Source organism: Salvia splendens, chromosome 2, assembly GCF_004379255.2.
Source record: "Salvia splendens isolate huo1 chromosome 2, SspV2, whole genome shotgun sequence".
Taxonomy (NCBI): Eukaryota; Viridiplantae; Streptophyta; class Magnoliopsida; order Lamiales; family Lamiaceae; genus Salvia; species Salvia splendens.
In genome coordinates, this window is record NC_056033.1 from 25,828,864 (window position 1) to 25,900,952 (window position 72,089).

Below are 72,089 nucleotides of genomic sequence, written 5' to 3' on the forward strand. Positions count from 1 at the left end.
TCTCCCTCCCACTTCACTCAAGCTTCTCCCCAAGCTATCTTAGTGAAGGGGGAAATAGGGAAGTATGAACAGCACAAAACAGATAAACAAACACATAACATCAATACGCACAAACGAAACAAACTTCTCACACTTAGACCGAGCAACGGGCTAAGTGGGAGAAAGTACAGCAGAACAAAAACCAACACATGCCAAAAAGAAACATAAACTTCTCACACTTAGACCAAAGATTGGGCTAAGTGGGAGAAAGTAGTTATAAACGCAGGCAACTATATACAGAGCATGCTGGGAAAAGAAATACACAACACAAAATAACAAATAAACGCACATAAGAAAGAAAAAAAGGAAAAAAAACTGAGAGTAGAGTTACTTGGTCAAGGAGGGTTTATTTCGGGGTTTGGCTCCCACGGGAGCCAAACTACGGTGGAACGTAGGGGCGGGTTACTTTTGCTTTCTTCCTTGTCGGCGACTCCGGCTTATCTGTCTCCTTCTCACTCGGGCTAGTTATTGACTTTGGTACTGACACATGCTTCTTAACTGAAATGGGTTTCGATGCAGACGGGGCTGTTAGGGGCTTTGATGCTGGTGGGGGAAGCTGGGCAGTTGAACTTCCTAGCCCTGGCTGGGTTGGCATGTGGCTGGGTCCAGCAGGCAATATCGTCTGTGGCACAGCAAAGTTCTCCTTCAACCATTTTGTCATCATCATCATTAAAGAGACGGCCTCCGCCATCCGATCAGTCTGTGTGGATGACTTCCCAACCATGACAGTGACGCGCCCTTTGAGGGCCTGCATCTCATCCCTAACTCCGCCGAGCTCTGTCTGTATCCCGGTCATCTATTTTCTGATGGCACCAAGTTCCTTGTGCATCTCACCCATTTCCTTTCTGACTTCACCAAATTACTTGCGCATAACACTCACTTCCTCTTTTATCGCCTCGTACTCAACACTGGCTTTTGACCCAAAAACGTCATGTTCTTGCTTAACCTGGGGCTCCAATCTGCCGACTTCATAAAAGCACACATCCTTTCCAGACATGTATAACAATCCTTTGTTGAAGAAATATTCTACGTTGAAAACTTCCGGGGGCTCACACATATCTACCTCGGGGGCAGATTTAGCGATCTTCATTATCGTATTGCGTTGAAGGTAAGCCCCTAAGAGGTGACACGTGTACATATGTCTGGAAGGGTTTGCGGCCATTTGATGACACGCCTGGGCTAACCAGTAGCCCAGGTGCACTTTGACCCCTTTGGCCATGCACCATGTGAAGTAAAGATTTGTCGTAGTCAAGGCAGAGTTGGCAGTACCCATAAGGTTGTAGCTGATAAAGGTCTTAGCAAAATGAAGTACGTGATTCCCAATGTGAAACCCCTTTGAGTAGCTTGTTTTGAACTGTCCCACCTTCGGATGGGTGATGAACTCCCACGCAGATTGTGGCTTGAAACCAGGAGTGAATTTCGGCGCCCCTACCATCCGATCGTTCCAGATCCCCTCGTCATCCTTCGCACGAGTGAACAATCCCATTCGGAGAGACCATTCCCGGATACTAATCTCATGTTCTTCCGTAAACAGACGGAAAGTGATTGAATCTGCGTCCAAATCTGTGGTGGGATTTAGTCGGAAGGTAGAAAAGAACTCACGTGCCAGGGCCGTTGGTACGTCCGCAGTGCTATGCCTTCAACTCCTCAGGATCATAACATTTTCCAGACTTTGCAAGCTTACCCGTGCTACACCGTTCCTTGTAAGTCGCCGCCCGCTTGGGATCCTCGAACCTCCTCATTGCGTCTAGCAGTCCTTTAGTGATCCAGACCTCTACAGGCTCAAAATTTAATTCCTCCTCTGGTTCTTCAAACTCGACCTCTTCAGATTCACTAGACTGGGCAGGGTTAACTAGTTCCTTCTTGTACGGTACTTTCGCGGGTGGAGGAAGTGAGGCTTCAACAGACTTACCCCCAGCGGCCTTCTTCGACTTCTTGACCAAGGAAGCAGTTGTATGTTTACCCTTCCTTTTCCTCTCCACCGCCTGGCGGCGCTCCTCGTCGTCGCTAGGTCCAGGAGAATCTACCTTCTCCGTTCCCGTAGCTGCTGGATCCAGCACCTCTTTATCTGTAGGTAGGGTTGTATCATCAATCTCGTCCAACAGGTTCCGTCTAGCCTGTCTCCTAGCTTCCCGTTTATCTACTGGCGAACCTGTCCTTTCCGGAACATCTGTCAGATCGACCACTAATTGCTCCTTCCCATCGACGGGTTCCAGTATATCTTCAGTAATGAGGCCTATCGCCTCCTCAAACAATTCAGGGGTTGCCCCCTCAATGTAAATAGGGGTTTCTCCATCCACCATCTGTTTCTCCTCACGGGCATCACCGCCCACAATCGTCATAGGGGTTTCCCCCTTATTAGCTTTACTAGCAAGAACAGGGGTTTACCCCTCCAAATTTTCAACAAGGGTTTTCCCTTCGGTATCTCTCTGATCAGAAATTAGGGCATCACCGCCCTCGATCCTTCCTGGGATTTCCCCCTCAACTATTCGTTCAACAGAAACAGGGGTTTCCCCCTCCAAAACATCACCAGAAATAACAGGGGCCTCCCCCTCAACCTTTTCAACAGGGGTTTCCCCCTCAGATACAGACGCTAACCTTTGAACGTCAACCACCAACTGTTCAAACCCTGCCGCCAGATCCGCTTCTACCCTTGTTTTGCCGCCGTCCGCCACATCCTTCCCGGTCACACCGACGGGCGGTACTGTTGTGGTTTGCAAAACGTTGTGCTGAGTAGCCGAACCTTCGGGAATAGTGGGTGGTGGCGGTGGTGCTGTCGTTGATGCGGTTGTTACGGCGGACGGTTTGGTTTGCCCCATCATTGCTGTAAACATGGCAAAGGCTTTCATCGCCTCTTCAGGACCGCCGAACTTCTGCATTAAGTCGGACATAAATACTGCCGCACCGGCGTCGGCAGATGTGGTAGGTTTCCCGGCTTTCGATTTATTTTCCATGACTTGAATCTGAAAATCACACAAAAGACTTGGAAGAAAATTTTGATTAGGGTTAAAGAAAATGTGGGTATTGCGAGAGGGAGAAATTTGGGGTTTTTAGTGAGAGAGAATTCATTTTTAGGAAATAAAGAATAATGAGGGAAAATAGGTATTAGATAGGAATGGGAACGCTTTGCAGGCGGTTGCAGGCATGAGGTCAGCAACCCGTACACAATCCCATAAAGTTAAATTTGAAATTCGAACTGTACCACTTCCCTCCAAACTAAAACTCTCTGCCCCATGTAAACGCTTCCTTCTCGCAATACCACACTTAGGCTAAAACAACGAAAATGAGACGCCAAACTCCTAGGTCAAGGATTCAAATGTGACAAAGCGATTTCCCTAAAGAAATCTGGCATTTCGAAAATATTTTTGGAAGATTAGAATTTTTTCTTTGTTTGAGTATTTCATTTTAAAGAAAGCGATTAAACTATTTACACATTCAAAAGAGTGCTCTTCGAGATCCCCTGGTTCAGTGTATAGGTTGAAAATGCATTTCCATTTACCTGACCCAGGAATTCATCGAAAACACTTACTCATCAGACCGATTAGTCGATAACAGAGAGTGCACGTAGTGGCACTTCCTCCACTACGCACAACTCAGAATTATCCCTAAAAATCTTTAACCTATGACCTTTCACAAGAAAAGGAGTAGAGTTTGAAGCACTGCCCTGAATTTCCAAAGCTCCGTTTACTCGAAGGCCAACAACAGTGTATGGCCCTACACATTTGGACTTTAGCTTCCCGGGCATCAGCTTGAGCCTGGATTGGAAAAGGAACACTATCTGCCCTACTTGGAGTTCCTTGACCCGGAGGTTTTTGTCGTGCCAGAGCCTTGTTTTCTCTTTGTACCACATTGCGGACTCGTATGACTCCAGTCTCAACTCTTCCAACTCCTGAAGTTGCAATTTTCGCTCTTCCTCACAAGACTGTGGTCTCATATTAATTTCCTTGACCACCCAGTATGCTCTGTGTTCAACTCCTACGGGCAGATGGCACATCTTGCCAAAAACCAACCTATAGGGTGACATTCCAATAGGCGTTGTGTATGCTGTTCGGTAGGCCCACAATGCATCTCCAAGTCTCGTACTCCAGTCCTTTCTTGACGGATTCACCGTCTTCTCCAATATCGCCTTTATCTCCATGTTGGAAATCTCGGCCTGTCCGTTAGACTGAGGATGATACGGGGTAGAAAGCCTATGGTGGACCCCATATTTCCTCATCAGAGCTTCTATTGTCCTATTACGGAAGTGCGTCCCTTGGTCAGAAATAATTGCGCGCGGCACTGCATATCTATTAAAGATGTTGGCTCGAAGGAACTTGGCCACCTCTTTGGCTTCACATGAAGTGGTAGCCTTTGCTTCTATCCATTTCGAAACGTAATCTACAGCCACAAGAATATAAGTGTTACCGTATGAAGATCGAAATGGACCCATGAAATCCATCCCCCAGACATCGAAGATCTCGCAGACAATCACTGGGACTTGCGGCATTTCATCTCTCTTAGAAATTTCCCCGGTCTGGTGACATCTCTCACAGTTTTGGCAGAATTCAAAAGCGTCCTTATGTAGTGTAGGCCAATAAAATCCACTGTCGAGGGCTTTCCTCGCAGTTTTCCTAGGTCCAAAATGACCTCCACAAGCTAAGGCATGGCAATGATTCAGTACATCCCTCTGTTCCCATTTTGGAATACACCTTCTAATTACTTGGTCGGCTCCCATTCTCCATAAATACGGGTCGTCCCAAAAATAGTACTTGGCTTCGCTTTTCAGTTTTATTTTCTGGGCCCGGGTGATTTCTTGAGAACTGGGTACTTCTCCAGTGACCAAATAGTTTGCTAGGTCTGCGAACCAAGGTTCGACGTTCAGTTGACACTTCCCTTTTCCAGAATCCCCTGGACCTGTTATCACCATGACCGTTTCCCAGCTGATAGGTCTAGGAAATTTCCCTGTGTAGTACAAATGTTCCTCAGGGAATGCAGCAGGTATAGCTTCATCTGTTTCCCCCTGGAAAATCCTACTCAAGTGGTCTGCCACTTTATTTTCTATCCCCTTCTTGTCTCGGACTTCCCAATCAAATTCCTGCAAAAAGTAGCACCCAACGGATTAACCTTGGCTTGGATTCTTTCTTCGCCAATAAGTACTTAATAGCTGCGTGATCGGTGAAAACTATCACCCTCGACCCCAACAAGTATGGGCGGAATTTCTCAAAGGAATACACGACCGCCAGCATTTCCTTCTCCGTGGTGTCATAGTTTTTCTGAGCTTGATTGAGTTTCTTTGACGCGTAAAAGATCACATAGCTTTTCCCATCAACTCTTTGACCTAGCACAGTCCCTACTGCGTAATCACTTGCGTCACACATTATTTCAAACGGTAGACTCCAGTCGGGCGCTCAATAATAGGGACATATACTAATTTATCTTTCAATAGCTGAAAAGCCTCCTTACACTCCTTGTTGAAAACGAAATCAGCATCATTATGCAACAGATGGGTGAGCGGCTGAGCAATCTTCGCAAAATCCTTAATGAATCTTCTATAGAAACCCGCTTGCCCTAGGAATCCTCTAACCTATTTATGGTTCGTTGGGTAAGGCAATTTCAAAATCACATCGACCTTTGCTGGGTCCACCTGTATGCCTTTCTCTGAGACTACGTGCCCCAGGACGATTCCCTTGGGTACCATGAAGTGACATTTTTCAAAATTGAGGACTAAATTCTTTTCCCGACATCTCCTCAATACTACGTCCAAACTTGCCAGACAGGAATCGAAAGAGTTCCCATACATGGTGAAATCATCCATGAAAATCTCGATACAATCCTCTAGCAGATCCAAGAAGATGCCCATCATGCAGCGTTGAAAAGTGCCTGGCGCATTGCTCAACCCAAAATCCTTCTATAAGCGTATGTGCCAAAAGGGCAAGTAAATGTAGTCTTCTCTTGATCTTCGGGATCTACATAGATCTGGAAGTATCCACTGTACCCGTCAAGGAAGCAAAAATATTACTTTCCAGCCAATCTCTCCAGCATCTGGTCAATGAAAGGTAATGGAAAATGTTTCTTCCGGGTTGCTTCATTCAACTTCCTATAATCGATGCACATCCTCCACCCAGTGACAAGTCGAGTGGGCACCAATTCATTCTTATCATTCTTAACTACTTGTATTCCTGACTTTTTAGGTACCATGTGAACCGGACTAACCCATTCACTGTCTGGTATAGAGTAGATGATTCCAAGGGAAAACAGCTTTAACACTTCCTTTAGAACTTCCTCTCTCATGTTCGGATTTAGCTTGCGTTGGGGATCTCTACAGGCATTTGCACCTTCCTCCAGCCTAATGTGGTGCATACAAAGATCAGGACTGATTCCAACTAGGTCTGAGAGAGTCCATCCGATCGCCTTTTTATTCCTTCTGATTACTTCCAGCAGGTCTCTCTCTTGTTCCTCGGTCAAGTTACTGTTGACGATGACCGGGAAAGTCTCGTTTTCTTCTAGATAAGCATACTTGAGTCCTGATGGGAGCGTTTTCATCTCCTTCTTGGGGGTGCTTGTTTCCTGAGGCAAGGGATCATTTTCTTCATCAGCTTTCATTCCCTTCCCAGACTTGGGAGAATTTTCCATACTAGCCACATGGGCTGATCCACTAGACCTGGCTGACTCTGGGTTCGCACAGAATTCCGAAATAGCTTCGGCCAGCTCTTCATCTGTCAAATCCCTTGTGTTCATTGCCTCACACCATCCAGTTACCTCTCTGTCAATAGAGTGACTTAATTCTGAATTAACAACCTGCTACTGCATCAACTCAGTCTCAAGATATTCCTGGACCAGGGGGTTAATGACATCGATAGCATGCAAATTCTCAACATCTAGTGGTTTCTTCATTGCCTCATCTATGCTAAATGTATATTTTTCCCCATTATAATCTAGGCATATGGTTCCATCAAAAACATCAATTATGGTCTTAGCGGTACGGAGAAAAGGTCTCCCTAAAAGCACGCAGCTAGACTCAGCAGACTCATTATCACTCATTTTAATAACATGGAAATCGGTTGGATACAGAAAATCATGCACTTTGACAATAACATTTTCTAAAACTCCCTCCGGACAAATGCACGATCTATCCGCCAATTGGATTACCACCTTTGTTTCTATCATCCCTACTCCTACCAACTTCTTGTAAATGGAAAGTGGTAAAACATTTATTGATGCCCCTAAATCACACATAGCATGCTCAATTCTGACATCACCGATTCAAATGGGTAAGGTGAACATACCTGGGTCAATGCATTTTGATGGCATCCTTCGCTTCTGAATTACTGCTGATACATTTTCTCCAATCAGAATCTTCCCACTGGGTCTGGTCTTCCCAGCTATGAACTCCTTAATGAACTTACTGAATACTGGCAACTTCAGAGCCTGCAAGAATGGTAAGTTGATCTCCAACCTTCCAAAGATATCCACAAAATCCACCGGTTCATCCTTCTTCTTCTTAGCCTCTCCTCGGTGTGGGAACGGTTTCACTTGTTTCGCTGCACCTATAGAATCTTCAGCTGAAAATTTGTCCGGATCCCTCCTTATTACTTCATTTTCTACTTCAGGCTCTGGGTCTAGGAAAAATGGTTCAGCCGTACTTGGTAAAGGTCTCCCTAAATCACCTTCCTGAAGGTCATATCTATTCCTAGAACCCCCTACTTCCAAATTCTTGGACTCAGGAATCAGATCCTTACTCTCATTGCCCTTCACGGGAGGCGTTTCTTCCTCCTTCCTCATCGCTGGACCTTCATGACCTCGCCCAGATCGTAAAGTGATTTGACTGATGTTAGCTCTGTCTGGCGGCCTTACTGAGGTAGGGATCTTCCCCTCGTTTCCTCGCATCTCGCTCAAGGAGGTTGCGATCTGGGACATTTGTTTTGCCAACATATCCATTGCCGCCTTTTGTTCCAATTGAGCATCCTGGAGTTTATGCACCACGTCATTGTTGGACGGCAAGTTGTTCTGCATATGCTGTTGAGAACTGACTATATCATGTACCATATCATCTAGATTCCTTGGTGGTTTAGAATTAGGCTGGCCAGAACTTGGTCCCGGACCCAAATGTGGACCACTTCCTTGACTCTGGCGAATGTTTCCTTGACCTCCTGAATTATTGTTGTACTGACTTCCCTGCCCTTGGTAAGTGGTTTGGAAATTCCTTTGGTGCGGTGGTACATAGGTGTTCCCTTGATGGTTTTGGTTCCTGTTCCCCCAATTCGAATGATCTCCCTGGGTCCGATTGATCCAGTTGCCCTGCCCTTCTTGATTCCTTCCAGACCAGTTACCCTGCCTCTCAGGCTGAGGTGCAAACTGGATATTCTGTTGTGGTGCTGGCTGGCTCTGTTTGTTGTCAGACCATCTAAAATTGGGATGGTTCCTCCAGGGTGCGTCTCTCTGTCTTCCTGGGTTCCAACTCCCATCGGGATTCCAACTTCCCATCGCATTAATCTGGGCCTGGTACTCTCCCTCCTGGGGACTGTAACATTGCTGAAGTTGGGTATCTCCTAGACCTGGAGGTTTATCTTTCACTTGTGCAGCTGGCGGAGTGGTTTTCTCTATTGCATTCAACAATGCTTTTTCGAGCCTATCTATTCTTGCCTCAACTCTCTTGTCATCCTTCTCTCTCAGGGCATTTGCTGATCCTCTCCTCATAGCATTCCTCGGGTTGTCATATGCCTTTTTAGCCTCTATCAACTTTCCCAGAATCTCTCTTGCCTCGCAACCCCTCTTCTTCGTAAAATTTCCCCCGCTCGAGGAGTTCATCAAATCCTTCGACTCGGGGTTTGCTCGTTCATAGAACAAATAATAAATCTCTGCCTTGATCATTCTGTGATTCGGGCAGGCGTCCAGCAACCCCTTGAATCGTGACCAATATTGGCTCAACGACTCGTCGTAGTCCTGCTTGCACTCCACTATCTCATTCTTCAGAGCATTTGTCTTGTTGGAGGGGAAAAAGTAATCTAGGAACTCCAATTTAAAGTCCCTCCATATGCGGATAGAATCTGGGGGTAACCTTAATAACCGCGTGTTGGCTTCCCCATTCAAGGAAAAGGAACCGCGCGCAGGCGATAATCCTCATCCGTTGCATCATTTGGCCTCTTCTGAATGCTACACAATTTGCTGAATTCATTTAAGTACTCATACGGGCACTCATTCCTACGCCCAGAGAATGTTGGTAGGATGCCGAGCACGTTCGTCTTGATCTCAATGGCTCTCTGGCGCGGATTCATCACTATAGCCTGGGCTGGCTCACCATCTAGATGGGCAGTGAGCGAACCAATCTCCGGATCTGGATCTACTACGTGTGCCATGTCCCCGATCTCTGCCTCCTCTGTCTCTGTTTCTGAAGACAATTAGGATCCTCCCTTCCTGACGAACTCCAACTCTCATCGCTTCCTGAACCAACGGAAATGGATCTCCCGTAGATAACCCCGATCTGGTGGTAACTGTATATGCTGTGTCCTTGATTTTCCAAATAAACTGATCGTTCCTCCACTCAGATGAGTCACCCCAGTGTCCAAACCGTGAGCCTCTGCTCATAAACTGAAAATAAAGAAAAAGAAAGAGAAATTAAAAACTATGTATGCCAAAATCTCGAAACACAATCACAAATTACGCCATCCATCCCCGAAAATGGCGCCATTTGAAAAAGCTCGAGTGAGACGATGTGTGCGCGTTCTAATGTTCTAGGTCGGGAACTCAAGGGAATATAGAAGACTCAGTCGTTGGACACACAAAGCTCGTGTTTCAAAGATCCCTCAACCCGTTATACTATAGACTAGTATAGAGAAGCATGGGTAGATCCCACGAATATGGACACGTAAGAAAGCATCTAAAGACTTTGGTTTAGAAAATGGCTTCTGCCACGCAATTTGGGTTGAGGTTAACTACTATTAGACCTAGGCACAAAATCAAACACTAGACCTAAGAACTGTAGACATCATGCTGGCAACGAACATCAAAATAACCGACTAACTTTCTAGACCGAGCATACAACTTCCTAATATAACTAAACAGAAAGCGAGTAACAGTGGGGACCATGTTCTAGAAATAACAAGTACGGAAGAAAAGCTGCAACTAACTAACTAAGGATTTAACTAACAGCAACATGCATTTCATCGGCTAAATCAAATACGAATATGAAGAAAACAGAGCACATACCCAGATTTGAACAGAATATAGAAGTTCAGACGTCGGAAACTTACGACTAGCCAGAAATAAAACAGATCTACATATACTAGATGGAAAGAAATGAACACACGAAAACTAGGCATGAATCACGATCACTCTGTTTCAGCTTCAACGCCGGATGCTTAATCCACTCCGCATCCAAGCAATCCGGTCCCAACAACAACCAAAATCAACTCCATGATTCTCGATTCAACAGATCTGCTCCAATCAACACTAGATTCCAGCGAGTCTACTCAAACTCAGCAACCAATCACGAAAATCAAACATCCAATTCAACATTCACAACTAGCTCAAGATAAATGACATCCATAATCGAAATCAACAGCAACTCAAATATGGAAAACAAAAATTTCATAAACAACGGAAATTCAACAGCGAACAGGACCAAGCTTCGAACGGTGAAGCTCGGTGAAATTCACGACAGTAAAGTAAAATGAAAATGATTAAATTGTTTCTTCGCCCTCTATAAGGACGGTGTTACCCACTACTGACTAGAAAAATAAACCCGAGAACACCCCACAATTTCCCGATTAAACCCAAAGTATGTAGAAGTGAGTGAGCTAGAGCTGCAATCTGGTCATAAGGCCTCCACCGAGAAGGTCCCCTCTGATTGAATGCTTTCTTCTTTATATAGGTGCGGACATAATCTTCTAGCAGCCTTCGTAGAAATCTCCATTCTACCCTTCAGCTCCTTGATTTCCTCCGTCTTGTAATTTTTCTTCAAATTGCTCACTTATTCGCCAGTTTCCTTGGACCATGCAATTGTCCTCTTCTTTTCCTGGACCTGGCGAAAACCTTTTACACACCTGGCTTAAAACATGTGTTAGATCTCGCAAATGCACGAATTTAACCTTGTTGCGGGGGCGGCCACTGGACACTCCAGTGCGCGCGGCAGCAGAGCGCACGGTGCTGGTAGACGGGGTTCCTCAAGTGCAGTGGCTGGTACATTGGGCGTCGGATGTTGGGGCGACTCCTATCTGGGTGCCCAAAGCAGAGCTGGTACAAGAGTATCCGCATTTGCACCTTGAGGGCAAGGTGATTCCCGACGAGGGGGGAGTTGATAGGGACATGCTTGCAGGGACAGCCAACGAAGTGAACCAACGAGAATCAGAGGATGAAGAGGAGTCGACAACTCAAGAACCAGACCGTGGAGAACAGCGGGAAGATAGACGTTCGAAGAGGATCAGAAATCCGCTAGTTCGCTATGGATATTTTGTTTGATTTGTTAGATATTTTTATTTCCTTTTAAGAATATTTATTTTTTTATTTTAATAGAGTCAAATCTTCTTGGGTTTTCTTCTTGATTCTTTCCTAAGTCGTAATGTCCGAATCAAGTAGGGGGAATTCTATAAATTATAGAATTCCCATTAGATCGAGTCATTGGGAAATAAGAATAAAATCTTTTTCTCATCTTGTTTCCTTTTATAGTTAAAACCTATTTTCTCAAGCTAGGGTTTATTGTTCTTCAACTCTAGATTCGCGTGCTCATCGGTAGATAGGATAACCAGATCCTATTAGGTTCCAACTTGATCAGCTTGGGAGCGGGGTTGATTTGGAATGACTAGACGTTGTCTCCACTTCCATCAGATTATAATTTGGGCATGCATCCAGAAGACCTTTGTATTTGTGCCAGTATTTGCTCAGGCTTTCACCATACCCTTGGGTAGCCTCTCTGATTTCCCCTCGGAGTGCATTTGCTTTTGCTGCTGGGAAGAATTGATTCAGGAACTCCACTTTGAAATCTGACCATGTCTTGATGCTGTTGGGTTCCAATCCTCTAAACCAAGCATCTGCTTCGCTCTTCAGAGAGAGCGGAATAACCCTTAGCTTGAAATCCTCCTCACTTGACCCCTCTGGTATCTTCTGCACTCTGTAAAGTTTATCGAACTCACGGAGGAATTCAATCGGGTTCTCTGCATCAGTTCCCAAGAAGGTAGGTAAGGTGACAAGCATGTCTGGGTTCACATACACCACCTCCTGTCCTTGAGTGACAACTATGGCAGATGTCGACTCATTCACCGAGTGGGCATAGAATGAACCTATCTCCAGATCTTCTACTTGATTGTAAACCATGGTGGTCTCCTCCTTGGCTTCCTCCTTGATTGGGGTTGCTATCGATTCAAGTGGACTCACCGAGGTGATGTCCTTGCTTTCTCCACAGTTGGCTTCCGAGTCGGTTGGTGGAGTGGGTAGTGGTTTGCCTTGGACTGTGTTTGGCTTCACTCCTTCCTCTTCCTCTATCCGCCTCCTGGACTCGGTGCCTTTGAACTGGGGTAAACAGAAAACAACAAAAAGCTTATTTACAAAATTCAAACTAAAATTTTAAACAAAACCTAAGACGCTCCACCCATCTATGGGTTCCCTTGCTTCAGCAGTCCCCTTGGTTCACTCCAGTAGGGTAAACACTTAATCGACATAGATCAGGACGTTCATTCTTCTCCATGTTGATCTGAGCTGTCTCTCTCTACTGCAATCAAAATAAGAAATTGAAAATATTAACCATATTCACAACCCAAGTGTCTTACAACAAATATAAGGTAAACGCTTGCTTTGTGTCTTTCTTGTTCCGTGTGCATTTGTATCGTTGTGGACTGCTCAAGTCAAATCATCAAACTGATCCGGCTAGCTAATTGTATGCCCTTCTACATGTGAGAACAAGTTAGTGGATCTAATTGAAACTCAGGCTGATCAACTTGATTTACTCCGACTCAAGAGAGAAGAAATGAAGAACTCAAAACCTTAACCCACTAATACTATTAACTAGTATAGGCAAGTAAGGATCGATCCCACAGAGATGATGCGTTTGAGATTTGCATGCTGGACACGAAAGGGGAATGAATGCGGCCATGCTTCTAGGGGTGGGTTAAGTTAACTACTAGACTGGGAAGATTAAAGCTATTAAACTGATCAACTCATAAAGCTTAATTAGCTACTTGCTCAACTCAGTTGAAGTTTCCATAAATGGAAAAACAAAATAAACGGGGGGCTGTCAATCTCCTTCAAAATGTACGATAAAGTAAAACCTTTGTAACGGCTTTGTCTTCTTCGCAAAATCAACTTGGAAAACAGAGCAGAAATGTAGATCTGAAAGATCAAAGAAGATTAAATTTCAAATAAGCTCATAAACTAAATATACTTCTAAGATCTAAAATACAACTATGTAAAACATGAAACTAACTCATAATCATGCATTAACTGAAACATAAACTACTGGATCTAAACATACTACGTATTCTCAAGCATAAAACATCAGATCTGAACAAATCAAAGCAGAGCAAAACATATCTAACCTAGAACATGTGAAATGAAAAGGAAACTAAAAGCAAATCAGAAACATCATGCATAAAACAGAACACGGTGACCTGAAATGAAAACATAACTTCGAATCCACTAAGTCACAAGCATCAAGCGTAAATAACAACAAAAGTAAACTGAAAACAAATGAGGAAAATAGGAAATTGTTTCATCATCCCTTATCGGAGTGGAATACAGAACCAAAGGCTGAAATGTGCAGAAAACAACCACGAAAAGCGCCAACTAACTAAACTAAACTAGAAAGGAACCAAGTGTGTGTGTGTAAAAATAGGAGAACGAAGTGTCGGGGCTCCCAATTTCAACTCTGGAAGAGAGCCGAAAACTAATGAGTGGCACCGATTGAAACCCCCTCCTTCATCTTCTCTATTTCCATTTATAGGAAGGCGTGAGGTCTTTATCCTTAGGGCATTTGTCTTTTGAAATGTCATCTTTACCCTTTGCCCTCGAGGATTTTTTCTTGTGCGACGCATTAATCTTTCATTTGGTGCTCCGCTGCTTGTCATTTGCTTCACTTGATCCATTTGTGCAGCGATTTGGCTCCTTCTCCTGATCCACTTGTCCGCCCAGTTGATCAACTTAGTTTCTCAAAATGGTGGACTTATACACACACCTGGCTCAAAATAAGCGTTAGTTTACAGAATTTGATGCAGTTTTACTACGGAACACATGCACGAAACGAGCCTCATCATCCCTCCATGCGACCTCCTGTCCTGGCAGATTCGCTACACATTTGGCTCAAAATTTCACGTTAGGCTCCCGAAAAACACAGAATTTCACCCCCGGAACAAATGCATGAAACGAGCCTTATCACTTATAAAAGGTATAGAGTTGTGGATGAATCACTCACCAACAAAAGCATTCTCCATTCTCTCTCAAGCTCTCAACATTTTATTGTATATTTTAGCAACATTGTATTACTTAATTTTTGGAGTGCCATCTAGTTCATCCGTTCCTAGCGGATTTGAGATGTTATGTATAGACATGCCCACCGGTTCCGGTTCCGGCGGTTAACCGCCGAACCGGAACCGGCGGTTCCGGAACCGGAACCGGAACCGGCGCAATATTCCCGAACCGGAACCGGCGCAATTCGGTTCGCGGTCCGGTTCAGGTTCAAGATATTTCGAACCGGAACCGTCACCGAACCGGCGGTTCGGGACGGTTCGGAACCGGCGGTTAACCGTGGAACCGCCGGTTCCGGCGCTTAAATCGAGGCAGGGGGATGAGGGCCGGTGGTGATCTTCAAAAACGGTCGAAACCGCCGGTTTTTCGGCGGTTAACCGGCGGTTAACCGGAAAAACCGGCGGTTAACCGCCGGTTTAGTGACTTTCGAGGCGGCGCGGAGCACGAGGCGACAATGGAGCAGCTTTTGCAGATGGTTCGTTGACCGAACCGGCGGTTTTATTTCGGAAACCGGCGGTTTTGGCCCGGAAACCGGCGGTTCCGCCGGTTCCGGCGGTTTTCCGCCAAAACCGCCGGTTTTGTGAAAATTCAAATTTTTTTTTTTTTTTTTAAATTTCAAATTCGAATTCTTCCATTTTCCCCCTCATTTTTTTCTATAAATACCCCCCTCTATCCTCATTTACATTCACCCCACTCTTGTGTTAATAAGAGTTTCTCTCTTCAATCTCTCAATTCTCTCTCTTTGTCTCCAATTTCTCATTTGTGCTATTGTGCTTCCATTTAATTACGCAATTGCTACTCTTATTACGCATTGTTATACACTTATACAGTTATACTTGTTCCCGTAGTTCTATAAGTTGTCTTTCTTTCTCAATTACTAAAACAAAAAAAAATATATTATTCCATATTTCTACATTTCTACATACCATTCCAATATGTCTTCATCCCGAGAAGGTCGTGTTGATAAGGGAAAGGGAAAGGCCAAGAGGCCATCTCGGAGATCCGTTATTGATGAAATTTCTCAAATGAACATGGATGAGTGGCAGGTTAATATTTATTATCTACTAATTTCATTAATTTTGAATTACATTTCATTATTGTTCATAATTTTATTTTGTATTTACAATACAAATATTATTTTGTAGGCTCGAGAAGAGCAAGATGTGGCACATGCTATTGCTCTCTCTCGCTCTCAATACCAAGGCGATGCTTATGTTGGTACCGGTAGTGGTGCTCCCGGTCGCGGTGCCTATTCCCAACAAAGTCCAACCCCCGTGAATGTTGATGAAGACGATGATGATGATGATGATGACGACGAGGAGGAGGGGGAGGAGGTAGAAGAGGTTCAAGAAATGCCACCCCCACCACCACCAAGGAGTCGGCGTGGTCGTGGTGGTCGTGGACGTGGACAACCTCCTCAACCTCCTAGACCAGCTGAAAGGTCTTTAACCTCAAACATCTTCGTGAAACATTTCAAGAGGGTACAAGATAGTAACGATCCAAACACTTATAATGTGTATTGCAACTATTGCGAAAACGTATACACATTCCGAAAGGGTGGAGGGTACGGTACATTTACCCGTCACCTGGAGAAAGCGCATCCGGTCGAGTTTGGTATCGCTCCAACCCAAACTCAACTCAACTTTCAACATGGAGTCGGAAGTGGGACGACGGGTTCATCCCAAACATCAGGTATGTGTAGCAATACTCTTTTGAAATATGATCACAAAAATGCTCTTAATGTGATGTCTAGATTTGCCGTTATGAAACATTTTCCATTCAATGCTTTTGATAACGATGCTTTTGAGTCGAGTATGCGGCAAGTATATAATGCCGCTGCAAGAAAATTGAGTCGAACTTCAATGACGCGAGCCGTTGTTCGACAATGCATGGAAAAGAAGGCGCAATTAGGTACGTTTATTATTAACTTAGGGCATAAAGTTTCTATTTGTTCTGATGTGTGGACTGATTGTTTTTGTAAAAATTCGTATATGGGCATCACGGTGCATTTCGTTGATCACAGTTGGACTTTGAACAAACGTTTGATTGCATTTCGGGAATTTCCCGCACCACACACTGCACAAGCAATTGCTCAATTGATCATTCAAGTTTTGAATGAATTTCAATTGATCAATAAAATTTTTTCTATTGGTTTTGACAATGCTAGCGCTAACACTGCTAGCATAGATGATTTAATCAGTGCATGTTCTCCTGTTATTGATGGTAAATATTTCCATGTGCGATGTATTGCCCATATTTTGAATTTGTGTGTTCAAGATGCCATCGATTTGTGGCAAAAGTATGTTGATCCTATTAGAACTGCTGTGAAGTTGATTCATAACAAAGCTCCTATTGGTAGAGCTTGGAAGAGATATTGTCATGGTAAGCAATGCAGGTACACCAACTTTCGTTTGGATGTTTCAACTCGGTGGAACTCGACATATGATATGTTGGAGTCGACTTTGAACCACATTGAGTATTTATGTGATTTTTTTAGAAGTTGTCCTCATGTTCCTTCTGATTTGATTTTGATACCCGCTTGTTGGGACCACAGCATGGATTTATTTCGATTATTCCGCGCTTTCAAAAATGCCACTGTTGAGTTATCCGGTGTTTATTATCCTACTTCTGTGCGCGTTTTGGAGCATTGCATGTATGTGGCAATTGGTTTTAAAACTTGTGTGAAAAATACTCAATTCGTTGAGTTGAAGGCTATTTTGTTTTACATGGTTGAAAAATGGTTAAAATATTTTTCACGTATTCCAAATGTGTTTTTGATTGCAAAATGCTTGGATCCAAAGTGGAAGTTGCATGGTGTTTATAAAATTTTAGACATGTACTATGGTTGTTTGCACGCTTTGGATTTTTCTCAACTCCGCGAAATGGGCTTGACAAGAGGAGAATGCTTCGAACTAAGTATTCCGGATGTTGATGAAATCAAACATAGGTTAGATAGTGCACTTCGTTCTCTCTACGCGGAATATGAAATGCGGTATAACACCGCTCACCAGGTACGTGCTCCTCCTAGTCCTTCTACATTTGATTTTGGTGGAGGGGATTTTTCCAATGTCATGATCGATCCCGACGTAGTATCACAATTGCAAGATCTATACGGTACTACAACCAATAGGACTAGAGCGACTAGTGAATTAGATATATATTTGGAATCGCGCTCTATTTTTCAAGATGCAGGTCCTCCTACTCAACAAATTGACGTCCTTAATTGGTGGGGAACACATGACAAAGAGTTTCCGATACTCTCCATCATGGCTAAGGAGATATTCGCCGTTCCCGCTTCCACCGTCGCCGTTGAACAAGCTTTTAGTGTCGGCGGTTGTGTCCTAGACGACAAAAGGAGCAATCTCTCCGCCAAGAACATGGAAGCCACTATGTTACTTGACGATTGGGCAAAGGCGGACATGAGAGCACAAGAGCCGGATTTCGACTTCCGTGTAGAGAGTGATGGTGAAGAATTTTCTTCCGATGGCGATGACGAGGTCAGAAGCGATAGCACTCAACATTAGCAATGAGTCGACGGGGGCGGTGAACGGCGAGCACTGCCGACCAAAAAGGTAAGCAAGGTAAGAGAACTACGTGGGCTTTGATTCCTCAATAAAATTGTGGATACGTAGGCACCTCAACTTAAATTTGAAAAGTTTAACTTCGAAAGTTTAAGTTGAGCTCAAGCCCTTTTCAATTTTTTTTTTTCCCCCTATTTCATAGATCATTCAGGATGCGGCTATGTTGTACTTGAAGATCATTAAAATATATTCCCCATTTGATAAATATCAAATGCGGAATATATTTTAATGATCTTCAAGTACAACTTAGCCGCATCCTGAATGATCTATGAAATCTTACCTTGGAATCAACCTTTTTTTCTTGCAAAATGTTGCCCATTTTCTAAGCAAACACATATCAGCACGCTATATACACATTGCTGCATTGATTGCTTTGGAAGATCAAATTGCCCCTATTAGAAATGTAGCAATGTGTATATAGCGTGTTGATATGTGTTTGCTTAGAAAATGGGCAACATTTTGCAAGAAAAAAGGGTTGATCCCAAGGTAAGAGAACTACGTGGGCTTTGATTCCTCAATAAAATTGTGGATACGTAGGCAACTCAACTTAAATTTGAAAAGTTTAACTTTGAAAGTTTAAGTTGATCTCAAGCCCTTTTCAATTTTTCCTTTTTCCCCCCCATTTCATTTTTTTTTAAATTTACCTTCCGAGTCCGACGAGGCGACGAGCCGACGCCCGACGACACTTGTAAATTATATTACATTGTTGTATGTTGTTGTATTGTATACTTATGTATTGTAAATTGTAATGTATCGTTGTCCGTTACAACTCAAAATCAATAAAATTTATTTCATTTTCTCCTTATTCGTCTTATTTGTGCTTGAATTATGCATTGTCTTGTTCCGATTTGTTGTATAAAGCCAAATTTCAAATTTAAAAAAAAAAAAAAAAAAAAAAAAATTGAACCGGCGAAACCGCCGGTTCAAAAACCGGAACCGCCAAAACCGCCGGAAAACCGGCGGTTCCGAACCGGAACCGGAACCGCCCGGTTTTCGAACCGGAACCGGAACCGTGAAATAGCCTCACGGTCCGGTTCCGGTTCCGCTTCCGCCAAAACCGGAACCGGCGGTTCCGAACCGGAACCGCCGGTTTTCGAACCGTGGGCATCTCTAGTTATGTACGTTAGGAGGATTTCAGAGGATAATACGGCAATCCTAGAGCACTAACCGTAATGTAATTTGTCTTACAGAAAGATGGGGTTTTCTCAACTAGACTTATAGTTCAATTTATTTTATAATTTTTATTGTAATTTCCATTTCATTTATTATTGTTTTTTCCCTTTTGATTGCAATAGTTAGAGTACCGCATGTATATATGGTTTGAGAATTTACCCCATTATTTCTTACATTTCTTAGAGGGAAGAACCGTAACATTCTTGACTCGAGACATGCATAATACTCTCTCCGTTCCATAAAAATATGTGCACCTTCCATTTTCGTCCGTCCCACAAAAGTTATATCAATTTAATAATGTAGGTTCCAATATCCACTAACATTACTTTAACTACCATTCTCCTCCTCTTTCTTATTTTACCATACCATTCTTCTCCTTCTCTCTTACTTTATCAATTTTGTCTTAATTCCCGTGGCATACCCATAGCCCATATTTTTATGGGACGGAGGGAGTATTTATTTTCATCTTTACACAATTTATTATTTTTGTATATTTATATTGTCACTGTTTCTATAATTATATTAAGTGGTGTAAAAAAAATATTTGATCACTTATGATGAATTAATGTCCTAAACCAATTAATGTAATGTTATTTTTGTGTAGTTTATCATTTCAATTTTTTTATGGTCATAATTTTGATGTATTGAATATTATGAGTCATTGATTTATTATTTTGCTAAAATTGTGATTTACATTTTTTGTAGAGAGACGTGAATGATTGTTTTAAACATATTTTTCAAAAGTGTCAACACTTGATACTCTCTTCTCCGTTGTCAAAATAACTGTGTTTGTCTTGGTTCCATTTTAAATAGTAAAATATTGAATTGTTATTTATAGTATATTTTTTATTTTCAATCTTATATAATTATACTATTTTTTATTTTAATTAATTAATTAATTAATAATTTCAAATCGTATGTTGAAAAAATATTCCGTCGTGCATCGCAAGTGGGTTAACACTACTTGTAATAACGGCCAACTTCCTGAGAAAAATGTTATTCGATCACCAATCACTTAACAAGAGGTTTAGACCAACGTAATATATTCAAATTAATTTTGATGTAGTTATTCACAGTCAATCTCTATGATCAAATATTTTGCAGTAGTAGATTTCATAATAACACATATAACACCTCCCATTTATGCACATCTCGAACAACCCTATACAGAAACAAATCAAACCACAGAAATAAACCAAACTAAACTCTATACTTATGAAATCTCCACGCAGACAAAGAACATAGAGCAGTCCCTTTCCAATGAACAATAAGGCTCTTCCCATTCAACTCAAGTGTGCACGAATCGCCACAATCGAACATTTTAAGGCTCAATCTCGCGTGATCAAGTGCCAACGAGCTCAACTCCTTCTCCATCATCCCTAACTTAGTAAAAAAGGCCCTCCAAACATCAATCCCCACAATCCTAGACCTCCTCTCCTCCCCCTCAGCTCCCACGGTTGTTCTCAACGAGGGACCAAACAGATTGGACTCCACAAACTCTCTCTCCACAGCAACGTTCTTCAAACAGTCCTCCACACAATCAAAGTAGGCGCCATAGTAGAAAAGGGCCTCAACGAACCGGTTCACAAACACCGGTGAGTTCACATTCCCCTCGGGTTCACACACTATCATCACACATGGATTTACATTCTTGATGAGTCTCATGAGAGATTCCAGCTGGTTTGGCCTCACAATCATGAACTTCAACGCGTTTGATGCATACACCACTGTTTTCTCGTCAGAATCACGCCTTTTTTGGAGATTTAACATGTCATCAAGCTTGATCAAGTGGAAGGAGAAGCTCAAGTTCAAGGAGTTAGCCAGAGTTCTGAGATTAACACCTGCATCCTCCGCGAGCATGAGGCCAGAGCTCAGCACCACAGCGGTTATCTTGTAATGCTTCAAAGGGGATTCATTTTTAGATGCTAGAGCTTGCATCAGGATCACGTGGTGGAGCCCACAACGCATGTCAAGATCAATGATGTGGACTTTTTTGGAAGAGGAGACATGACCAATGAGCTCTTGAACCCCAGCAAATTGAGCTACTTGAACTGGAGGCACTTTCTGGTGAAACGCGGCTAATCCTGACGCTGAGGCCATGGGATTCATTTCCCTGGTCTTGATTTCTTCGTTGAATCGTCCTGTTTCTCGAGCAATCTTGTCAAGGAGAGCCTCGGAGAAATAGTAAACAAGTCGCCTTATCACATTTGATTGGCTAAAATTAAAGTTATGGCAGAGTGAAAGAAGCTTCCCTGCTGCAACATATTGCTGATTGCTCACTTTCTCAGCAGAGGAGAGAAGATCCTGCAGCAGTTGGAGGTTTGCAACGTGCTCTGAGGTGATGCCTACGAAGGCACTGGCATAGGGGTGGCTGAGGGCAGAGAGCTCATCTCTGGTATTTGTGTTGGATTTGATGAAGTTTATTGCAGCCAGCTCGATTATGTCATTGGTTGACAACGGTGAGGGAGAAGGTGAGTTTTGTGCCCCCAAGCAATGAAGACTTTTGCCACCCGGTTTGCTCATCTTGCTTGTGTAGTTGTTCCTCAGAATCTCAAGCGATGCAGAGGGGAAAAAATCATATGATTTCCCTTCATTTTGTTGTGACTTTGGAGGAGAAACAATGTCAAGAGGTAGATCATTTAGGACGCCCCCGTTTGATAGAAATGTAACTTCTTCGTAGTCTGGAGAAGCCTTGTATGCCTGAGGAACTCCAAGGTCAGGAAAACACGAAATGGCTTCAATAGTCCTCGCAAAATAAAAGAAAATGAACCATGCTTGTTTATTACCTGAAAGGTGCAAAACTGATCTCCAGTCGACATTGCTGCAATGATGTATTGAGAAGTTCTTGGTTTATTTTTATGTATAGTGTTTTACATCAAGAGAAGTGATGAAAACAGTCTCAGAAAACAGAAGTGAAAAAAAGGTTGATGTTTACAAAGGATACAGGCGGTTGATAACTACTAAGACAATGAGCAAACATCAAGAAAAGTTTAAACAGATTAATCTTGTCTCATTAGGCCAACCTAAGACTATAAAGATTTGATTTAGTGCTATAAATGGATGTTACCATAAAAACATACAAGAAAAGACATGTCAGTCGGCTTGTATGACAAGAAGATCAGTCCAAAACAATCATTAAAAATAATTATTGCATAGTTAGTGAAGGTAGATCCATCTTGTTAGTATCTCAAGTTGGGAAAAATGACTATTCTATTACACAGCTGGAAGGTAATTGGAACATACTGTCGTCTTATAAAAAGCAAACACTGTGCAATCCCCAAAACAGTTCAAATATCTCAAATAAATTCGGACTTTCTTCAAGTAACAAAAATGTCTAGTTCTAGCAAGGCTTTTGAGAGAGAAAATCATATGCAAACTTACTCATTTCAAGGAGACGAGAGCATTTGTGAGTCTGACCTGTTTTTTTACGAAGAGCTACCGACTCATTTTGCTGCTCTTCGTTATCTGTATCTTGAAAAAGCGTTTCCGTCATTCCAAGCTTGTTCCAGCAACGAGCCTCGAGATTGGCAGCCAAGCCATGAGAAGAAAAGGCCATGTGCATTTCCCTCTGCAGCCGTGGAGATCCTGAGACGCTGCAGAAGCAGAACTGGTGCAGAAGAAGATGGATTAAAGAGAGACAAGGCGAAGGGCCAAAGCCAACAGGCACCCCCTCCAACGTTGTCGGTTACTCAGCTGATTGAGCTGGCAATGAGAAGTTTCACCCATTCCGATTCCAAAACAGGAAAGGATTTCCATCACTCTGCTGTCATTCATCCGAATAGAGCTGCCTTCTCCAGAGGCAAGTCTGAGGATATTCAGCTCGTGCAGGACCTCCTGTCGTGTGCTCAGGCAGTGTCCAATCATAACAACGATTGTGCTAGTGAGTTTCTGAAAGAGTTCAGCAAGCTGAGCTCCGGCTCGACCAATGTGGTGCAGTGTCTGGTCTACTATTTCGCCGAATCTCTACGTGACAGGATATCACCAGTGAATACAAGGCCATTAGAATTAATACCTCCGATCTCGGACACAGCTAACTTGATCGAAAAAATTACCTTTCAACCAGGTTATGCAGTTCGCCGGTGTTCAGACAATGTTAGATCACATATCATCATGTGCCAGGGTGCACATTGTCGATCTTGGCCTCTATGGCGGCCTCAGACATGCCGTTTTAATGCAAGCTTTAGCTACAAGGTCTGGATGTCCCATCCAACATCTCAAGATTACTGCTGTAGCAGCTCAGTCTCATGTTCAGGTCGAGGAGGAGGTGGTGGGAGTTCGCCTCCAAAACTTGGCCAAGTCCCTGAATATGAGCTTTTCTTTCCATGTCATAACATCCGAGGACATCCTGGATCTTAATCAGAGCATTCTTCGCCCAGATCCTGAAGACACAGTCGTCGTCCAAGCAGCGCACATCTTGAGGTTCATGATTCCGAAGCTTGAAATCTTGATGTTAGCCGTACGAAGCCTCAACCCACACGTGATGATCATCATTGAAGTCGAAGCCAATGTTGATTCTAAGGTTTTTGTCAACCGCTTCGTTGAGGCTCTCCTTTTCTTTGGGGCCGGTTTTGACTACTTGGAGCACTGTCTTAAGGATGATCTTGCAGCGAGAAACTACGCCGAATCCGTGCTCTTTAGCCCTTCAATAAGACACATTGTTGCGGCCGAGGAAGAGGAGAGGAAGTTCAGAATTGTAGGCATCAATTTCTGGAGGGGGGTTTTTGTTAGGTTTGGCATGGCGGAGACGGAGCTGAGCAAACTAGCGCTCAATCACGCGAATTCCGTTCTCAACATGTTCGACTGCTGTGATTCTTGCAGACTTGGCCTAGATGGAAACAGCCTCATAGTTGGATGGAAGGGTACACCAATATTTTCACTATCTGCATGGAAGTTTCAGAAGATAGGAGCAATGTGAAAGTTAAACAAATTCGCTTACTATCATTATTTTCACGCTTTTGAGTTTATAGATAATTGTTAATTACAAAATGCAAATATTTAAAAAACTAGTAGTCGTTTACAAGAATCAGAATTGGAACCTGAAAGATTTCTGAGGCGTTGGCATAAGAGTGAGCATCATCCAGGCTATTATACCTCCGTCAAATGCAGAAAATCAAGATTATAACAACTTAGTTTCATAGACAAAACTAGTTCATCTAACATCGCATAAAGTGAGGTCGAGCATGGATGCGACTTATCAGCAACGACAAAGCTATGAGCTGCTCCATTCATGCTGATCCAGCTACATCCGGGAACTTTTCTCAACCCTCTTTTCCTCATAACTTGCCTAACTTCTGCCACAACGTCCCACCTCTTTGAAGAAGCGTATAAATTGGAAAGTGAGATATAATTCGAGGAATTGTCCGGCTCCATCATGATGAGAGACTTGTATGCCAATTCCTGCATCTCAGAGTTTCCATGGAGTGCAGAAGCACTCAAAAGAGTGCCCCAAATGCTAGGGCTCGGCTCAACATTCATGTTCTTGATGAAATTTAGCGCTTCATCAAGCTGCCCCGATTTACCAAGCATATCAACCATACAAGCACAGATTTCAACTGAAGGTATGATCTTGCATTTGGCCACAACATAATCATATATTCTTAGCCCATCACGTATCAAACCCGACTTTGAGCAAGCAGAAAGAACTCCAACAACCAGTGATGTGTCAGGTTTTATTAATCCATTTTGAAGAATCCTATCAAACAAAGTGACTGAGTTTTCACCTTGGCCGTGTAAGCCGTATCCACAAATCATTGAGCACCAAGAAATTGCATCCTTTTGAGTGCATTCGTGTTCGAATACTTTACTTGCATAACTCAAACTCCCACATTTGGAATACATGTCGATCAAGGCGTTGCAGAGAGAGAGGTCGTGATTCACACCCCTCCTAACTGCAAAGCCATGGATTTGCTTCCCTCCAATCAAACCAGCAATTGAGCTACAAGCGGGCAATATAGCAACAAGCGACACCTTGTTTGGCCCATTGTCGCCCTCTCCGCACTGCATTCCGCGGAAAAGAAGCAAAGCATCATCGAATTTCCCACAACTTGCATAGCCGTTAATCATTGCAGTCCAAGCATAGACGTTCCTCCACTCCAATCTATCGAAAACTCTTCTTCCCAAATCAACCCCACCATTCTTTGAGTACATATCAATCAAACCACACCCAACATGAACAGAACTCGAATCCAACCCATTCCGAACAACGTAGCAATGCAGCTCCCTCCCATGACCACCTTCTTCACCACACAACGAAAGAAGCGTGGAGACTGTAAACGCATCAAATCTAAACCCTTGGCTCTGCATTTCCCTCACAACATCCCAAATTCCTAATCCACATACAGAGCTACTCCAACCGCTCTTCGAATAACCCGAAATCAACGCATTCCACGAAGACACATTCCTCAGAGGCATTTCGTCGAACACTTTAAACGCATCACCAAAACTCCCAAATTTCTCATACATAGACATCAGCGAATTCCCCACCACAGTATCAAAAACCAAGGCACTCTTCAAGCTCCTCGAATGCACCATTCCCCCCACCAAAACATCCCCAAATTCCCCAGCAATTTTGAAAACAACAGAGAAAGTGAAGTCATCCACCGCGCCAAAATCAGAGCCCCGGCACATTTCCCTGAAAAGATGCAAACTTTCCTCAAACATCCGGCTTTTCCCATACCCGCTTAGCAGAGTGTTGCAGAGATGCGTGTTCTTGAAAGAGAGCGAGTCAAAAACGGATTGCCCCTCAAACGGGCGGCGGAATTGGCAGTAGCAGAAGATGAGCTTCTGGGCAATGAGGGAGTGCTGCGTAAGGCCCAATCGGTGAGCTCTGGCGTGGGATTGAGAGGTGAGATTGTGCAATTGGGAGTCGATTGAGAGGTCAAGCAGTTTGAGGAGAGAGAGTGAGGGGTCAATTTGGGCGGAGGTGGTGTGGAAGAGTGAATTGGTGTGAGACGATCTGAAACAAGCTCTCAGCGCTGGCATCATAGAGCTGTTGATGATTTCAATTGGAGCAAAAGATGTAATGTATTCTTTTCTCAGTTATTTATAAACTCAACTACCTTCTAATTTAATTGGTTAGTGTGTATTAAATTTTTAGTATTTTGAAATATTTTTATTTAAAATTGATTATGAAGAGAGTATTTTTATACGGGATGAAATAATTAACAATAAGACACACAAATACTTCTTATTAGGACAAAGGAGATTTACAAGGCAAAGAAAGATCATGAATATCAAAAGAGTATTTATCATATGTCAGTGTTACTAATCATTAATCTTATGACCCATCTAGTACAAAATACTACAATAATGCACATCGGAAGAAGTTGTAAACACATGGCCATATATATGAAGACATATGCCACGAAAATCTTACAAAAGATATGAGACGACAACCAACTCCACTCAGCCACCATTTCATCATTGCTCAACCTGCACATTCAGAAATAGATGCAGGGCTGAGTACGGAGTACTCAATGGACACATTACCGAAAGTTATACATATAAGAAAAGTCATCATTTATCATGCCATCACAATAACACACGATTATTTTTCTTAAAGGCTCGAGCTTACTAAGTTCATTTTCATAAAGTTCGTGTGATCAGACTAAGTTCATTCCAGTAATCTGCCATATCTGATAGTTCATTGTGTGTCGGGAAGGTGATCACCTTCCATGATCACATAGACCGGCCAACCCTTACGATGTCACACGGTCCATTCCTTTGTGTACACTAACTCGAATAGGATCTTGGTCCTATTGGAGTTCGAATTCAATTCATTCATTCATTTGGCATCGCCAAATAGATAGGCATCATAAAACAAAATAATTTATGGCACGGTAACATTAAAAATAATTTCATATATACTTGATAATTTTATCCACACTTAATGCGTTTGATATAAAGCCCACCTCAAAGCTTCCAAATAAAACTCTACATAAGCTCGACCTCGGAATTCAAACTCCACGAACACGCCCTTCTTGAAAGACTATATTGATTTAATTAGTCTTAAGAACCTTCACAAGGAGCATGACATGCAATGATCATGTATGGAATATGCATCCTATTTTTGGGATTTAATTGAAAGAAATTTGTTCCTTCAAAATTTGCTGATCTCTAATTAAATTAGGGAAACTAAATTACTTAGAAAATAAAAGAAAAACTCACTAAGCCCATAAATTTCTATCCATAAGAAATTAACTAAGATATAGATCGTCAAGTAAGAGATTAAAAGAAAAATAATTAATTTAACTGAAATCGAACTATTCAACTACTTGCAAACAACAATTCTCAAATCCCAATAAATTAAATCCTTGAACTTATACTTTAATTAAATTCAAGTAAGATAGAAAAAGCCTATATCATTTTCATTGATGATCCCAAAAATTCTTATTTCCTTCTCAACTAATTATATAAAATGTAGCCCAAAAAATTAGTCCAACAAGCACTACTTTTCAAAATTTGAAAATGAGATTCAAACGAGGAAAGGGGGCGCCTCTCACTTCACGGTCTCCCTCTTGTTTCTGCTTCGAGTGAGGCAGCAGCGGCGCCATTCAGGCATTAGTCGGTGCTCATCTTTTGAACCCCTTCAAGCTAAGTCCTCGATTTCACTTTCGATATTATTCTTATTTATCAAAAGTTCATGGTTCTTGATTGATTGCTTAAAGGATATGATGGGGTACGTACTAAACAAGCCCAATAGCAGTGACAGCCCAAAGCCCAAGGAAGAGTAAGAGTTCGGCCCCAGCCTACAGCTCGGTAAAAGCCGACCAATCAAGCTCTACTCTCAGATTGGCAAAAGCTGCTCGGCAATAGCTCAGCAGTTCGGTCCCCAAGGAAGAGTATCAGTTCGGCATTACCAAAGAGTTCGGCCCCCGCCTACAGCTCGGTAAAAGCCGACCAATCAAGCTCTACTCTCAGATTGGCAAAAGCTGCTCAGCAATAGTTCAGCAGTTCGGTCTCATTATTCGACCGAACTGGGAGATAGTGGTGTCAACTCATGCAGGATCTCATGCAGGATAGCGGACCAAACAAAGAGATAGTGGACCCATGCAGGATCTCATGACCTCCACGACATCCACGACCTAATTACTGATGATGTAAGCCACGACCTACTTAGTGGTGATGTAAGCCACGACCTAGTTAGTAGGTGATGTAAGCCACGACCTAGTTAGTGGTGATGTAAGCCACGACCTAGTTAGTGGTGATGCAAGCCACGATCTTAGTTCAATGTATAAATAGAACTTAGATCAGATAGACTAAAGGGAAAGCTCTCTAGACATCAAAGATCATATAGCAAGTCTGTATTTGTAAGCTGTAAACCAGATCAAGCAATACAATCTTGCCCTCCTTTCTTCCCGTGGACGTAGATTTACCTCAGTAAATCGAACCACGTAATTCCTTGTGTCGTGATCTATATTTTCATTACCTGCATTTACTACCATCAAAAATTCGCCCAACCATCACTGGCGCCGTCTGTGGGAACATGAGAACCAAATCTGTGATAAAAGCGAGTTTTTGATCCTCTTCCACCAAAAAAAATGCATACCAGATCACGTAACACCCATAATACCGTTCGTGATAACCATGAGGAAGCTAGTCCAGCCCGCAGGTCTAGAAAACAGCCTCGGGAGAAATCTACTTCCAGTTCTCACGGAGAAGGAACAAACCGCTCAAAGACTCATCGCACCGAGTCTTCCCAGCAGCCCGATTTGAACGAGGCTGTCAAGTTGTTTTTGGCCGAGAAGCAGGAAGAGTTCTTAATTTTCCTGCAAAAGGGCCAAAAGCCGGAGACGAAAACGGTGGATTCTCCCTCCTCATCCAGACATGAAAGTCACTACCGCAGTAGTGCCGTGTCTTCCAGGAAGAAGAATCCTCAACCCCGACATGTTCCTGTTCCTCCTCGGTACCGGAATCACAGGAGAACTCCATCTCCTCCATACCGAAGAGATGTCGGGTTCGCCATGTACGGAGCATTGAAGACTCCGTTCTCGGACGATATCACCCGAACTCCCTTACCACAGAACTACCGAACTCCTGGGACGCTATCAGTATAACATGGTGAACCAGGGTCTCAATGAGGTCCATATGTGCAAGCTGTTTCCCGAGCTGCTTATCGGGAACGCAAGAAGGTGGTTCGATAGCCTCCCCCAAGGCAGCATTAGATCTTACCGAGATCTAATGGATGCTTTCCACAGGAGGTTCTTTCAGAAAGCGGAAGCCCGAATCACTTCGGCTCAGCTGCTTTCTACACGTCAAGGTCGCGACGAAAAGATCAGCGACTTTATGACGAGGTTCCACAAGGAATGCCTACAAGTAGATTATCTCAATGATCTACTTGTCATTTCGGCATTCCAAAATGGAATCCTGCCCGGAGCTCTCTACAGAAAGCTCGTGGAATGCAGTCCGCAAACAGCTCAAGAGATGTGGGACATTGCGGACCAGTTTTCTCGTGCCGATGAGGCAGACCGTCGAAAACGGTCTTTAGACAGCTCATCCAGAGAAGACAAAAAGAAGCCCGATCATAGCGATCAGAGGCTTCCTCGCCGAACTCCTTCCCCACTAAAGGAGGGATAGCGGTCATCCGAGGTGATCAAAAAAGAGCAAGAGTGTTTGCAGATTGCGCTTAAAAGTGCCGAGCAATCAGCTCGGCACCATCAAGCATAGCAATCACAGCAGCCGGAGTCAGAGGCAGGCGAAATGACCGAAGTCACACCGGAGCCGAACTCGATGGTGTACGGCACTGAAGCCGTGATTCCGGTTGAGAACGGCATACCCAGTCCCCGAACTCTTAATTTCTCAGCAGAACTGAATGAGGACGGACTGAGAGCCGAACTAGATCTTGCCGAAGAAAGAAGAGAATTGGCCTGCATAAAAGCAGCCAAGTACAAGGAGCAAGTAGCCCGGTATTATAACCAAAGGGTGAAAAAGCTGCAATTTCAAGTGGGAGATCTCGTCTTGAGAAACAACGAAGTAAGCCGAGCAGAAAAGCTGGGCAAACTCGAACCCACATGGGAAGGTCCATATCGGGTGTCAGAAGTCCTCGGCAAAGGGTCTTACAAATTGACTCACATGTCAGGAGAACAAGTACCCCGAACATGGTACATTTCCAACCTCAAGAAGTTCCATTTGTAAGAGACAGTCCGGTCAGTCAGTCTTGTGTCTAGTTCGGTCCTAGGGGTATGTGCTTTCTTTGTTTTTTACTTGTTTTTCATGCTTGTCTATGTGCGTTTTGCTTGGCTATGTGCGTTTTGTTTGTCTATGTGCGTTTTGTCTGTCTATGTGCGTGTCGTCTCTTACAAATGTTACTGAGGTATCTTGTTCTTCGAAGGCTGATCCCCTTTTAGAACATATATAAGCCAACGATTGTGAGTCCAAGCTTCTAAGGAGGATACAAGACCACAATTCAGCTTAAGAAACAAGCAGTCCGTCTGAAACGAACTGCAACAAAGGGAAAGTCCGATCCACGCGATAAAACTCGCCGAATTAGGACAAGGGAAAGTCCGATCCACGCGATAAAACTCGCCGAATTAGGACAAGGGAAAGTCCGATCCACGCGATAAAACTCGCCAAATTAGGACACAAGCTTAGTCCGGTCAAAGAAATTTACTTCATAAGACCAAAGACGAGTCCGGTCAAAGAAGTTTACTTCATAAGACCAAAGACGAGTCCGGTCAAAGAAGTTTATTTCATAAGACCGAGGACCAAGTCCGGTCAAAGAAATTTGCTTCATAAGACCAAAGACGAGTCCGGTCAAAGAAGTTTACTTCATAAGACCAAAGACGAGTCCGGTCAAAGAAGTTTATTTCATAAGACCGAGGACCAAGTCCGGTCAAAGAAGTTTACTTCATAAGACCAAAGACGAGTCCGGTCAAAGAAGCTTACTTCATAAGACCGAGGACGAGTCCGGTCAAAGAAGTTTACTTCATAAGACCGAGGACGAACACGATGAAATTTTTTCGCTGAGCTGTAAATACGCAGTGATAGAAGCGAAATGAAGATTTCATTTATTAAAACTTGTTCGGCATACAACTCCGCTGCCCTACGAGAAGGCGTTACGCTATTACAAAGGACTATTCTACCGTCTCTGGTTGCTAAAGTTGAGCCATCTATTCACAAAATCCTCGTGAAGCCGAGTTCGGTCATTCCGGGCAGCTGAAGAATAAGCAGGTCGACGAGATGCTCTAATCGACCTACCGCCTCTTCCCTGAGCCCGGGAAGCTCTAGCACCTCGGCGGCGAAGAGTCTCTTCACGAATCATTTGTTGATCTTGCTCACTCATAATCACAGCTCCTCTACGAACTTCAGTCCGTCCTCGTCTTGACGTTTCCGGTTGCTCCTGAGTCCGTTCTCGTCTTGACGTTTCCGGTTGCTCCTGAGTTCGTTGCTGACTTGGAGTAGGGTTTTGAGCAAGTGAATCAGAGGTTTGAGCTGGAGTGCGAGCATCTGTTGGCGGGAAATGCCTAAGGAATCTCTCGATTGAAGGACGCCGGGAAAGAACGATGTCGTACCGAGAAGCCCAACGCCGCAATGATTTCACGACTTGTTGGCAAGCCGAGCTCTCCGGCGCATTGTTCCTCCGGAGTACATGATATTCCTCCCACAGTTCGTCAACTCGTTCCTGAACTTCAGAGAAGGTCATTCCCCCGCGCCTGCTGATGAAATCCTCATACGCAGTCCTCTCAGCGACGGCAGTATTCAGCTCGGCCTCCAGATCTTTCTTTTCGGACTCTAAGTCCTTATTGTCGGCCTCCAGCTTCACTAAACAAGCCAAGAGTTCGTCATTCTTCATCTGGTCAGCTATGGCTTTTTTCTCAGCTTCGTCTAAAGCGGAAGAGTACAGCCGCTTCCAGTGAAGTACCTCCAGCTCCTTAAGAGTTAAGAATACAAAGCAGCCTATGTCAGTTCGGCATTTCAGTTTACTGAGCAGGTAGTAAACCACAACAGGAGTAAAAGAGAGTACGAAAAGCTATACGAAGACACAAGTGCAGAAAGAAGAATTTTTTCATTCATAAGAAAAAGTTTTTTTACACAAGGAGGGCTTCAAGGCCATTTTACAACAAGGAAGAAACTAAACTAAGAGAAGGGAGACGAAATCATACTCCGCCAGCTTCGTCTCCGGCTCCTCGGTGAGGTTCAGCTTCCTTCTCCTTGTCTGCCTCAGCTTCAGCCTCGGCCTCCCTGCTCCCCCCAGCCTGCTCGGTGCCCCCATCACCGATCAGCAGCACCTCTTGCTCGGCCTGCCTGTCTCCGGTCTGCTGATCAAGCTGCTCGGTCTCACCCTCTCCGTGGAAAATTGGAGCGGGTGAAACTGGCCCTAAGGAGGCAAAGATAGCCTCCATATTCTCGTCCCGGTCAGCTCGGCAACTACGAACTCGGTCAGCAGAAAGCAGGACCGAGGACGAAGCAAGCTCCTCAAGGAGCGGCAGACTCTGGAGACGAGCTGCTATCTCTCGGTCGTACAACGGCAGGACGACTTCGGGCCCCTGCTCGGCATTATCGGCCATCAGTTTCAGCAGATCACCGACAAAGGCCGAAAATTGATTGCTCAGAAAGAGTTTCTCCGCGAAAGCACGGAGAACCTCCCCTTGGGCAACCACGGCGGCAGCATCCCTCCGTTTCGTCTGCTCTCGCTGGATGACGAGCTGGTTTTTGGCAAACTGGGCTTCATCCTGGGCCGAGATCCTAGCAGCTCTGGCCTTCTCGAAGTCTGCCTTAGCCTGTTCGGCCTGGTGACGAGCAGCCGCCAACTTCCTCTGCATCTCAGCATAATCGTTGGACGCTTTGGAGAGTTCAACGGCGACGAGCTTGGAGAGCATATCGTTCCTCTGAAAATGGAAAAAGGAAAGAGTCAACAGGGGCCACCACAAAAAATACAGGAAGGAAGCAAAGCCAAAGAATTAAGAAGAGAAGTTACCTCGGCAAAGTCCGTTGGCCATGCAAAAGGCTCACAGACATGCTCCGAAGGGGGCGCCAAGACGATGTCTCTCTCCGGCGCTCTTGGGGGCTTCTGGGTCTTCCCCTTCCCCTTTGCCGAAGTGGACTCCGGCTTCTTTGGATCCGAAGAAGAGGTCTTTTGCCTCTTCGGATTCTTCTCGGCATCAGGCGCCGAGCTGGTAGCCTTCTGTTTCTCCGGCTCCTTAAGCTCGGAGGATTTGCGGCTAATCTTATTTAGCATGTTCACTGCCAAAAAGCAAGAAAGCAAGGTTAGTTTTCGCCACAAAAGCAGTAAGGCACAAAAAAGAATTCCTCACCCTCGGTCTCTTCGTCCGAAGACGAGGAGTCGAACACGAAGTCGCCCTTGACGAGCTCAGACTCCAGGTACTGCTTCCTAATCATAGGAATCTTATTGAGCTCGCCCTCGAGCTCGTCCAACGGTTCTAACCGAGGATGAGGAATCACGGACTTCGGCCCTCTCCAGGGAAAGCCCGGAGCCGCTGTCCTATTATAAAAAAAGAAGCGATGTTGCCACTTTGGCCACTTGGTTTTGCAGAAGGCCCTAAAAGGCTGTAAAGGGATCAAGTAAAACCAAGATCCTTTTCTTTTAAACTGGAAAAAATTAAGGATTGCCCTCAGAGACAGATCCTTATCTAGCCTACGCAGTTCGGCAGCAAAGGCCGATAAGTGCCTCCAAGAATTCGGAGTCACCTGACCTAAAGGGAGTTGGAAAAAATCAAGCAGCTCTACAAAGGCAGGGGGAAGAGGGAAACGAAGCCCGCATTCCAAGCCGGCTTCATAAACGGTGGCGTAACCCTCCGGCGGCGAGTCAGCCCTATGAAGGTCGTCGGGAATCGCAACCTTCCCCCCAGGAAAAAAATATTTTTCGTGTAGGGATATCACAGTATCCTTACTCAAGATGCTGTGAAAATACTCTACGGTCTTCTCCCCGGATTCTTTCCGGATAGAAGACCCCTTATCCCCTTTCCTACCGCTACCTGACTCAGAAGAAGAAGAAGAAGACATAGTTCTTACTCTTTGAAAGTCTGAAGAAATTCTGAAGAAATTCTTGAAAGCGGAAGGAAATTTTTACGCAAAAGAGAGAGAATGCAGAAGAAGCAATAGCAAAAGTGTTCAACTGATGGAGAAAGGACGTATTTATCAGATTCGGAGAAGATTTCAAAATCATCGCACCGTTTCGAATCCCACCTTTTCAGGATTCAACGGCCGGATTTTACTGTCGCATTTAATGCAGTCACGCGCAAGGCACGTCCCCTAACGTCAGCCTCCCCCGTACCTTTATCCAGAATGCCGAAGTGACTCGCTTCGCCGAAGTGATTCACTTCGCTTTTCGGGGGGGGGTAGTGATGGGGTACGTACTAAACAAGCCCAATAGCAGTGACAGCCCAAAGCCCAAGGAAGAGTAAGAGTTCGGCCCCAGCCTACAGCTCGGTAAAAGCCGACCAATCAAGCTCTACTCTCAGATTGGCAAAAGCTGCTCGGCAATAGCTCAGCAGTTCGGTCCCCAAGGAAGAGTATCAGTTCGGCATTACCAAAGAGTTCGGCCCCCGCCTACAGCTCGGTAAAAGCCGACCAATCAAGCTCTACTCTCAGATTGGCAAAAGCTGCTCAGCAATAGTTCAGCAGTTCGGTCTCATTATTCGACCGAACTGGGAGATAGTGGTGTCAACTCATGCAGGATCTCATGCAGGATAGCGGACCAAACAAAGAGATAGTGGACCCATGCAGGATCTCATGACCTCCACGACATCCACGACCTAATTACTGATGATGTAAGCCACGACCTACTTAGTGGTGATGTAAGCCACGACCTAGTTAGTAGGTGATGTAAGCCACGACCTAGTTAGTGGTGATGTAAGCCACGACCTAGTTAGTGGTGATGCAAGCCACGATCTTAGTTCAATGTATAAATAGAACTTAGATCAGATAGACTAAAGGGAAAGCTCTCTAGACATCAAAGATCATATAGCAAGTCTGTATTTGTAAGCTGTAAACCAGATCAAGCAATACAATCTTGCCCTCCTTTCTTCCCGTGGACGTAGATTTACCTCAGTAAATCGAACCACGTAATTCCTTGTGTCGTGATCTATATTTTCATTACCTGCATTTACTACCATCAAAAATTCGCCCAACCATCAGGATATATGTGTGATTCTTAGCTACTTGGATAAGAAAGTTTGTCATGAACTAAGTAGTCATAAGCATTGGTGATTCCCAAGTTCACGGCATAGAATAAGGCGATGGTGTTGGGCATGTTAAACTCTAAATGTTCATGCTTTGAATGTGGTATGACAACGGGCAACGACTATGAAGTGAAAGAAGTTTTGGAAAGAAAAATTACCTTGGAGAAAAGAGAAAAGAAAGATGGTATTGAGATTTGGATCCTCTTCAAGCTCTCTTGAATCATCTATTAGGTTTGTTATACTGAAAAGCATGTTTTGAGCACCAATGAGAACGAATAGAATCTTGCTTGTATACGAAAAACTCTACAATCCACTTTTAACCCGATTCAGTATTATTCGAGCAGTTTGCACGAAAAAAATCAATATATTATTACATTGTGTTTGCTTGTGCATTTATAAGATGTTGATTAAACATTTAAATGTATAAGAAGCAAACAAAGTCTAAGTCTTTTGCTTAGTAGACTGGTTGTGGGCGTCGCCCTCTTTAAGGTAACACAGTCGGTTCTATGCAATGCTTTGCAAAAGAGAAAGAAGAATTTCACAACCCAGATAGGCTTAGACTACATATCGTGAAAGGTTGCAATGTCAGAGAAAGAAGAATTTGCACGTCTTCCGCTGTGCAAGGGGCACCAAACCCCAACAATTGGTATCAGAGCCAATTTTTTGATTGTTTCCAAATTTTGATTAGGATATACTCCCTCCGTCCCGGATAATTTGTCACATTTTTCCATTTCGGTCCGTCCCACATAATTTGTCCCATTTCACTTTTACCATTTTTGGTAGTGGACCTCACATTCCACTAACTCATTCCTACTCACATTTTACTATAAAACTAATATATAAAAGTAGGACCCACATTCCACTAACTTTTCAACTCACTTTTCATTACCTTTCTTAAAACCCGTGTCCGGTCAAAGTGAGACGAATTATCCGGGACGGGGGGAGTATTGTATAAGATTTAATTATGAATTATATCATGGATTAATTAGATTATTTGCTTTTTTTATGGATTTAATAGTGATTTTATTCCTAGATGAATCCTAGTTAAATTTGGAAAATGATAATCTAGTTTTTATCTATATCCTATGAATTTATATAGATTTATTCCTAGACGAATCCTAGTTGGATTTAGATAATGATAATATTATTTTATTCTTATCCTATGAATTTAGGGTTTATACCCTAGATAGATTAGGATGTTAATGATATATAAGAAAATCCTTATTTAATTGGATTTAGATAAATTTATTTATCTAAGAAATCCTAAGTAATGTTTGATATATTCTAAATAGAATTAAGATTTGTATAAATCATGGTTGATAGAATTTTATTTTTATCTTATGGATTATGATGGAATTGTTTTTAAATAGTAATATCGTAGTACGATTTAAATAATGATAGTCCTAGATCAACGTTATCATGAATTGTAGGATTTGATTTTATCGAAATAAAATCTAGAATAATCCTAAGTGGATTTATATAGTTAACTCTATCTTGATAAATCCTAAATAAATTTGGATAATTATTATCCAAGATAAAACTTAATTATTTAATTGTGTCTCCCTTGACTAGATTAAATAATTGTCTTTAATTATTCTGTGTGTTTAAATGCCATGCATTAAATGGATTTATCTGTTTATTTGGTGTTTATCTATTTTAAGTGGATTATCTGCTTATCTGATAATTATGCAAAAACCATATAAAATATCTAAGTGCTAAATTCAACAAGTGCGTTGTATACGGTCTCCATCGATTGGTCTGCAAATTTATGAAGCCATTTTCTAATATTATCGCCATCCATGCTGTGGGGACAATAATCCTAAGAAATAGCAAGTTTGCAAGGGCACACTTCTCAAATATAAATAGTATGAACTAGAAAGTAGTTTCTAATATTATCGCCACCCATGCTGTGGGGACAATAATCCTAAGAAATTACAAGCATTGTTATGGGAGTGTGTTGTAGAAATAAGATTTTGTAATGTTAAATCTGATGGTCGTGCTTAGGCAACATTTGGCGGCCATGCCGTACTGCGGTCTCTGGACTATTCGTCGGTGTTGTGACATATAAAAATGCTAAAATTTTAATGCGCATTGACCTCTGCTTGAGGGTACAAAGTTTTAATTTTATAGTTGAAAGATACATAATTGTTTTGTGGTTATTTGCGATTATGTATTGAACATAAGTATGTGATAATAAGTTTATTTGCCAAATCTTCATTATGTCATTCAATATTTTGTCTGCGATCCTTAAAGAAAATAAACTCGAAAGCCAAAATTATGTAGACTGGAAACGTAAATGGATAAGATTCTCATCGCAGAAAACTTAGAGTTTATACTCAATGATTCGTGTCCTCCATTTCCTCGACATAATTCTGCGAAGAATGTTCGAGAATGCATTATGCATGTACTTGACAAGTTCTTTAAGGAATAAGGTCAAGCTATTTTCCTTCAAGTAGTGAGACAAGTCTTGGTTAATGACGATGAAAGATGGATATCAATAGAATCTGTCAAGATGATTCGATTGGAATATCCTGTAGTAACAGAATATTTTGAGGAATCTTTTGATCACTCAAATAGTTATCTGACTCAAGTCATCGCCTAAAGTAATAAGAAATGACTACAAGAAGGTTAACTGAAAAGTAGAAAACCTTCAGAATGATAGTCGTTATATTACTATTAGAGGAAAGTAACATGATAGATGACCAATTCATAAAGGCTACACTTTTCCTAAGTCCTAGTTCACTTGAACAAAAGACTAGATATGGAAATCAGGGAGCCTGAATTGTCATCAATGTTTGTTTAAAAACGAAGTGAAGATGCTTTGTAAGTTGGATTGACTTCATTTAAAAAGGACATTGACTTACATGATAATGCAACTTCTAAGTAAGAGATCTTAATCCAGTGAGGCATTTGTTGCAGTGGGAGCTATTAATGCTCAATTATTATTTTATGGTTGATGCTTAAGACATCATAGTATTAAAGCAATATAACTACAATAAGATTGAGTATTAAACAACACATCAACTTCTTAAAATAATGAACGATAAGTATTTATGACTCTTAGTTTTAAGGCCAAGAAAATACTTAGCAATTGTTCAAACTGATCTAAACTATCAAGATTTTAACATTTTGTTAAATAGCTTGAGAGTTGAGAATCTCTGTTTGATGCACTGTAAGTTAGAATTATTTGATTTATCAAGAGATTCAGAAAACTTACAGAAGTGCAACATAGAAAGACTAACGAGCCTCGATGGTTTACACCATAAGGAGACGAGCGAAGGGTTATGATCAGTAGTGGGAGTCCAATCTCCATTGACGAATCCAAGCATTCTTCTTAAGAATGAGATAGTTATATAGAAGGAATCAAAGTCTTTCTAAGATAAGTTTGATTAAGTGATAGTTATACTCATTAAAAACTTATCATTGATGGGATAAACGTTAAATAAAACGAGATACACCTTAAAGAAACTATCAACATCAGCACCTTCTACAAAACACGAGTTGTGGACTAGAGTGACTCTAGTCTAGCACATCTCAAGGTGTAATGTTGTTCCAACACGTGTTGGAAAGGTGTCCAAGTAATTGGAGTTGCGTACTGAGGTATATTTTAAGTTTGTCCCTAATGATATAAGGATATAAGTTTTGTAATCTTCAAAGATAGAATTATTGTATGAAGATCAAGAAAAGAACTAAAAGTCTAACAACATGATAACTCTCAAGATACAGAGAGATATCAGATTTTCCACATTACCAAGAAGTCATACCATTAGAAACTTTTGCAGTAATTAGATCAACTTCAGTACCTGAGATTGTAAGAACCATATGATAGTGGGAGCATTCCTAAGGAACATAACAAGTTCATGGGTCTAAGAGTATCGTAACACTCAGTCTTAGATTAACTTGAGCATAATCCCTTTAACTACAATGTAGCATTGATTTATTTTGATATTCATCCTTGAAAAGGTGATAGATTCCAAACTACAATCTAATATAGACAACATATTTTACAAGACTTGCAAATACTACTTATAGGTTGTGTCAGTCAGTGGGAGCTAGTAAATCTGCAAGTGTAAATGTGGATCTCAAAAGGGCTAGACAATGACAATAGGCTATACCCAATGAGAACGTTTTTCTCACTGTCGTTATGCCAGGCTTTATTCGATCATATTGTCTATTAGAACTTACATGAATTAGAATGTATGTATTATGATTGTAAAGACAACATTCTATAAATAAAAAGTCTTGAGGAAATCATCTACATAGAACATCCTAATAGGTACGTAATAAAGGGCCAGAAACACATGATTAGAAGCTTATAGAGATCTTCGTGGTCTTAGGCAAACATCTAAATCAGAATATATGTGTTTTAACAAAATTGTCAAATGTTTGAAATTTGAGTTGTGCCCTTAAGAGTGCTATAATCAAAATGTATTAAATATGGTATTAGTGGTAATCTATGATGATGAAATCTACAAAGTTGCAAACAACTAAGATTGACATCTAGCGTAGGAAACTGGTTGGCTGCCTAGTTTAGGATAAAGGATTTGAGAGAAACTAATTACATTCTTAGCATCTTAGTTCTTTTAAGATTGCTAGAAAGAATGTTGAGATTCTCTTAGGAATCCTATATCTATACATTGCTTGGAACATTTTAGCATTAGAAATTCCATGAAAATGTTAATACCTTTTGAAGATGGAATTGTCTTGTCTCTAGTCAAGTGTCGTTTGACGCTTAGTGAGATCAAGAATTATGAAACTAGTTTAAAAGATAGATGTCTCATGTGTGCTATGATGTATACTAAAAGTTTGATATTAGTTGTGCTTATGCGTAGCAAGTGTATACCATATTAACCATGACAAAGGACTTTGATTGAGGTAAAGAATATACCATAGTGCTTGAGAAAGACTAATCGCTATATTCTAGTTTACCAGTCATTCATATAATGTCCTTGGGGTTACACTGACTTAGTTTTACGACTAATCAGTGATCGAGTAAGTCATCCTCATAATATGTGTTTACCTTAGGAACAACTTCCTAATAGCTTTGATCGTAAGTTTGAGTATGCCTATGAGTATTTTTTTAATTACTCTAGCGAATGCTAACTCAAGGGACACACGAGATCATAAGCTAATTAATCACATAGAGAGATGAAATTAATTAAAGATATGATAAGAGAACAACCAAGCATATTATTTCACAAAATATGCCTTTGTGGCAACATGTTTCAAACATGATGTGAAATGAATGGTAGTTCGATATATCTAGCATCAAGACCTGCTTTGAGTATAAGTGGGAGAGTTTTTGGCAGTGGGTATACTCGAAAGCATGTTTTGAGTATAAGTGGGAGATTGTTAGGTTTGATATACTGAAAAGCATGTTTCGAGCACCAATAAGCACGAATAGAATCTTGCTTGTATACGAAAAACTCTACAACCCACTTTTAACCCGATTCAGTGTTATTCGAGCAGTTTGCACTAATAAAATCAATATATTATTACATTGTTTTTGCTTGTGCATTTATAAGATATTGATTAAACATTTAAATGTATAAGAAGCAAACAAAGTCTAAGTCTTTTGCTTAGTAGACTGGTTGTGGGCGTCGTCCACTTTAAGGTAACACAGTCGGTTCTATGCAATGCTTTGCAAAAGAGAAAGAATAATTTCACAACCCAGATAGACTTAGACTACCTATCGTGAAAGGCTGCAATGTCAGTCCGATTATTTCTAAGCCTTACTAAAATATGATGCCATTGGTGTGGTATAGCACTGAACGGATCTAACAGCAAGACGTGTCTGTATGCTATCTACTAAAAGACTAGGTCTTGATGAATAACTATTTCTTAATCTACATAAGTTAGCATTGAGCATACGATATTGATTATGCACTAATTTGACTTATCAAATGGTGAGGGTTTTTCGCAACCCAATAATCCTGATATATTGGGTAATGGTGATTAATATCTAGCGGTGCTAGGATTGCTATTATGTTGAATCGCGCGCCTGGTAAGTCTGGCTTAATAATGTCCTCAAAAGGAGCTCGAACAAGGTTTTATTATTCGGAAAACTGGACAATTGAAATTTAATTATTCCATGAATGATAAATATGTGTTTCTTGCTAACTATACTATTGGAACTAATAAGATATTAATTAATTAAGTCAATAGCAACCATTAATTAATTAATGTACATTTCTATCTTAAGCGCGGGAAATAAACGACAAACAAAACGGAAGCCTGAATTACTTATAATTTCAGATTTGGATGGGCAGTGCAATATTACTTCTGTAGTGGCTGCTCGTAATATTCCAATATAAGCTTGTATTAAATTGTGGGTTCAATTTAATTAGTAAAAAGCTAATTGGGGGATGCCATATCCAAAACTTTCCATAGATCCGTGACTGGGCCCAATAAGAACTTAATATAAATAGGAGAATAAATGAGACAGAAATATTATTAATTTCATTATGAAATTTTTCGTCCCACTCTAATTAGTAGATGAGCTCGAAATTTCTTCAGCTCTCATCCGTGGGAATTTTCTGTCTTCTTTATTCGAGTCCTAGTATTTTGATAAGATCAGCCCACCCTGATATCGAGATACTGTTCAGGAACCAGTCAGAAGATCCGTGGTCTAGTATTGAAGATCATCGTGGAGAAGGCGCAAGCAATCGACGATTCTTTGGAGAATCAAAATGGTAACTCTAAACCATAGAATTCATGTTCTAGGATTTAATTATCTGTGTTCTAGAATGTAATTATCTATTTAACATGTGAGTTGATTAATCGCATAATCGGTCAAATAGATCCGTATCTAATTTATTTGTTTTGTACGAGTCTTCCGCTGTGCAAGGGGCACCAAACCCCGACATCATAACCTTGAGATAATTTAATTTGGAGATTTTTGTGGTAGAACAAAAGTGTTAAGAGTGGAGTGGGTGTAGTATTCATAGAGGAAATAGGTGCATGGAAATACATGGTTATAAGCATTTCATAAAAAAAAGTATTGTCCAAAGTGTAGGGACTTTTTACCGTTTGGGGTAAGTTGTCACATCCATCATTCTCATTACCATATTTAGCAAGAATCTTATGTCTTGTCATATAAAATGACGACTATCAAGTACAACCGTCATTCGAGAGACTTGCGCTGTCATTTGGAAAACGTGCTAGATGTGGTGCAATATTGTCAAACGTCTTCTCTTGATTTGATGTCAAAAAGTGTATTTAACACAAGACCTATTCTTTCATTTAGGTAACAGGAGCGCAAGACATGATTATCGAGCAAGGTTCTGAGGGTGTGGGACGGGGCTGCCTGATGTGGCTATCCAGTGCGAGCGTGTCATGGCACGGCTCTCGCGGAGTTAGAAGTTGTGTCGTTATTTTTATTCTAGTATTGGACTCGATGTAAAAAGTCTTTAAACTTCCATCTATAATTCGGTCTTCTCAAACGGACAATAAGAAAAACTAAATACTTTAACAGAACTATTTTCATTCACCACTCGGTACGAACTTCAAACATAATAGTCGATCACAACGCGTGATAACATGGATTAGGTGTGAATAATATACTCATAAGTGGGTTTTCTAAAAGACTTAGGAAATAAAAAGGGCTGGTGATACATATTTTATCAAAATAAAATACTCGTATTGGGATGTATTAATATGAAAACCGTTTTTATTGTGACACCATATTACCATTTTAGGGCTTTAGATCTAAAGATCGTGTGATTCTCAAGCTGCCATGTGGCAGCTAATTTTAATTAAGTTTAATCATTTTAAAACGCTAAGGGCAAAAATCAGAATTTCATGTTCCTGATGTAGTTTATGAAACGATACCAGATTGCAGTGTTATGCATTGAATATTGCAGTGTTACAACGCCGATTTTGCAGTTTACATAATTTTTTTTTCTAGATGTAGCTTTATGAAACGATACAGAATAGCAGTGTTATGCATTGAATATTGCAGTGTTACCAAGGCGATTTTGCAGTTTATATATTACGCTATTTTTTTTGTTCCAGATGTAGTTTTATGAAACGATATCAGATTGTAGTGTTATTGCATTGAATCTTGCAGTGTTACCACGACAATGTTGCAGTTTACATATTACTTTATTTTTTGGGAGATAGAGAGTCACGCTAAATTTTGGGGATATTCCTAATTTGATTCAATTTCAAATTTTCGGAAATGACTAAAATACCTACGCCTGCAATTTCGAATAAGGTAGACTGCAATTTGCACTCTATTCACGAAATTTAATTCTAGGCATCCATCTTATAGATCTAAAGGCTAGGAATAGTGTTATGGTGTCAATCTAAATATGGTGTCAATCTAAATATGGTGTCACTCTAATGCTCCCCTACCCTCTATTAAATATATATAAATAATAAAAAGAAATAATTGAAAAAACTAAATTTGACAACCAAAGGGTAAAAGATGGAGAGAAGAACAGTAAAGATTACGAACATTAAAAGTAAGCATATGCTATAAGAGTAAAAAATCAAATATTATAAAAGGAAATTAAGTTCAAAATTTAGTTACAAAAAAATTAGTTTACATTAATTAACAATAAATTATGTATGAGTGATACGCTCAGATTTTGCACGGTTTCAAGGCCATTTTTTTGGTTCGTTTTGAATGTCAAAGTTGCATTACATGTCCATTATTTGCATATTTTATCTATTTTGGTATCTTGACATGTTTTGTGAGAATTGTGCATATTTGAGCTTAAAAATGGAGTCTAAACTCGAAGTTGGAAATCTGGAGCTGTTCTGCATGTTCAGCGGTCCGCTACGACACAGCCGGCGACCGTTGGCGCCCAACGACCGCTAAGCCTGTAGCGGCCAGCTCCGGGAAAGTGGTGCATGGAAGAAAGGATACGCCCAGTGACCGTTGGGAAGTGCATGGCGACCGCTACGAAGAGTCCAGAGAGTTACGGGATGATTTCCAGCAACCGCTGAAACAAGTGCAGCGACCGCTGCCCAAGAGACAGAAGCCTCGTATCAACCCATAGCGACCGCTGGCCAAGGTGAAGCGGCCCGCTGGGAAAAAGTGGAGAGCAGATTTGCCCTACTTTCTCTCCAAGATTTACCATATTTTGCAACCCTTTTCCTTATTTGAAGAGGAGCGATTTTCTCCCTATAAATACTCCCCAAAGCTTCATAAAAAAAGATCTTCTTTTTGCCAAATATTTCCAGAGCTTAAAAGTTAGAGTACTTCATTGTGCAATGGGTTGAAGAAGGATTCAAGAGTTTATCAAGGCTACAAGGATTCTACCTTTGAGGTTTTATTTGCTTTAGTCCTTATGTTTTCATTGCCTTCTCTACAATCTATGCTTTTAGTTTATTCAATCATGTGTAACTAAACTCATAGGATTCTAGGGATGTGTTAGTAACGACTTTAGTTATACAATTCCTTTTTCTATTTAATATCTGTTTTGTTCTTCCTTTGTTTCTTCCCTATGTAATTGGATAATGCTTCACGTTTGAGTGACACATTCTTGATGATTTATCATAACTGGCTACCTAATCGTGAGAGGAGGTTGGCGAGTTAGATCCACTTAGTAAACACTACAATTAGCTTCCTTTAAAATGACACTGTTAATTGAGAGTTAGAACCTTTTAAGGGTCTTAGGAGCTTTTAGGAGTTACATATTTAGGATTGACAACCCTAATTGTAATCAACGTTTGCATCGCCTGAACATAAGCTAGGTGACTCGTTCTATCAAAGTAAGAACTGTGCTAGGGTGTTGTAGTTGGAATTTTTATAACCATAACTGTAAACGCACATCCCTGGAATTCCCTTATCTCTATACTTTTATCTCCGTGATTTACTTGCATTTAGTTGTTTACTTGCTTTGAAATTGTTTTATTTTGCAAAAATTCTCTAAACATTCGGTTTTTCAAATAGTAATTGAGTTTTAGTAGAAGGTAGACAGTCTGTGATTGTTTTTCCTTTGATCAATATCCGGTACTAACCTTTAGCTATACTATTCCTACTCTATATATTTGCAGGTAGTTATAGTGCTAATAAAAAGTGCATCAATGAGTCATTTAATAAAAAGTGCATCAATGAAACATGTGCAGGTATAGAGGAGAAACCCCGCTCCCAATGAGAGGAACTGTTAGAAATTTCATCATCGAGGTTTAGGAAAATAGGAAGGTGACCAATCAGAGGTTGATGAACTTGGAAAGAAACACCAGCCTTTTAGAGCAAGGATTGGCAAGTCTTGCCGCACAAGTGGGGGAGTTGGAATTTAACATGGGGGTTTTGCCACTGCAATAGGGAGCAAGCATACTCTAGGGACGCTTCCTAGCTTACCAGAGATCAATCGAAAGGGAAACTGTCATGCCGTGCAGCTACGTAGTGGGACCACATACCAGCCTCCACAAGCAGCAAATTTAGGCAGGGGGAGGAAAGAAAGAGAACATGAACCGACTAATCTCACACTCCAGCCGCTGATCCAACTGAAAGTGGAAGAAGCTGTGTGTGCTTTTATGCTAGGTCAAGCTTCGCAAACCCAGAGAATCTGCTAGATCACGAGGTCTAGGAACTCCGAGGTTCTCAGAAGTCTCGGTCGTCAGACACACAAATTCCGCATTCAAAACCCCCAACCAGCTATACTATGAATTAGTACAGGGAAGTATGGATCGATCCCACGAAGATGGATGCGTATGAAGGCATTTAGGTGATTCTGGAAACGATTGGCTGCTGCCACACGATTTTGTGTTGAGGAAAGCTAACTCTAGACTTAGGAATAAAATCTGACACTAGACCTAGGAAACTGAAAACAACGTGCAGGCATGGAACATATTTGTAACTTCAATTCCTCAAACAAATTTCCTTGACCTAGTGAACTACTACCTAATTTAGCTAAACAGAAAGAACGCAAGCAGTGGGGACCATCTCCCTAAAACAACAAAATACGGATCAAAAGCTGCAGATAACAAACTCTGAATTTAACCTACAACGATCTGCATCTCGTTATCTGATTTAAACACGAACATGGAGAAAACAGAGTAAATAACTAGATTCAAACAGAACATACAGATTTGGACGTCAGAAACTGGCGATTACTCGGAAACCAACAGATCTACTTCAACTAGACGTAGTAAACAGAACACAGAAATGAAACATCAAACTCAAGTACAATCAGACAACTCTGCTTCAGATCCACATGTCAGACACTTAATCCACTCCGGATCCAAGCAATCCGAACCCAACCACTACCAAAATCAACTTCATAAACTTCGATTCAACAAATCTGCTCAGATCAATGACAATCCAACCCCGATTCTACTCCAATTCAACAGATCAAGTGCGAAAAGCATCCATTCAAGTAAATAACTATAAACTCAGAAACAAACATCATCCATACTCGAAATCGACATCATAACGGAAAATAGAAATTGCATAGATCAACGATAATTCGACAGTAACCAGAGCCGAGCTTCGAACAGTGAATCTCGGTGAAATTCACAGCAATAACAAAATAAAAGCAAATAAATTGTATCTTCGCCCTTCGTGAGGACGGTGTTACGTAACAACCAACCGAAAGTAAACCCCGAACCCCCTTGCCTATTCCCGAAAACCAAATGTGTAGAAGTGTGTGTGAGCTGAGAGCCGAAAAGGCCGAGTGTGCCAGAAAGTCCTCCCCATTGAATTGCATGCTCTCTTCCTTATATAGATGTGGAGGTGATCTTCTAGAAGCCTTGGCAGGAAATCTCTATTCTGCCCTACAGCTTCACGACCTCATCCGTCTAGTTATTTTCCTTCAAATTGCTCACTTTTATTGCCACATTTCCTTCGTCAGGCACTTGTCTTCCTTTTTTCCTTGGCCTGGCGATATCTACTACACACCTGGCTTAAAAAGATGTGTTAGACCCCGTAAATGCATGAAATTAATCCCCTAACCAATGCATGAAATTAGCCTTATCAAACTGCTCACTCGTAAACCATGCTTGTCCTCAAGCATGAAAGACAAGAAAAAGAAATAAAGCAAATTTCAATGCATGGTTATTCTATAACCGAATCTACAGACACAAACAAGACACAAACTCCTAGACCTAGACACACTAACAGACTAACAAAAAGAAAACAAACACTTAAAGAATAAAAACACAAAGGCATGAATTAGTTTCAACTTTTAGGCAGCCGTCCCCACAAGCTTAAGGTCTATCCGATTCGTCTACAGTCTCCAAATCCCCCCTTCCCTTCTTCTACCTAATCGGTCTGTTAGTTCGTCAAGATAGCCCATTGACTTCCTAATTGTTGGATTCACTCGATCTCTCATTCCTCACCAGGGACTTTTAGGATCGATTCACTCTCAAGTCAATGGCACACCACTGATGCTTCTGTTTATGAGAGTTTTTATAGATATATATATATATATATATATATATATATATATATTATTTTATTCCCCCTGGACTTCGTCCAGCTTATACCTCCGATCTTTTTTTTTTCTCTAGACTTCGTCCATCTTATACCTCATTTCCCTGGACTTCGTCCAGCTTATACCTCATTTTCTGGACTTCGTCCAGCTTATACCTCCAGAAACCCTCTTTTTTCTCCTTCGGACTATTTTCCCTAAGCATTCAGTGACGACCCCCCTTTTTACATGTTAGCTCAAAGTGTTTAGGCTTATAACTCACTGTTATAGTGGGGCTTCACAACTAGGTCATCTAAGGCATCCTTCATCGTTCTTACTTTATTCAAACAGATGTCAATTTATTAAGGAAAAAAGCCTCAAAGTTGAAATGCATCCTATCTTCAATTGCTCTTACTAAGGGAATCTTGTCGTATTGTATCCACTAGCTCATGCGACACACAAAGACCTAGACCTAAAGACTCCTATTCACATTAACAAAAACTCAACAAAAACTCCGCTAACTCCCTCCCCCTCCCACTTCACTCAAGCTTGTCCCCAAGCTATCCCAGTGAAGTGGGGAATCAAGGAAGGAATAACAGACCGAAACAAACACAAAAAGCACAACACACAAAACAACAAACAAGCACAAGCAAAACAAACTTCTCACACTTAGACCGAGTAACGGGCTAAGTGGGAGAAATTACTACGAAACAAAAGCCAAAACATGCCGAAAAGAAACACAAACTTCTCACACTTAGACCAAATATTGGGCTAAGTGGGAGAAGACACATATAAACGCAGACACATATATACACTACTAGGCATGCTGGAAAAACAAACACAAAAGCATAAACTCAAAACAACAAACATATAAACATAAAAAAATGAAAGAAAAACAGAAAGGTAAAAGTTACTTGGTCATTGGGGGTCTCAATTCGGGGTTTGGCCCCCGCGGGAGCCAAACTGGGGTGGAACATAGGGGCGGGTCACCTTCACTTTTTTCCTGGCCGGCGACACCGGCTTCTCTTCTTCCTTCTCACTCTGTTTTGACACATTCTTCTTAACAGACAAGGGCTTCGATGCAGACGGGGCTAACAGGGGCTTTGACGCTGGTGCGGGTTGCTGAAGAGAAGAGCTTCCCGGCCCTGGCTGCTGGGACACGCCGATAGGTCCAGGGGGCAATTTCTTCTGAGGTTTGGGAAACTTCTCCTTCAGCCACTGGGTCATCATCATCATCAACTTAACGGCTTCCGCCATACGATCACTCTGCGCAGATGACCTCACCACCAGATCAGTAATACTCCCCCTGAGGGCCATCATCTCCTCTCGGACTCCGCCGAGTTCCTTCCTCATCTCGCCCTTCTCCTTCCGGACTTCATTGAGCTCCTTCTGCATCGTGCCCATTTCCTTTTTCATCTCTTCATACTCTTCGCTGTTCACTGCTTCGACACCATCCTGCTCCGGCTTCACTTGGGGTTCCATCCTGCCCACCTCATAGAAACACACATCTTTCCCGTGCATGTAGAGTAGGCCCTTGTTGAAGAAATAATCAACGCTGAATATCTCGGGGGGCTCGCACATGACTACCTCGGGCGCGGATTTAGCTATCTTCATTATCGTGTTGCACTGGAGGTAAGCTCCGAGAAGGTGACATGTATACATGTGGCGGGAGGGATTGGAAGCCATCTGGTGACAAGCCTGAGCCAGCCTATAGCCCAAGTGTACCTTTACTTCTTTCGCCATGCACCATGTAAAATAGAGGTCAGCAGTGGTTAAGGCAGAATTAGAAGTCCCCATCAGGGTGTAGCTTATAAATGTCTGGGCAAATCGTAGGATGCGGTTCTCAATATGGAAGCTTTTGGAATAGCTGGTCTTGAATTGCCCCACCTTAGGATGGGTGACAAACTCCCATGCAGACTGTGGCTTAAACCCGGGGGTGAACTTCGGAGCTCCTACCACACGCTCGTTCCAAAGTCCCTTATCATCTTCTACACGAGTGAACAGCCCCATCCGTAGGGACCAGTCTCTAATGCTCATCTCGTGCTCCTCAGTAAACAACTAGAAAGTGATCGAGTCCGTGTCAAGATCGGTGGTAGGCTTCAGCCGGAATGTCGAAAAGAACTCCCTTGCTAATGCTGTCGGCACTTCCGCGGCGCTATGTTTCAATAGCCAATCAAACCCAATGGCACCAATGTATTGGCGGAACTCCTCATCTGAGTCAATCTCCCTCAACTCTTCCGGATCGTACTGTTTCCCAGATTTTGCTAGCTTGCCAGAACTACTCCGCTCCTTGTAGGTTGCTGCCCTATTTGGATCCTCAAACTTACCCATCCGCTGGCTCGAAGTTCAACTCTTCCTCTTGCTCCTCCATCTCTTCTTTCTCAGACTCACTAGCCGGAGTAGGGCCGACCTATTACTTAGCGAAAGGAACTTTTGTTGGGACAGGAAGTGGAGTTTCGCCAGATTTGTCAGTTACGATCTTCTTGGACTTCTTGGTCTGGGAGGTAGCCGCATGCTTTCATTTTCTTTTACGTTCCTCCGCTAGGCGGCGTTCTTCTACTTCATCCTCCTCCCTGCTAGACACAGGGACCTGCTCCTCTTGTCCGCCCCCTATCTCTAGGGCAAGAGATTCCTCTGCTGTAGGTCGGGCGAGATCATCAATCTCGTCCCTCAAACTCCGTTTGGCCCTACGTCTGGCCCCCCTCTGATCCACCGGTGAGTCTGTGTCCTCCGGATTCTCTTCCAGATCTACCACCAATTTAAGCCCACTTTCCTCAGGCATCGAAATTTCTTCAAGAATGGGGGCCTCTACCCCCTCAGACAAACTAGGGGTTCCCCCCTCAATGTAAACCGGGGTTTCCCCCTCACCAACCAACTCATCAACATCAAGGGCTTCACTGCCCACAAACTTTTCAGGGGTTTCCCCCTCAGCAACTACTCTGTCAACAACAGGGGTTTCCCCCTCACCAACCTGTGCCGTCCTCTGGTTACCAACCGCATGCGCTCGAGTTCCACGGCCAGACCGCCCGTGTCTTCATGTTCTTCGCCTACCGCTGCGTCTCTCTCCGGCGCGCTGGTAGTCGGTTTGGCTTCTGCATGTAAAATTGCGGGTTGGGCCATCGATTCTTCCGGAATCGTCGGTGGTGGTGGTGCTGCAGTCGTTGCGACGAGAGGTTTGGCTTGTTCCATCATTGCCGAGAAGAGGGCGAAGGCCTTCATCGCCTCCTCTGCACTACCAAACTTGCTTGTTAAATCCGCCATAAACGCCGCCGCATCAGAACCTGCGGTGGTGGTGGGGTTCCCTATTTTTGGTGTGTTCTCCATGGTCTGTATCTGCAAATTCACAAGAACTTGGGAGAATTTTTCGATTAGGGTTAGATAACTATGGGTATTGCGAGAGAAGATTTGGGGGAATTTTTAGAGTTAGAGAGAGAGAGTTCGATTTTTTTTGGAAATTGGAAAATAAAAAGAATAAGGAGGGAAATAGGCATTTTAGGTAAGGATGGGAACGGTTGCAGCCGGTTGTAGGTGTGACGTAAGCAACTGTACGCCTACCCCATAAAGTGAAAATTCGAAATTCGAAATTTCACGACTTCCCTCCCAAACTTCTGGTTCGAAAATCTCTCTGCCCCATGTAAACGCTATTCTCTGCAATACCGCACTTACGTAAAAATAAAAATGAAACGCCAGACTCCCAGGTCGAGGATTCACATGTGACAAAACAATTTTAAATTTTTTTTTTTGGAAATTTAGATTTTTTTTTCTTTGTTTGGTAATTTTTTTTTACTTTTTGAAAAGCAATTAAACTATGTACACTTTCAATTGAGTACTCTCGAGATCCTTTGGTTCACTGTATAGATTAAAAATGCATTCCCATTTACCTGACCTAGTAATTCGTTGAGAGCACTTACTCACTAGACCGATTAGGCGATAATAGAGAGTGCGCGTAGTGGCACTTCCTCCACCACACACAACTCAGAATTATCCCTAAAAACCTTCACTCGATGATCATTAACAAGGAAAGGAGTAGAGTTTGAGGCACTTCCCTGGATTTCCACTGCTCCATTCGCTCGAAGGCGAACAATAGTGTATGGCCCAATCCACTTAGACTTCAGCTTACCAGGCATCAGATTGAGCTTAGATTGAAAAAGGAGGACCTTCTGACCCACTTGTAGTTCCTTGAGCCAGAGGTTTTTGTCATGCCAAAGCTTCGTCTTCTCCTTATACCACATCGCGGACTCATACGACTCAAGCCTTAACTCCTCCAGCTCCTGAAGGTGCAATTTCCTCTCTTCCTCACAAGATTGGGGTCTAATATTGATCTCCTTGACCGCCCAATACGCTCTATGCTCCACACCCACGAGCATATGGCACATCTTGCCAAACACCAGCCTATAAGGCAACATCCCAATAGGCGTTTTGTATGCTGTCCTGTAGGCCCATAATGCATCGCCAAGCCTCTTGCTCCAATCCTTCATTGACGGATTCACTGTCTTTTCCAATATTGCCTTAATCTCCCTGTTTGAGATCTCCGCCTGCCCATTAGACTGAGGATGATACGGGATAGAAAGTCTGTGGTGAACTCCGTATTTCCTCAACAGAGGTTCTATGGTTCGGTTACGAAAATGCATCCCTTGGTAAGATATAATGCCCGAGACACACCGTACCTGTTGAAAATGTTAGCTCTAAGAAACTTAGCCACCTCGTTGGCCTCACAAGACTTGGTATCCTTGGCTTCTATCCACTTTGAAACGTAATCTACGGCCACAACGATGTATGCATTCCCATACGAAGATGGAAATGGGCCCATGAAATCCATCCCCCAGACGTCAAAGATTTCGCAGACGATTACTGGGACTTGCGGCATCTCATCTCTCCTTGAATTTCCTCCAGTTTGCTGGCATCTCTCACAGTTTTGACAGAATTCAAAAGAGTCCTTGTGTAATGTAGGCCAATAAAATCCATTGTCTAGGACTTTTCTCGCAGTCTTTCTTGGTCCAAAATGACCTCCACACGCGAATGCATGGCAATGATTAAGCACATCCCTCTGCTCCCATTCGGGGATACATCTCCTGATTACCTGGTCAGCTCCCATCCTCCATAAGTAAGGGTCGTCCCAGAAATAATACTTTGCCTCGCTTTTAAGCTTCATCTTCTGGGCCCGGGATATTTCTTGTGAACTGGGCACCTCTCCTGTGACCAAGTAATTTGCCAGGTCTGCGAATCATGGTTCAGCGTTCAGCTGACACTTCCCTTTCCTAGCATCTCCTGGACCTGTTATCGCCATTATTTCCTCCCAACGGATAGGTCTAGAAGATTTTCCTATGTAGTACAGATGTTCCTCCGGGAATGCGTCAGGTATAGCATCCTCCGTTTCTCCCTGGAAAATCCGACTCAGATGGTCGGCAACTTTATTCTCTGTCCCTTTTTTGTCTCTCACTTCCCAATCAAATTCTTGCAAGAGTAACACCCAATGGATTAACCTTGGCTTTGATTCTTTCTTCGCCAGCAAGTATTTGATAGCTGCGTGGTCGGTAAAAACTATCACTCTCGACCCCAGTAAGTATGGTCAGAATTTCTCAAATGAATACACGACTGCTAACATTTCCTTTTCCGTGGTGTCAGTTTTTCTGGGCTTGGTTGAGTGTCTTCGAGGCATAGAAAATCACGTAACTTTTTCCATCAATCCTTTGACCTAGTACCGCCCCTACTGCAAAATCGCTTGCATCACACATTATTTCAAACGGCAGACTCCAGTCGGGTGCCCTGATGATAGGGGCAGACACTAGCTTATCTTTCAATAATTGAAAAGCCGTCTTACATTCTTCGTCGAAGACGAAATCAACATCATTGTGCAACAAGTGGGTGAGCAACTGAGCAATCTTCGCGAAGTCCTTTAATAATCTTCTATAAAAACCTACATGCCCTAGGAATCCCCTGACTTCTTTCTGATTCATAGGGTGGGGCAATTTTGAAATCACATCGACCTTTGCTTGGTCCACCTGTATTCCCTTTTCCGAGACTACATGCCCCAAGCCGATTCCCTCGGGTACCATGAAGTGACATTTTTCGAAGTTCAGAACCAAATTCTTTTCATGGTACCTCCTCAATACTACGTCCAGGCTAGCTAAGCAGGACTCAAAAGAGTTCCCATATATGGTGAAATCATCCATGAAAATCTCGATACAATCCTCCAGTAGATCTGAGAAGATACTCATCATGCATTGTTGAAAAGTGCCTGGCGCATTGCACAGCCTAAACGACATCCTTCTATAAGCATACGTGCCAAAGCACGTAAACGTGGTCTTTTCTTGGTCTTCGAGATCTACATAGATCTAGAAGTACCCACCGTATCCGTCAAGGAAACAAAAATATTGCTTTCCAGCCAGCCTCTCTAGCATCTGATCAATGAAGGGTAATGGGAAATGATCCATCCTGGTTGCTTCGTTCAATTTCCTGTAATCGATGCACATCCTCCACCCAGTGACAAGTCGAGTGGGCACCAATTTGTTCTTGTCATTCTTAACTACCTGAATTCCGGACTTTTTAGGCACCATGTGAACCCGACTAACCCATTCACTGTCTGGTATGGAGTAAATGATGCCTAGGGAAAGCAGCTTCAAAACTTCCTTTAGAACTTCCTCCCTCATGTTTGGATTTAGCTTACGTTACGGATCTCTATAGGCCTTAGCTCCTTCTTCCAACCTGATGTGATGCATGGAAAGATCCGGACTGATCCCTACTAGGTCTGAGAGAGTCCATCCTATTGCCTTCTTGTTCCTTCTAATTACCTCCAGTAGATCTCTTTCTTGATCCTCGGTCAAGTTGCTGTTGACAATGACCGGGAAAGTCTCATTTTCTTCTAGATAGGCATACTTGAGGCCCCGGTGGGAGCGTTTTCAGTTCCTTCTTGGGGGTACTTGTTTCCTGGGGCAAGGGATTTTTTCTATCGCATCTGTTATCATTCCCTTTCTAGACCCAGAAGAGTTTTCCATGCTCGCCACATAGGTTGATCCCCTTGACCTAGCTGTACCTGGATTTTTACAAAACTCTGAAATAGCTTCGGCTAGCTCCTCATCCGTTAATTCCTTCGTGTGCATTGCCTCACACCAACCAGCTACCTCTCTGTCAATAGAGTGGCTTAACTCTGAATTATCAATCTGCTCCTGCATCAACTCGGTCTCAAGATATTCCTGGACCAGGGGGTTAATAACATCGATATCATGCAAATTTTCAACATCCAATGGTTTCTTCATTGCTTCATCTATGATAAATGTATATTTCTCCCCATTATAGTCCAGACATATTGTTCCATCAAAAACATTGATAATGGTCTTAGCGGTACGCAGAAAAGGTCGTCCTAAAAGCACCCCGCTAGACTCGGCAGATTCATTATCACTCATTTTATTAACATGAAAATCGACCAGATACAGAAAATCATGCACTTTAACTATAACATTTTCCAAAACTCCCTCTGGACAAATGCACGACCTATCCGCCAATTGGATCACCACTTTCGTATCCACCATTCTTACTCCTACCAACTTTTTGTATATGGAAAGCGGTAAAACATTTATCGATGCCCCTAAATCACACATAGCATGCTCAATTCTGACATCACCAATGGAAATGGGTAAGGTGAACATACCTGGGTCAGTGCATTTCGAAGGCATCCTGCGTTTTTGAATCACTGCTGACACGTTCTCGCCAATCAGGATCTTCCCACTAGGTTTTGTCTTTCCAGCTATGAATTCCTTGATGAATTTGCTGAAGACCGACAATTTCAAGGCCTGTAAGAATGGTAGGTTTATCTCCAACTTCCCGAAGATATCCATGAAATCCATCGGTTCATCCTTCTTTTTCTTAGCCTCTCCTCACTGCAGAAATGGTTTCAATTGTTTCCCTACTCTTGCAGAACCTCCAGCTGAAAACTCACCCGTTTCCTTCCTCACTACTTCATGCTCCACTTCTAGCTCTGGGTCTAGGAAAAATGGTTCAGCCACACTTGGTAGCGGTTTTTCCTGGCCGCTTTCCCGCAGGTCATCTCTTCTTACAGCACTCCCTCTCTTCGAAGTGGGTTGGCTGGGATTTGGTCCCGAGCCCTGGTTCGGTCCACTTCCTTGGTTCTGGCGAAAGTTTTCCTGACCTCCTGAACTGTTATTGTACTGAATTCCTGGCCCTTGGTTCCCCTAGTAAGGAGGTTGGAAATTTTGATAATTTCCTGGGTAATGCCTTTGATGTGGTGGTACATAAGAGTTCCCCTGGTGGTTTTGATTCCTGTTTTCCCAATTCGAATGATCTCCCTGGTTCTGGTTGCTCCAGTTGTTCTGCCCCTCCTGATTTCCCCCAGACCAGTTAGTCTGCCTTTCTGGTTGATGTGTCAACTGGGCGTTCTGTTGTGGAGGTGGCTGGTTCGGATCGTTGTTAGACCATCTAAAATTGGGATGATTTCTCCATGGCGCATCCCTCTGTCTCCCTTGATTCCAACTTCAATCTGGGTTCCAACTCCCCATCGAATTTACCTGAGCCTGGTATTCTCCCTCTTGATGGCCATAGTATTGCTGGGGTGAAATTTCTCCTGGACCCTGAGGATTTTCTTTTTCTTGTGAGGCTGGCGGATTAGTCTTCTCGATTGCATTCAAGAGTACTTTCTCAAGCCTATCTATTCTCGCCTCGACTCTTTCGTCATCTTGTTCTCTCAGCACGTTTACCGACCCTCTCCTCGTAATATTCCTCAGGCTGTCGTACGCCTTCTTGGCCTCGATCAACTTTCCCAAAATCTCTCTCGCTTCACTTCCCTTTTTCTTCGTAAAATTTCCTCCACTCGAGGAATTCATCAGATCTTTTGACTCAGGGTTTGCTCCTTCATAGAATAGGTAGTAAATCTCTGCCTCGATCATTCTATGATTCGGGCAAGCATCTAACAATCCTATAAACCGCGACCAATATTGACTCAGAGACTCATCATACTCCTGCTTACACTCCACGATTTCGTTCTTGAGAGCGTTGGTCTTGTTCGAGGGGAAAATTTAATCCAGGAACTCCAACTTGAATCTCTCCATGTACGGATGGAATTCTGAGGTAGCCTCAGCAACCATGTATTAGCCTCTCCTTTCAGGGCAAATGAAATTGCACGTAGGCGATAATCCTCCTCTGTTGTGTCGTTGGGCCATTTCTGAATACTGCACAGCTTGCTAAACTCATTTAGAAACTCATATGGACATTCGTTCCTACGCCCGGAGAAAGTCGGTAGAATGCCTAGCACATTTGTTTTAATATCGATGGCCCTCTGACGCGGATTCATAACTATAGCCTGGGCTGGCTCACCATCTAAATGGGCAGTGAGCGAACTGATCTCCGGATCTGGATCGACTACGTGTGCCATGTCTCTGATCCTCACCTCCTCTATTTATGTTTCTGAAGACGACGTGGGATCTTCCCTTCCTGACGAATTCCAATCCTCGTCACTTTCTGAACCAAACGGAAATGGATCTCCCGTAGATAATTCCAATCTGGTGGTGACCGTAGATGCTTTCTCTCTGACCTGCCAAGTAAGCTGATCGTTCCTCCAACTAGATGAGTTACCACAGTGTCCGAACCGTGAGCCTCTGCTCATAAACTGAAAATAAAGAGAAAGAAAAACAAATTAAAACTATATACGCCAAAATCTCTAAACACAATCACAAACTACACCATCCATCCCCGACAACGGTGCCATTTGAAAGTGGAGGAAGCTGTGTGTGCTTTTATGCTAGGTCAAGCTTTGCAAACCCAGAGAATCCGCTAGATCACGAGGTCTAGGAACTCCGAGGTTCTCAGAAGTCTCGGTCGTCGGACACACAAATTCCGCATTCAAAACCCCCAACCCGCTATACTATGAATTAGTAAGGAAAGTATGGATCGATCCCACGAAGATGGATGCGTATGAAGGCATTTAGGTGATTCTGGAAAGGTGATTGGCTGCTGCCACGTGATTTTGAGTTGAGGAAAGCTAACTCTAGACTTAGGAATAAAATCTGACACTAGACCTAGGAAACTGAAAACATCGTGCAGGCATGGAACATATTTGTAACTTCGATTCTTCAAATAAATTTCCTTGACCTAGTGAACTACTACCTAATTTAGCTAAAAGAAAGAACGCAAGCAGTGGGGACCATCTCCCTAAAACAGCAAAGTACAGATCAAAAGCTGCAGATAACAAACTATAAATTAAACCTACAGCGATCTGCATCTCGTTATCTGATTTAAACACGAACATGGAGAAAACAGAGTAAATAACTAGATTCAAACAGAACATACAGATTTGGCCGCCGAAAATTGGTGATTAATCGGAAACCAACAGATCTACTTCTACTAGACGTAGTAAACAGAACACAGAAATGAAACATCAAACTCAAGCACAATCAGACAACTCTGCTTCAGATCCACATGTCAGACACTTAATCCACTCCGGATCCAAGCAATCCGAACCCAACCACTACCAAAATCAACTTCATAAACTCCGATGCAACAAATCTGCTCAGATCAACGACAATCCAACCCCGATTCTACTCCAATTCAACAGATCAAGTGCAAAAAGCATCCATTAAAGTAAATAACTATAAACTCAGAAACAAACATCATCCATACTCGAAATCGACATCATAACGGAAAATAGAAATTGCATAGATCAATGATAATTCCACAGTAACCAGAGCCGAGCTTCGAACAGTGAATCTCGGTGAAATTCACATCAATAACGAAATAAAAGCAAATAAATTGTATCTTCGACCCTTCGTGAGGACGGTGTTACGTAACAACCAACCGAAAGTAAACCCCGAACCCCCTTGCCTATTCCCGAAAATCAAATGTGTAGAAGTGTGTGTGAGCTGAGAGCTGAAAAGGCCGAGAATGCCAGAAAGTCCTCCCCGTTGAATTGCATGCTCTCTTCCTTATATAGATGTGGAGGTGATCTTCTAGAAGCTTTCGCAGGAAATCTCTATTCTGCCCTACAGCTTCACGACCTCCCCCGTCTGGTTAGTTTCCTTCAAATTGCTCACTTTTATCGGCACATTTCCTTCGCCAGCCACTTGTCTTCCTTTTTTCCTCGGCCTGGCGATATCTACTACACACCTGGCTTAAAAAGATGTGTTAGACCCCGTAAATGCATGAAATTAATCCCCTCACAATTGCATGAAATTAGCCTTATCACCAACCCAGCGGCCTGCTGCACATTTCCACAGTGGTCCGCTGGGAATTCCACAGCCAGCCGAGCCCGATTCAGATACAGATACAGAGTCGTCGCTAGTGGCTGCTGCACTACTTCGCAGCGGTCCGCCACCCGAGCATCAGTCCCCAGATCTACAGTTTCCCATCACTGCCACCATCCCGTATCCCCAGGGATTGAAGAGAAAAAGTTAGACGCCCAGTTTGCCATGTTCTTGGAGGTCATGAGCAAGGTCCACATCTACATTCCACTAGTGGAGGCACTGCAACAAAGGCCCAAATATGCCAAGTTCTTGAATGATGTGGTTGCTAAGAAGAGAAAGTGGGGGAAATACGAGACAGTGGGCTTAACAGAGAATTGCAGTGCTATAATTCGGAAGGGATTGCCTACCAAATACAAAGATCCAGGGAGTTTTACTTTATCTTGTGTTTTGGGAAATAATGTAGAAGTTAAGGCATTGTGTGATCTTGGAGCAAGTATTAATTTGATGCCTTTATCTTTCTACAGGAAGCTTAACATTGAAAACATCCGCCCTACTTCAATCATCTTGCAAATGGCAAACATAAGCACAACAACACCAAGGGGGATTGTAGAAGATGTCTTGGTAAGAGTAGTAGAATTTATTTTTTCCGCTGACTTTGTTGTTTTGGACATGCAGGAGGACAAGAATGTGACTTTGATACTTGGGAGACCATTTTTAGCCACTTGGGGAGCCATGATAGATGTACAGAAGGGGGAGTTAACATTGCAGATGCATAATGAAAGTATCACCTTCAACATCTATGACGCTTTGAAATTCCATAGGAAAGGATCAAAGGTTATCAAGAGTGTAGCATCATCCAAATAGTCACAGATTGTGTGAGGGAAGTGGAAGTCACATACCACCAAACTCAGGACCCTTTGGAATCTTGTCTTATAAATTCTTTCACTCCAACTACTGATTTATCTACATGTGAGGCTAATGTGTGTGTTATGATTGCAGAACTGGAGGTCCTTCCAGAAAGAATCCCTCAAAAGGGGAACACATTCTTACCATTGCGCACCCCCGAAGAAGAGAAAGGGGGGAAGAAAGTATTGGGGAAACCACAAGGACCGCCTTAGGTGGAATTGAATCCACTCCTAGAATATCTCAGGTACGCATTTCTAGGAAAAGACAACACTTACCCCGTTGTCATTTCCGCTGCCTTGAGTGAAAAAGAGTGAAAAGTTGTTGTGTGTGCTGAACAAGTATAGGTCTGCCATAGGATGGTCTATTGTGATTTGAAAGGGATTAGCCCAACCACATGCATGCATAGGATTTTACTTGAAGAAGGGCTAAAGCCTCGTGTGCAAAACCAACGTAGACTTAACCCTACCATGCAAGATGTAGTGAAAAAAAGAAGTAATCAAGTTGCTAGCCGCAGGGATCATTTATGCCATATCGGATAATGAATGGGTGAGTCCTACGCATGTGGTAGCTAAGAAAGAGGGGATGACCGTAGTGCCTGGAAAGGATGGTGAGATTATTGCCACGAGAGTAGCCATGGGTTGGAGAGTTTGCATTGATTATATGATGTTAAATGCAGCCACTAAGAAAGATCACTTCCCTCTGCCTTTTATTGATCAAATGCTTGATAGACTAGGAGGATATGATTACTACTGTTTCTTGGATGCTTATTCTGGTTATAATCAAATTGCAATTGTTCCCGAGGATCAACATAAGTCTGCCTTTACTTGCCCTTAAGGGATATGTGCTTATAGGAAGATGTCTTTTAGCTTATGTAATGCTCCTGTTATTTTCCAAAGGTGTATGATGGCCATATTTCATGATTTGATTGAGAATGTGATAGAGGTCTTCATGGATGATTTTTCTGTTTTTGGGAAGTCTTATGATCATTGTCTTGACAATTTGGCTAAGGTTTTGCAGAGATGTGTAGAAACTAACCTTATTCTTAATTGGGAGAAATGTCACTTCATGGTGAAAGAATGTATACTTCTAGGTCACAAAGTGTCTTCTACAGGGATAGAAGTTGAAAGAGCCAAGATTGCAGCCATTGAGAGGCTACCACCCCCGTCCAACGAGAAGGCCGCGAGAAGCTTCTTGGGACATGCGAGATTCTATAGAAGATTCATCAAAGATTTCTCGAAAATCTCTAAGCCTCTTTGTAAATTACTTGAAAAAGATGTGAAATTTAATTTTACTTCTGACTGTTTGCAGGCTTTTGAGAATTTGAAGAAGGCTTTAGTGAGTGCTCTAATTCTCATCATCCCCGATTGGAGCCAACCATTTGAAATCATGTGTGATGCAAGCGACATTGTCGTTGGTTCCGCCTTAGGGCAGAAGAGAGATAAAATTTTTAGAGTCATTTATTATGCTAGTAGAACTTTAGATTTTGCAAAAGCTAATTATACAACCACAGAAAGGGAGATGCTTGCTATAGTTTATTCTTTTTACAAATTTAGAGCTTATCTTGTTGAGACTAAAACCATTGTTTACTTTGACCATGCAGCTATTATGCACTTGTTTGCAAAGAAGGACGCAAAACCAAGACTCATTCGGTGGATCCTACTACTTCAAGAATTCGATGTGGAGATAAGAGATACAAAAGGGTGTGAGAATGTAGTAGCGGATCACTTGTCTCGGTTGGAGCACCCGGTGGAGGGATAAGATCTATCACGAGAAATCAATGGGACTTCCCCGATGAGCATCTATTCTTCACTCAAGCCACTTTTCCATGGTATGCCGACATTGTTAATTATTTAGCACCCAAGGTACACCCTCCCGATCTTACTCCTTATCAAAGGAAGAAATTTTATAGAGATGTAAGATCTTATTTTGGGATGAGCCCTACTTGTTCAAAAGATGTGCAGATACTATACTTAGGAGTGTGCACCGCAGGAACATTGGGCTGCCATAGTTGAAAGATGCCATTCGTCGCCAACCGGAGGTCACTTTGGTGTGCAAAGGACCGCTATCAAAATCCTACAAAGTGATTTTTATTGGCCAATCATTTATCGTGACTCTGCCAGTTTTGTGCTCCAATGCAATGAATGCCACTCACGGGGGAATATCAAAGAAGAAGGAGATGCCTATGAACACCATCATTGAGGTAGAATTGTTTGATGTATGGTGGATAGATTTTATGGACCATTCCCAAAATCAGGGGAGTACCAATACATTTTACTTGCAGTTGAATATGTGTCTAGATGGGCGGAAGCAATTCCTGCCTAAACTAATTATTCTAAAGTTATAACTGCTTTTGTGAGGAAAAACATTTTTAATAGGTTTGGTACACCCCGCGCTCTCATAAGCGATGGAGGATCTGACTTCAACAATAGGTGGCTAGACAACGTATTGGACAAGTATGGAGTCAAGCATAGAATCACCTTGCCTTACCACCCCCAAGCCAATGGGCAGACCGAGCTTGCAAATAGGGAGATCAAGTCCGTTCTACAGAAAACAGTGAGCACTAATAGGAAGGATCGGGCACTCCGTTTGGATGATGCATTGTGGGCATATCGTACCACATACAAATTTCCTATAGGTATGTCTCCTTTCAATTAGGTTTTGGGAAATCATGCCATTTGCCTTTTGAGTTGGAATACAGGTCCTTTTGGGCGGTGAAGAAGCTGAATCAAGATTTCCAAAAGGCCGGCGAAGAGAGGCGCCTCTTTCTCAATGAGATGGACGAGTTTCGAATGGAAGCATATGATAGCTCGTCTACTTACAGGAAAGGATGAAGGCCTACCATGATAGGATGATTAGTCCACAAGAGCTCACCTTGGGGGATGTAGTTTTGTTGCACAATTCGAGACTCTCTCTTTTCCCCGGAAAGTTGAAGTCCAAATGGACCGGTCCTTACATGATCAAGAAAATTTATAGTGGGTTGGTTGAGTTGCTAGCTCTGGATGGGACGTTCTTTCAAGCCAATGGCCACCGTGTGAAGAAATACTATAACTCAGACAAGGTAATGGAGGAGGAAGTGACACTTGAAGAACCTTCCAAGGAGTAAAAAGGGGTATAGTCAAGCTAATGACTCTAAAAGAGCGCTTGTTGGGAGGCAACCCAACGCTTTTTCCAGGTTTTAAGTTGTTTTTATGTTTTTTTTTCATTTTCTTGCTTTATTGAAAATTTTCGCAGGTTCTGGACTTTTCCCAGTGACCGCTGGCCATTCACAATGTTCCTGCCGCAATTTTTCGAATTTTTGCCCCGTCCAACCTCTACGCGAGAATTTCAAGGTATCTTTATTGCTTTCTTTAGTTTACCCACGTTTCTTTTCAAAACACATTTTATATCATTGTTTGTTTGTGATAGTTCCTACGTTTGTCACGTAGTTTGAAGTTTAATATTATCTTAAAGCTCCATATCTTCACACGATAACGTTGTAGTATTTTCGCACATGATACACATTTAAAACATCACGAAGTTCATGCTCATGTCTTATCACTTTCGCCCATTTGACATGTACTTAGGTCATCATACAAATTTTGTTCATGTCACACGTAACAATATCATGTTCTTACATACCACACATGTTTATATAATCATGCCAATCATGCTCACATTCAACATATGTATGTACTCATATCATTCATACTCAAATTTCAATATGGTAATAACATCGCCCTATCACATAATTCCATGCTCATGTATACTTTTTTCCAAAACATCATCATCATATTATCGTCAATTTCATGCATCAAACTCACATGCTTGCAACAACTTAAAACATACATCACTTTCTTTGGTTGAGCGCGATGCTTTGGATGTTGACCATTCGTGACACTTCTAGTCAATAAGGGTTCACTAATCTAGACTTAAGGTAAAAGAAGACTCTCGGACCAGAGCGAAAGAACGAAGCTCTGATACCACTCTGTCACAACCGACCAAACTAGGGGTACTATAAACGAGACGATCGTGACCAAGGGATAGCAATAAAGACAATATTTAAGGATAACAGTTTATATGGAAAACTTAATTAGCTTTAAAGAAATATTATTCAGTTCATTAAAAGTTAAACAATGAATTTTTAGTTTAAAGAAACTAAATGCTATAAATTTATTATTAATTAGCAAAGACTTTTAGCAAATGATTTTTTTTTTCAAAAGAAGCAGCAGGGAAAATAAATATCAACATCCAATTAACTTCCAAAAGAAAGCATTTGGTTTAGTTTACGAAAAACCATTTTAGAGTAACAAGGTAAACATCGGGCTAAAGCCTAACACAAATGGACATGCTCAAAAACAGTACGAAATAAAATAAGGTCTTGAGGCATAGTTCAAAAATATAGCAGCGGAGATAAGGTTTCAAAGAGAGTCAAGGATGACGCCTATGTATGAAGACACAACGCATCCAACATTTCCTAGGCCGACTCAGCATCCACCGCAACATCCCGCTCAACCTGCACATAGGGAAAACACATGCAGGGCTGAGTACTTGTTGTACTCAATGGGCTCATGCCAAAAACATTTTATACAGTTATGTCATCCATACCAGTGATCTCGTGTTTAACATGTACTTAAGAAATATCACGAGAACATAAAAATATTTCAAAGTCTGGCCAGACAATCAATCTCCCCACTTTCTCATCAATCCATCAAGCACAATCATCATATCACAGTGCGACGAAAGTGTGGCCACACTATTCGCCCACGAGACCGGCCCACTAACAAGGACGGCTCACGATCCCACCAGTGTACACAGCCTGATAGGGTTTGCAGCCCTACTCAGACCCGAATTCGTTTCATAACTCAGCCATGTAGCCAAACGAAGCAAGCTCAGACGAACTAGGCATCAGGCAACAATCTCATAAACAAAACATCATGGCATGCCATAACAGTTAAACCACCCTTATAACACCACAACATATTTTCAGAAAATAAAGAGATTTGAAAAAGAATACCTCGTTTGCTTAAACAATTCAATATCCACTTAAGGCAACCCTCGTTCCTTGTGCTCACGTACACACAATAACCCTTGCCAAACCGCAATACAAATCAGCCTTCCATCAAGTCACATTATCATGCATGTCCTATCGTTTCTTTTATCATTCTTTTAAATTACCCATCCCAACATTCATCAACATAAGGAAAACATGCCATAATATTTCTCTACGTGTCACACATAATCACGTCATAGGATACATTCCTAAATCATACTTGCATCATATAATTCACTCAAATCACGTCATAGGATACATTCCTAAATCATACTTGCATCATATAATTCGCATATTCACAATTCTTCTCATACAAAACACAAATTCCCACTGATTAATTATGCGATCTATGATTCCTACACTCACTATATGTATGAGGGAATCAAGCACAAGGTTTTCAATTGTGAAGATGAGGGAAAAGATTCAATTATACCTTCTTGAATCGAAAACCAAACGGTAGAAGCAAAGATTAATACGATTCGTCGGGAACTCTTAAAAATCAAACTCCAATGGATGCAAGAACAGGGATTGGAAGGAATTTTGGAGAGGATGAAGAGAGGGAGAGGAGAGTGGCGTGTGGAGAGAGGGAGAGGATGGAGGTGGACGAAAATTTGAGGGAGAATGGGGGCTAGGGTATAGTTTAGGTGATTAAATAGTCCTAGGTTTAATCCCATGAATTAATTAATTAATTAATTGTGGATGAATAAAATAGAGGCCAATAAATAAAATCCTAAAATTAAAAGGAAGGCAAGTTTTTGAAAATTATGGCTAGAAATTCAATAAGGAATTTATTTGGTATTTACTTGGAGAGGAATAGATTCACAATTTAAGAAATAAAACAATGAATATTCCATAAACAAGGGAACAAAATAAATTAAATCTCCAAGTAGGAAATAATGAGGGAGGGGGGCGAAAATTTTGATGGTGTGCACAAGGAAATTATTTAAATCCTCAATTAAATAGAATAGGATTTAAATTTGGTAATTTCTTTATAGGAAAAGACTCCCATAAAATAGGCAACAATTAAATAAATTTCCACAAGGAAATTAAGCCAAAAAAAACGTGTGGGATGGAGACACAATAGAAGGAAAATATTCACATCCCCAATTAATTTGACTTAGGTATTAATTTAGTAATTAATTGAATAAACGGAATTCCACAAAAGAGGAAGCAATTATATTCTCATCTACAAATAGGGAGGGGGGATGAAAATTGGCTTAATTAGCCACAAAGAAATAATTCAACTCTTAATTTAATTGGGGTGAGGGAATAAAATGTGGCAAGATTTAATTGGATTTAAAATAGCTAAAGGAAATCAACAAGGTACCAATTAAATCAAAGACACTAATTCATCCTCCTAATTAAAATAGAGAATATTTGAAATTCACAAAAATAATAGGTAAGAGATCGAATTTCATGTAGCACAATTTAATTTGGATGAATATCCGAAAACAATTAATTAAATCCAAGAAAGAATAACATTTCCAATAATTGGAGGGGCCGACAATAGCCACTTTATTTGGCTAGAACAAGATGCATGATCTTATTTAAATTGATTTTCCCCACATTAAAATATAAATAGCTCTTCATTCCAATTCCTCCATGACGATTTATTCCACATAATCAAACTCAATCACGTAGCAACAATTTATATTTCATAAATGAAATTTCCAATCGACATATATTAAATAAAGGTCACAAAAAATTTTGGGATGTTACAAAGAACTTAGAAACACGCATGCTTAGGGACACATTAGACCGAGTTGCCAATGATATGAAGTTCTTTCATTTTTTATTAAGTATGACTTGACGTTTTGATTTGATGGTTTGATGAAAATGTGCATAATTAGTGAATTGTTTGTTTGCCGTGAATCATGCTTATACCTTGTGAGATTTGAGCCTTAATTTCTTTCATGTGAGATTTATCCGCATTTATGTACATGTTTCTAGAACTTGCTCCTAATCTGCCTAAATTTACATACTGTTTAAGTTGATTTAGGAGGATGTTAGGCCATCTATTCATACCTACTTTTATATCCAAATTTTTTGACCCTTTTCAAAAAATATTCTTTATCCCTTTGGAGCCAATTTTGAGCCTTTAAGCCTATTCTTTGGAAGCCAAAATAATGGGGACAATTCCTTGGGATAGTATAGTTATTTTTTTTATCTTTTGTAAAGGAATTGGAGAAATAAGGGGACATTATGAAAAGAGAAAAGTAGTGTGCTTAATGTTATAAAAGTGCAAGTTGTGAAATAGAAAAATTCAAAAGTGTGCTTGACTTAGAAAGGATGTCTATGTATAAAAGAAAAAGAAAGAAAGGTTGTGAAGAAGAGAAAGAATATCAAAGCTTTGGAAAGTGAATATGAAGGAAGAATAACTGTTGAAAGCAACTTGGGTTTATAAGAAAAGTGGAGTTTATTTTACTCTACTTGGGATTTTTATTTTTAGTCACTTTTTAGCCAAACATTCATCACTTACCAAAGAACTTACATTACAACAAAAAATAAAGACCTGTCAGACTTTTGATGCTTAATCACATCTAGTAGAGGAGGGATTAGACTTTGAGCAAGCCTATGGTAAACTTTGCATGATGCATGATTTGAGTGCTTATACACATTGCCATATACACTTTGAGAGTGAGAGATAAATACACTTCCCATCTTTGGAAGTTTGTCACATGTGAGTGCATGAATTCAAGGTGTTCCACGAGTTAGGAATGAAAGTGCACTAATAAGCATTGCTTGATTTGATTGAGTTAATACATGCTTGATCTATTTATTTCATACTTTGAGGCAATTATGACGTCTAGTCCTTGTGCATTCTGTGCGTCTATTTTTGTGCCTTTTATGTTTTGTTCGAGGACAAACAAAAATGTAAGTTTGGGGGAGTTGATACGCTCAGATTTTGCACAGTTTTAAGGCCATTATTTGGTTCGTTTTGAATGTCAAAGTTGCATTACATGTCCATTATTTGCATATTTTATCTATTTTGATATTTTGACATGTTTTGTGAGAAATGTGCATATTTGAGCTTAAAAATGGAGTCAAAACACGAAGTTGGAAATCTGGATCTATTCTGCATGTCCAGCGGTCTGCTGCGACACAGCCGGCGACCGCTGGCGCCCAATGACTGCTAAGCCTGTAGCGGAAAGTTGTGTATGGAAGAAAGGACACGCCCGCGACCGCTGGGAAGTGCATGACAACCGCTACGAAGGTCCAGAGAGTTACGGGATGATTGCCAGCGACCGCTGAAACAAGTGCAGCGATCGCTGCCCAAGAGACAGAAGCCCCGTATCAACCCACAGCGACCGCTGGGAAAAAAACGGCGAGCAGATTTTCCCTATTTTCTCTCAAAGATTTATCATTTTGCAACCATTTTCCTTATTTGAAGAGGAGCGATTTTCTCCCTATAAATACTCCCCAAAGCTTCATCAAAAAAGATCTTCTCTTTGCCAAATATTTCCAGATCTTAAAAGTCAGAGTACTTCATTGTGCAAGGGGTTGAAGAAGGATTCAAGAGTTCATCAAGGCTACAAGGATTCTACTTTTAGGTTTTATTTGCTTTAGTCCTTATGTTTTCATTATCTTCCCTACAATCTATGTTTTTAGTTTATTCAATCATGTGTAACTAAACTCATAGGATTCTAGGGATGTTTTAGTAACGACTTTGGTTATACAAATACTTTTTCTATTTAATATCCGTTTTGTTCTTACTTTGTTTCTTCCCTAAGTAATTGGATAATGCTTCACGTTTGTGTGACACATATGGTGATGATTTAACATAACTTGCTACATAATCCTAAGAGGAGGTTGGCGAGTTAGATCCACTTAATTAGTAGACACTACAATTAGCTTCCTTTAAAACAACACTTTTAATTGAGAGTGATGACTTTTCAAGTTTAGTACCAGAAGCTAATTGAGTTTTAGTAGAAGGTACACCGTCTGTGATTGTTCTCCCCGTGATTGATATCCGATACTAACCTTTAGCTATACTATTCCTACTCTGTATACTTGCAGATATTTATAGTGCTAATAAAAAGTGTATCATTGAGTCATTTAATAAGATTATTTATTAAATGAATGTGGGGCTAAAACGAATTGAAATTCGGTACATCCTTACCTATTTATTTACACTCAATATTTTAATTATGTGTTTCCACAAGTTAAGAATTTCCTTTACAATCAAAATTTTAAATATCGGCTATATTCAAAACAACAAATAATAGTAAAAAGTAAAAATTTGGTGATCCGGACACATTTTGCAGTGGTGTATCAATCTAATCACGATTGTGTAAAGAGAAGAAATGGATGAAAGAGATAGATTTTTTCAATGAGATTATCTTATTATAAAACAAACATAATCATATAATGACTCACAAATTTATTGATTTGGAGACAAAATCTCCAATCTATTCGTTTATTGATCAATATTAGAAACACCATAAAATGATTAATAAAACATTATAACTGCCCTTATTTTTAAGAGAATTTTCTCCAACTCTCTTTACTCTCAAGTACAGCCGCACACACCATTTATGCATACCTTCTGCATACCAATGTTGCATTCTAATCTGCAGTCGTCACTGCTTCTGCATAAAAATATAGAATTAAAACATTTGAACATATGCATTAAAGAAATACTTGTAATTTATATTACTCCCTCCGTTTTTTAAAAATATGGGCATTTGAAACGGCACGAGTTTTAATGCACAATTTAGTAAAGTAAGAGAGAAGGAGAGAAAAATTGATAAAGTAAGAGAGATGGAGAAAAAAATTGATAAATTAGGAGAGAGGGAGAGAAAAAAGTAATGGAATTAATGTTAGTGGATTATGGGGCCCACTTTAAGTTGTTAATTGTAGTGGTATAAGTGTTAAATAAATTGATGTATATGGGTGTAAAGATTTTCTAAATTAGAAAGTTTGAAAGTTGCTATTTTTTAAGAACGTATTAAAATGGAAATAGCTGCTATTTTTTAACAACGTACTAAAATAGTATTGGAAGAGATCGAAGTCGGGGATAAAGGTTTTTTTTATTTCATTCACTATCTTGATTTACATAGGTACACAGTTTATATAACATTAGGAGTATCCGCATAAGGAAAACCTAATTAGCATAATTACATGATTTGATATCTTCTAAGTATGGTATAGAATAAATCAAATCCTCTGATTGTGATCTTCCATGATTTCTTCTAACACTCCCCCTCAAGTTTCGGCGTAGTCTATGCCGTACGTCTGAGTGTATCCTTTCGCCACAAGTCTGGCTTTGTAGCGGTCTATAGTGTCGTCTAGTCTCCGTTTGATCGTGAAGACCCATCTACATCCCACAGTCTTTGCACCTTCTGGTAGCTTGCTTTTCACCCATGTACTATTCTTTAACAAGGCCTTCATTTCAGTAAACATCGCTTCTTTCCAATGCTTGTGCCGCATGGCTTCATCTGCTGTCTGTGGGATTTCCTCATCTTCATATAGTGCCGCCTCAAAGGCTCGGGCCATCTGGGTCAGATTTCCTTGCACAAAGTTTGCCACCCCGTATCTGCTTTTCTTTCCAATCTTCTCGGGTGAGTACTGTTTTGGTGGCACTCCCCGAGTCGTCATATGTGGAAGTCTGTACTGTCCTGTATCACTATCAATGGTGTTGTCTTCTTCTGTGCCAACAAGATTAGTGGAAATTGAATTCTCACCAGAGATTGAGTCTAGAGTTACCTCGGATATCGTCTGATGAGGATGAGTGGGTGATGGATGAGATGACTCAAGTGGAGATGAGACGTGCTTGGCGGTAGTGACGTCCACTGGCTCGGTTGGTTCCTCGATAGAGGGACTTGGCAATGGCACGACCCAACTTAGATAGTCCGTAGAACTACCTGAATCACTCTCCTCCTGACTACTAAGGTGGGTGAGGTAAAAGAATTCGGTTTCCAAAAAATTGCAGTTCATGGTGGTGATGATTTTTCTAGTGACAGGGTCATAGCAGCGGTATCCTTCCTGGATTTGCCCATACCCCACAAAAACACATTTGGTCGCACACGGGGATAGTTTGGATCGTTCATGTTTTGGAATGTGGACGTATACTGTACATCCAAAGACTTTGGGTGAGTGGTTTAGGTGATCAGGGATTTTGGCTATTTTGGATAAGGTATCGAGAGGGGTCTTTTTGTTCAGGATTTTTGTGGGTAATCTATTCATGAGGTAGACAGAGTTAGCAACAGCTTCAGGCCAAAAATGTTTGGGTACCTTGGATTCAATCATAAGGGCACGGGTCATTTCTAGAATTGTCCTATTTTTCAGTTCAGCTACCCCATTTTGTTCGGGTATAGGCACAAGAGGTTTGGTGGAGTAAGCCTTTTTCCTTAAAGAAATCGGTCATAATACTGTTTACAAATTCCCTCCCATTATCGGATCTGAGTGTTTTGATTGCGGTGAGGAATTGTGTCTGGATCATTTTAAAGAAATGGATAAACTTATCAACTACTTCAGATTTATGTTTCAAGAAATATATCCATGTCATTCTTGTGCAATCATCAACAAAAATAACGAAATAACGAAAGCCATTCCCCCCAATAATAGGTGCAGGTCCCCACACATCAACATGTACTAAAGAAAATATGGAATTCATACGGGTGTTTGTAAGTTTAAAGGACTGTCTGTGGCTCTTAGCCAAAACACAAGTTTCACAACAAAAATCAGAAGGAATAGAAAGTTTTGGAAAAAGTAGATTAAAGTAACCAGGAGATGGGTGTCCTAGTCTTCGGTGCCACAACCAAGTCTCTTGTCTCGTGGATCCGTGAGCCAGCATTGCAGTACCAGTTTGAGCTATCTCGTCCACGTAGTAGAGTCCTTGGTTCTCAGTGTCACGCCCAATAATCCTCCTCGTCTGAATATCCTGTAAAATGCAAAAATTGGGTTGCATCAGAAGTGTACAATTCAATTCCCTCGTTACATGGCTAATAGATAACAATCTCTGTGACAAGGTCGGGACATATAAGCAATTCGAAAGTTTTAAAGTAGGGGATATTTCGACGGTGCCCGACCCCTCTACTAGCACCAAATCTCCACTTGCAGTTCTAATATATGATTTTGTGATTCCACCCAGGCTGTTAAAATCAGTTTTAAACGAAGTCATAGTATCAGTAGCCCCACAGTAAAAAATACATCCCCTATTAGTACTCTCAACCCCGTTTTGAACGTGAAATGCAGCGGAAAAATATTCTAGCGGTGCAAAGGGGTTTTTTGACTCAAAC

The 72,089-nt window shown here is 41.6% G+C and overlaps 4 protein-coding genes across 5 annotated transcripts; 2 read left to right on the plus strand and 2 right to left on the minus strand.

Annotated features, from left to right (window-relative positions):
* Nucleotides 1-20,249: 20,249 nt before the first annotated feature.
* LOC121792052 (DELLA protein RGL1-like) lies at nucleotides 20,250-22,785 on the minus strand. Its single transcript, XM_042189837.1, has 3 exons — nucleotides 22,641-22,785; nucleotides 22,010-22,044; nucleotides 20,250-21,923 (listed from the first exon to the last, which is right to left on the minus strand). The coding sequence occupies exons 1-3, from the start codon at nucleotides 22,783-22,785 to the stop codon at nucleotides 20,424-20,426; spliced, it is 1,680 nt and encodes a 559-aa protein (XP_042045771.1). The 3' UTR covers nucleotides 20,250-20,423.
* LOC121792051 (pentatricopeptide repeat-containing protein At1g06140, mitochondrial-like) lies at nucleotides 22,453-26,240 on the minus strand. 2 transcript variants are annotated; one of them, XR_006048826.1, is made up of 3 exons: nucleotides 24,260-26,240; nucleotides 23,276-24,103; nucleotides 22,453-23,186 (listed from the first exon to the last, which is right to left on the minus strand). XR_006048826.1 is itself a non-coding variant. In XM_042189836.1 (2 exons), the coding sequence occupies exon 1, from the start codon at nucleotides 26,205-26,207 to the stop codon at nucleotides 24,309-24,311; it is 1,899 nt and encodes a 632-aa protein (XP_042045770.1). In that variant the 5' UTR covers nucleotides 26,208-26,240; the 3' UTR covers nucleotides 22,453-24,103; nucleotides 24,260-24,308. The 2 variants fall into 2 exon arrangements, 1 of the variants encoding a protein (XP_042045770.1); XM_042189836.1 differs by having other exon boundaries at nucleotides 22,453-24,103.
* On the plus strand, nucleotides 22,932-24,138 carry LOC121777074 (DELLA protein 1-like). Its single transcript, XM_042174213.1, has 2 exons — nucleotides 22,932-23,207; nucleotides 23,287-24,138. The coding sequence occupies exons 1-2, from the start codon at nucleotides 22,932-22,934 to the stop codon at nucleotides 24,136-24,138; spliced, it is 1,128 nt and encodes a 375-aa protein (XP_042030147.1).
* Nucleotides 26,241-59,138: 32,898 nt separating the features above from the next.
* LOC121777084 lies at nucleotides 59,139-59,777 on the plus strand. Its single transcript, XM_042174223.1, has 2 exons — nucleotides 59,139-59,534; nucleotides 59,589-59,777. Exons 1-2 carry the CDS (start codon nucleotides 59,139-59,141, stop codon nucleotides 59,775-59,777), a joined length of 585 nt encoding a protein of 194 aa, XP_042030157.1.
* Nucleotides 59,778-72,089: the final 12,312 nt, after the last annotated feature.

Excerpts from the sequence above, each read along its gene's own strand:
- LOC121792052 (XM_042189837.1), bottom strand. The coding sequence starts at position 22,785 with ATGCACATGGCCTTTTCTTCTCATGGCTTGGCTGCCAATCTCGAGGCT. Across the intron at positions 22,045-22,640 it reads AGCTCTTCGTAAAAAAACAG|CAATGTCGACTGGAGATCAG; the intron begins GTCAGACTCACA and ends ACATCATTGCAG. Across the intron at positions 21,924-22,009 it reads ATCAGTTTTGCACCTTTCAG|GCATACAAGGCTTCTCCAGA; the intron begins GTAATAAACAAG and ends GGAGTTCCTCAG.
- LOC121777074 (XM_042174213.1), top strand. The coding sequence starts at position 22,932 with ATGAGAAGTTTCACCCATTCCGATTCCAAAACAGGAAAGGATTTCCAT. Across the intron at positions 23,208-23,286 it reads TACGTGACAGGATATCACCA|GTTATGCAGTTCGCCGGTGT; the intron begins GTGAATACAAGG and ends CCTTTCAACCAG.
- LOC121792051 (XM_042189836.1), bottom strand. The coding sequence starts at position 26,207 with ATGATGCCAGCGCTGAGAGCTTGTTTCAGATCGTCTCACACCAATTCA.
- LOC121777084 (XM_042174223.1), top strand. The coding sequence starts at position 59,139 with ATGTTCTTGGAGGTCATGAGCAAGGTCCACATCTACATTCCACTAGTG. Across the intron at positions 59,535-59,588 it reads GGATTGTAGAAGATGTCTTG|GAGGACAAGAATGTGACTTT; the intron begins GTAAGAGTAGTA and ends TTGGACATGCAG.